Raw genomic sequence first — 72,089 nt, 5'->3', positions numbered from 1 at the left:
TATATATATATATATATATATAATCTCATTATCTCTAGCTGCTTTATCCTGTTCTACAGGGTCGCAGGCAAGCTGGAGCCTATCCCAGCTGACTATGGGCGAAAGGCGAGGTACACCCTGGACAAGTCACCAGGTCATCACAGGGCTGACACATAGACACAGACAACCATTCACACTCACATTCACACCTACGATCAATTTAGAGTCACCAGTTAACCTAACCTGCATGTCTTTGGACTGTGGGGGAAACCGGAGCACCCGGAGGAAACCCACGCAGACACAGGGAGAACATACAAACTCCACACAGAAAGGCCCTCACCGGTCATGGGGCTCGAACCCGGACCTTCTTGCTGTGAGGCGACAGCGCGAACCACTACACCACCGTGCCGCCCTTTCTCTCTCTCTCTCTCTCTCTCTCTCTCTCTCTATATATATATATATATATATATATATATATATATATATACAACCCCAATTCCAAAAAAGTTGGGGCACTGTGTAAAACATGAATAAAAACTGAATGTGAAGATTTGCAAATCATGGAAACCCTATATTTCATTGAAAATAGTACAAAGACAACATATCAAACGTTGAAACTGAGACACGTTATTGTTTTTTGAAAAAATATATATACTCATTTTGAATTTGATATCAGCAACACGTTTCAAAAATGTTGGGACAGGGGCGTGTTTACCACTGTATTGCATCACCTCTACTTTTATCAACACTGTAAACGTTTGCGAACTGAGGAGACCCATTGCTGTAGTTTTGAAAGAGAAATATCATCCCATTCTTGCCTGATATAAAATTTCAGTTGCTCAATCATTCAGGGTCTCCTTTGTCGTATTTTCCACTTCATAATGCACCAAATGTTTTAAATAGGAGACAGGTCTGGACTGCAGGCAGGCCAGTTTAGCACTCAGACTCTTATACTATGGAGCCATGCAGTTTTAATATGTGCAGAAAGCGGTTTGGCATTGTCTTGCTGAAAGAAAGAAGGCCTTCCCTGAAAAAGATTTTGTCTGGATGGCAGCATATTGCTCTAAAATATGTAGATATCATTCAGCATTAATGACGCCTTCCCAGATGTACAAGCTACCCATATCACATGCACTAATGCACCCTCGTACCATCACAGATGCTGGCTTTTGAACTGTGCACTGATAATAAGCCGGATGGTCCCTCTCCTCTTTCACCTGGAGGACGTGGTGTCCATGATTTCTAAAAAGAATTTCTATGTTTGAGTCATCAGACCTTGGGACAATTTTCCACTTTGCCTCAGACCATCTTAAAAGAGCTCGGGCCCAGAGAAGGTGGCGGTGTTTCTGAATATTGTTTATATCTGGTTTTAACTTGCATTTGTGGATGCAGTAATGAACTGTTTTCATAGACGATGGTTTTCTGAAGTGTTCCTGAGCCCATACAGTGATTTCCACTACAGACACGTGTCTGCTTTTAATGCAGTGTCGCCTGAGGGCCTGAAGATCACAGGCATCCAATGTCAGTTTTCAGCCTTGTTTCTTGCATACAGAGATTTCTCCAGATTCTCTGAATCTTTTAATGATATTATGGACCATAGATGATGTGATCCCCAAATTCTTAGCAATTTTACATTGAGGAACATTATTCTTAAATTGTTGCACTGTTTGCCCTCGCAGTCTTTCATAAAGCGTTGAACCCATCCCCATCTTTACTTCTGAGAGACTCCACCTCTCTGGGATGCATTTTTTTTTAATATCCAGTCATGTTACTGACCTGTTGCCAATTAACCAAATTAGTTTTTTTTTAAGCATTACACAACTTTTTCAGTCTTTTGTTGCCTGTGTCCCAAATTTTCTGAAACGTGTTGCTGACATCAAATTCAAAATGAGCATATATTTTTCAAAAAACAATAAAATTTCTCAGTTTCAACATTTGATATGTTGTCTTTGTCCTATTTTCAATTAAATATAGGGCTTCCATGATTTGCAAATCTTTGCATTCTGTTTTTATTTATGTTTTACACAGTGTCCCAACCTTTTTGGAATCGGGGTTGTATATATATATATATATATATATATATATATATATATATACACAACCCCGATTCCAAAAAAGTTGGGACAAAGTACAAATTGTAAATAATAACGGAATGAAATGATGTGGAAGTTTCAAAATTCCATAGTTTATTCAGAATAGAACATAGATGACATATCAAATGTTTAAACTGAGAAAATGTATCATTTAAAGAGAAAAATTAGGTGATTTTAAATTTCATGACAACAACACATCTCAAAAAAGTTGGGACAAGGCCATGTTTACCACTGTGAGACATCCCCTTTTCTCTTTACAACAATCTGTAAATGTCTGGGGACTGAGGAGACAAGTTGCTCAAGTTTAGGGATAGGAATGTTAGCCCATTCTTGTCTAATGTAGGATTCTAGTTGCTCGACTGTCTTAGGTCTTTTTTGTCGTATTTTCCATTTTATGATGCGCCAAATGTTTTCTATGGGTGAAAGATCTGGACTGCAGGCTGGCCAGTTCAGTACCCGGACCCTTCTTCTACACAGCCATGATGCTGTAATTGATGCAGTATGTGGTTTGGCATTGTCATGTTGGAAAATGCAAGGTCTTCCCTGAAAGAGGCGTCGTCTGGATGGGAGCATATGTTGCTCTAGAACCTGGATATACAGTACCTTTCGGCATTGATGGTGTCTTTCCAGATGTGTAAGCTGCCCATGCCACATGCACTGATGCAACCCCATACCATCAGAGATGCAGGCTTCTGAACTGAGCACTGATAACAACTTGGGTCGTCCTTCTCCTCTTTAGTCCGAATGACACGGCGTCCCTGATTTCCATAAAGAACTTCAAATTTTGATTCGTCTGACCACAGAACAGTTTTCCACTTTGCCACAGTCCATTTTAAATGAGCCTTGGCCCAGAGAAGACGTCTGCGCTTCTGGATCATGTTTAGATACAGCTTCTTCTTTGAACTATAGAGTTTTAGCTGGCAACGGCGGATGGCACGGTGAATTGTGTTCACAGATAATGTTCTCTGGAAATATTCCTGAGCCCATTTTGTGATTTCCAATACAGAAGCATGCCTGTATGTGATGCAGTGCCGTCTAAGGGCCCGAAGATCATGGGCACTCAGTATGGTTTTCGGGCCTTGACCCTTACGCACAGAGATTCTTCCAGATTCTCTGAATCTTTTGATGATATTATGCACTGTAGATGATGATATGTTCAAACTCTTTGCAATTTTACACTGTCAAACTCCTTTCTGATATCGCTCCACTATTTGTCGGCGCAGAATTAGGGGGATTGGTGATCCTCTTCCCATCTTTACTTCTGAGAGCCGCTGCCACTCCAAGATGCTCTTTTTATACCCAGTCATGTTAATGACCTATTGCCAATTGGCCTAATGAGTTGCAATTTGGTCCTCCAGCTGTTCCTTTTTTGTACCTTTAACTTTTCCAGCCTCTTATTGCCCCTGTCCCAACTTTTTTGAGATGTGTTGCTGTCATGAAATTTCAAATGAGCCAATATTTGGCATGAAATTTCAAAATGTCTCACTTTCGACATTTGATATGTTGTCTATGTTCTATTGTGAATACAATATCAGTTTTTGAGATTTGTAAATTATTGCATTCCGTTTTTATTTACAATTTGTACTTTGTCCCAACTTTTTTGGAATCGGGGTTGTATTTCTGAGCTACGTGCATTTGCCGGTAGGCTGTAAGCTTGTTTTTTCAGGTATCCTTTTTGTTTACGTTATATGTGCTAGATTTCTGGGTAATCTGAGTTTATTACCACTGTGTGCCTATACCACTGTTCGCAGCCGTGGGCTTAGTGCGAGCCCACTAAGCGCATTCGTGCACTGGTGTGAGCCGCCATAATACCGATGTTCTGTGTTTTTTACTGCTGTTGTCACAGCCAGAAATTGTGTGAGCCCGTCAGATTGCTGTTAAAGGCCACCTAGTGCTATATTTGTTTGTATTGTCGTATGTTGCCACGGTAAGTGGATTTTGTTATTTGAGTTTCATACTGTGTTTTGGTGTGCACCTGTTATTGTGTTGTGCTTTTGTTGTTGTTGTTGTTCACTGGGATAGCCTGCTAGGTGCGTTTGCACGCTGTGCAGGCCTCAGCAGTGTTCCCGTGTCACACCCTATACCACTGTCTGCAGCGGGTGGGGCTAGTATGCGCCTACCAACTGCATTTGTGCTGGCCCTCATAATACTGTGTACTGTGTTTTTTCTGTTTCCATCAGGTGCATCCAAGTGCAGGCCACGACAGTGCTCCTCGGCGACACCCTCCTCTGCCACGCCCTATACCCCTGTTCGCAGCTGGTGGGGCTAGTGTGCGCCCGCTAAGTGCATTCGCACGCTGGGGCGAGCCACCATTGTGATCCTGTGGCATACCCTATACCGCTGTTTGCAGTCGGTGGGGCTAGTGTGTGCCCGTTAAATGTGTTCGTGTGCTGGTGCAGGCCACCATAATACCTTGGTGGACTACTAGAGGAGGACTCCAGACTTCAGATCGCCTAGGCCTCTGTGTGGCTATGATGGCTTCCCACTACTGCAGGATTTGCAGGGCCTCAATGAGTTCCAGAGATGGGCACAGGGAGTGTCCAATGTGCCTTGGAGCTGCCCACATGCTGGAGGACGTGGACAGCCCCTGCATTGCGGCCTGCAACCTCCCCAGGGGGGAAAGATAGCACCGGGCCAGCCAGGTGGGTGGCCATGTGCGCGAGAGCCAGAGAGAGAGGCGATGCTCCCCCGACCAGTCATCCCTCTCCAATAAGCATAAGCACAAACGCAAGCATTCACGTGACCGGCAGCGGGAGTCCCCCCACAGGCCTGCCCAAAGAGAGGCACCCAGACCTGCTAAACGCCCTGCCTCAGCTACGTTGATGGAAAGTGGTAACGCGGAGTCGCTCCAGATCCTCTCAGTTCTCCAGGCTGTCACAGAGGATGGACAGGCTGGAAGGTCAACAGGGCTTGTCATCTACTTCCCTGCCCCTGGGCCAGGGGGGTACCCTCTCATCCAGACCTGAGAGTGATGGTGAGGAGGATGGGTGGGGCAATGTGGGTGTGCTATCTCTCGACGCTCCCCACACAGCAATGGACAACACAACAGGTGGGGACGGCCTTGGGGAAGACCTGCATTCTGGCTCTGCAGAACCAGCTGACGGCTCCATGGGGACAGAAGAGGCCCCTGTCAGCTCCCTGGTGTCACAGGTGCTGAGCGCTGCCAAGGTCCTGGGCCTTCAGGCACCTGCACCGGCCCCGGCTCCTTTGGGAGGAGTTTGGGAGGGCATCTCTCACGCTACCCCACCACCTCCTATACCTGTGGCAGATGATTATGCAGCAATGCTCAAGTCAATATGGGATAAGTCATCGCAACGCCCCCGGTTTCATGCAGGCTGCCGCCAGCTGGCAACAGCTGGTTACCCGGTTGAGATTGGACTAGGGGACATGCCACCAGTTGAGCCATCAATGGCTGCATTGACATCCCTGGACCTTGCCCATGTATCCCCCAATCCACGTTGCCCTCGTAAGGAGTGCGCCAAGATGGATCGCCTGGCCACTCGCTCTTTTAATGCATCGGCACGAGTGGCCCAAATGGGTAATGCTCTAGCCATCACCCTGGCGGCTCTACGGAAGACACTGAGCCCAGACGATCAGGACACCAGGGCCCTGGTGGACGCAGCTCTTTCTTCTCACTCCCAGCTGACGCAAGAGGTTTGGCTGGCGCAAACCTCCCTGCTGGAAGCCATCAAGCAGGAGCTGCTGAGCCTCCCCATGGCACCTGGGCACGTCTTTCACCCAGGATCCCAGGAGGTGCTTGATCGTGCTGAACGCACTGCGGCATCTAGGGAAGCTGTCCAGCGTGTGTGCCTTAAGTCAGCTTCAACTGCCAGCCGGGAGCCTATAGGTAGGTATAGGCTGCGGCAGCCCACCCGGCCTCCGCCAGCAGGCATTGACTGGCGATTTCGTGCACCCGACCGAAGTACGGCCCCAAATCCCCGACCCAGGGGAAGAAGAGGACTGCAGCGGGGCACAGGCAGGGGTGCAGGCCATGGCAGCAGTCCTGCATAGGAGTCTTGGATCGCCCATTGATTGTCCTTCCCAGCTGTCATGGACCTCCTGGGAGGGGATTGCGCCAGACCCTTGGGTCGTGGCTATGATCGACTGCAGCTACCAATTGCAATTTCGACAGCGACCCCCTACATTTTCAGGGGTCAGGGTAACATCTGTAAAAGACCCAGCTTTGATGTCCGTACTCATCAAGGAGGTTCAAGAGCTACTTCTACAAAGGGCCATCTTAGAAGTACCGCCCAGCGCACAGCTCACTGGGTTCTACTCCAAGTATTTTATTGTTCCCAAAAAAGATGGCGGTCATCGGCCTGTTCTTGACCTCAGGCCCTTGAACCGATATCTCAAGGTGCTGCCTTTCAAGATGGTCCACACAAGAGTAGTGATGCAGTCCATCCGGCAGGGGGAGTGGTTCACATTTCTGGACCTAAAGGACGCGTATTTCCACGTCCCAATCTGCCCAGAACACAGGCCCTTCCTGCGCTTTGCCTTCCAGGGCAGGGTGTTCCAGTTCCAGGTCCTTTCTTTTGGCCTTTCCCTGGCCCCAAGGGTTTTTACTCATGTGGTGTCAGCCGTGCTGTCCCCCCTCCAGGCTCAAGGTCTAAAAATCCTACCCTACCTGGACGATTGGCTCATCTGCGCCCCCTCTCGAGAGCAGGTAGTGTGCGACACAGACACAGTTCTGGCCCACATCCAATCCTTGGGCTTCACTGTCAACCACAAGAAGAGCAACCTGCAACCCTGCCAACAGGTGGAATTCCTTGGCATCTTCCTCAACTCAGTCGGCATGACTGCATCTCTCACTCCACGGAGAGTGGACAGCTTTATCGAAATGCTGAAGTATTTCTGCTTGGGCAGTCTTGTTACGGCTCACAGAGTCCAGAAGCTGCTGGGTTTGATGGCCGCAGCAGCAGCAGTAATTCCTCTTGGCCTGCTGAGGACACGTCCCCTGCAGTGCTGGTTCAACGCTTTCCATCTCCACCCGAAAGACGAGAGGCAGGTGAGGCTGCGTGTGTCTTGGGCTTGCATCCAAGCTCTACGTCTTTGGAGGGACTGGGAGTTCCTGCTCCGAGGTGTCCCACTGGGGGGCCTTCCCCACAGGAGACAGGTCATCTTGACGGACGCATCCCTGACAGGCTGGGGAGCTGTCTGGGAAGGACGGTCGGTGAGGGGCATGTGGCAACCCCCATGGATGTTGGAGCACATAAACATCCTCGAACTGAAAGCAATCCATCTCGCTTTTCAAAGATTCCTGCCGGTGTTGCAATACCATGTTCTTGTGAGAACAGACAGCACCTCGGCGGTGTATCATGTGAATCACCAAGGGGGCACAAGGTCCCGGCAGTGCCTCCAGGTGGCGGAGGAGTTGCTGACATGGGCATGGCCACGACTCTCTTCATTGAGGGCAGTGCACATCCCAAGTGTAGAGAACAGAGTGGCTGACATTCTCTCCAGGACGGGGCAAATCCCGGGAGAATGGAGACTGAACACAGACGTCATCAGCCAGATCTGGATGCGGTACGGTGTTGCACAAGTGGATCTCTTTGCGTCAGCAGAGACAACACACTGCCCGGAATGGTACTCCCTCACAGGGCAGGGGGGCAGTCTGGGCCTGGATGCTCTGTCACAAGAATGGCCAACAAGCTTGCTGTATGCTTTTCCTCCACTCCCTCTCATAGCTCAGGTCCTCCGGAGGATTGGAGAGGGCCAACACTCAGTCCTGCTGGTTGCTCCATAGTGGCCGTCGAGGCCTTGGTTCCCGGACCTGCTCCGGCTGCTGCAGGGTCAGCCATGACAGTTACCATGCAGAGCCAATCTTCTGTCACAGGCGGATGGGCAGATCTGGTATCCGAACCCAGGTGCCCTACGTCTATGGGTTTGGCCCCTGCAGAGTCCATCACTGAGCAGCTAGACGAGTCTGTTCAAGAGACACTCAATAATGCCAGGGCTCCATCTACTAGAGCTTGCTATGCACTCAGATGGAGGATCTTTTCAGATTGGTGTGCCGGCATGGGTCTTGAGCCAGCAGCTTGCCCTGTGCCACATGTTTTACGCTTCTTGCAGTCCCATTTGGATCAAGGCAGGGCAGTCAATACAATAAAGGTCTATGCTTTGGCCATTTCAGCCTTTCACCAAGGCGCAGATAACAGACCCCTGGGTAGGCATCCTTTGATTGGCCAGTTCTTGAAGGGAGCCCGCCGGTTGCATCCAGGTCGCACCTTACGGGCGCCAAGCTGGGATCTGCCCACAGTCTTAACATCGCTCACTGAAGCCTATTTCATGAGCCTATTTCAGACGCAGATTTATGATCTTTGTCCCTTAAGACTGCTTTTCTCTTGGCACTCTGTTCAGCAAAGCGGGTCGGAGAGTTGTGTGCTCTCTCCATTAGCAATGACTGTCTAAGGTGGCAGGCAGGAGGCACTGGCATGTCGCTTTGGCCAAATCCAGCTTTTCTGCCAAAGGTTCTTAATCAGCAGTCCATCAACCAGGTTCTGGAGGTGTCCCAATTCCAGCCTTCCTCTGCCTCGCAGGCAGAGCAGGACAAGTTACTCACTTTGTGCCCAGTCAGCGCCTTGAGGGCGTATCTGGCCCGTATACAGTCCTTGAGGAGAATGCACTCTCAACTTTTTGTCTGTTATGGGGCGGTGAAGCGCGGGCTGCCGCTTTCCAAACAGAGGCTGTCTCACTGGCTGGTGGAGGTTATTTCCCATGCTTACAGGGCTCAGGGGATACCGGTCCCTTCGGCTACGAGGGCTCACTCTACCAGAAGTGTAGCTATGTCTTGGGCTGCCCTTAGGGGTGTGGCAGCAGGCGATATCTGTGCAGCGGCTTCATGGGCTACGCCATGCACTTTTACTAGATTTTACAGGGTGGACATAACTCGCCCAGCTCCGGTCAATGATGCCGCCCTCATGTCCGTGACCGAGCGAGGTTCTAATGATTAATTCTGGGTTCCTCGCGACTCTTTTGGTATGTGTCATCCCTTTTTTTAGACCGTAGTGACGGTCAGAGCGAGATCGAAACAGATTGTAAGTTACGAAGGTAACTATGGATCTGTGAGACTGAGGGATGACCGTCACTATCCTTGTCGCTCAGACCATCCGGAGACACTCAAGGTAGGAGACTGAACCGGGAGCAATCTCTGCTATTTATAACGCGAGTCATTCTGCTTCCAGAGGTCATGAACATGACTTTGTTGACATTATGGTCTCGGTGATAGACAGAACGAAGGTGATCGTTCCTTTTTTTAGACCATAGTGACGGTCATCCCTCGGTCTCACAGATCCATAGTTACCTTCGTAACTTACGATATATATATATATATATATATATATATATATATATATATATATATATATATACAAACCCCAATTCCATAAATTTGGGACACTGTAAAACACAAATAAAAAACAGAATATGATGATTTGCAAAGCTTGGAACTCCTCATTGAAAATAGTACAAAGACAGCATATCCAATGTTGAAATTGAGAAATCACCTTCCAGCCAGTGTAGCATTCCAGCAAGTAGCGCATGCTAATGATCGAGAAATTAAGATTTCTGCCTCAGACTCTTCTTCCACACACTCGCCACAGTATTTTTCACTCATACTTAAGTATTCATTTCCCTACTGTAATTTATTTATTGACTTTTAAAATCAACATCAACAACTACACACAATGGAGCTACCTGGCAGCCAAAATTCTCTCAAAATCTTCCATTTTTAATGAAGCAAACCTGGCAGCCATTCATGTTTACAAACTGTCACAGTCGCTTGTTACCACAGAAATTTTTCATCTCAGACATGTCTCTTTTCCAGTTTCTCGATGTCCGTTGGTATGTTTTTCTCTTGTAAATATGCATGAAGAATATCTACTGAAGTTTGGATAGACTTCCAGGTATTTGATGTCTTTCTGTTTCCCAGTGAACACAAATGCTTCTGCGCATGCGCAGAAAAAAAAACTCTCATTGGCTATTCACAAGCCGACATGTGACATCGTGTTGTCTTGACAACGTGCAATATTGTAACAATATTGCACACTCATTCTCCATTGGGTAGAGTGGCACAATGCACGTAGGATAAGCGATATGATAACAATATTGCATAATCTCATCTCATTATCTCTAGCCGCTTTATCCTGTTCTACAGGGTCGCAGGCAAGCTGGAGCCTATCCCAGCTGATTACGGGCGAAAGGCGGGGTACACCCTGGACAAGTCGCCAGGTCATCACAGGGTTGACACATAGACACAGACAACCATTCACACCTACGGTCAATTTAGAGTCACCAGTTAACCTAACCTGCATGTCTTTGGACTGTGGGGGAAACCGGAGCACCCAGAGGAAACCCACGCGGAGAACATGCAAACTTCACACAGAAAGGCCCTCATCGGCCACGGGGCTCGAACCCGGACCTTCTTGCTGTGAGGCAACAGCGCTAACCACTACACCACCGTGCCGCCCATATTGCATAATATCAAGCTAATACATAGCTTGATATTATGGGAATAGAATACATATTTTTATTCCATGGAAAAAGTGTCCTGTATGTATAATAATTTTCGATATTTCACTACAATGACATCACTTCCAATATTTTCCCGCTGACTTGATGCACATTGTCAAAATGGTGAACCAGTTCATGCTGCATATTTCATCTCTTGCCAGAGACATTTGATAGGATTCAGATCAGGGCTCATAGAAGGCCACTTCAGAAGAGTCTTGTTCTTCGGCATTTTTGGGTGCTCTTAGCTGTGTGTTTTGGGTCTTTATCCTGTTGAAGGACCCATAACTTGCAACTGAGACAAAGCAAAACACACTGTTGGTGCCAACATGAGTGGCAGCCTTTCCAGTAGCTTTGTCTGTCGAGCATGTTTGTTTTATTTCTTTTTGCACATTCTTTGATTTTTTTTAAAACTCTCTGATTCCACACTTTGTGTAGTGTTTTACTCTATCCTATGGATATGACTTTTTTTCCTTAATAGAACAGTGTCAGCAAACTTGTTTATTCAAGAGATGGGTTGCTTGCACTACAAAGAAATGCTGGTGATGTTTACCCTATACCGGAGGAACTGAGGCAGAACTACCGAGGCTGCAGAGCCAGCACTAGGGTGAGAGCTAGACACCTGGAGAAGCAGTGGAGGTACAAGCCCTGTATTCCATCAGTCGCGATGAGGAATGTGAGCTTGCTGGCTAACAAGACTGATGAGCTGGCTGCCCTGGTAAGGAACCTGAAGAGCTACAGGGAGTGTAGCTTGTGCTTTCCCAAAATGTGGTTAACTAGCAACATTCCGAATGCTAATGTGGATGTACTGGGATTTACTACTGTAAAGGCAGTCAGAGACACCAAATTATGTGGCAAGCACAAGGGTGGGGGTCTCACTCTTCATCAACAACAGGTGGTGCAACCCAGGGCATGTCACAGTTAAGGAGACTATAGTGCCTTGCAAAAGTATTCATCCCCCTTAAGGCCAATTTATGCTGACAACCCAGTCCTCGCAGATAGCGTCGCAGACAGTGTCTGCGTAGCCCCCCCACCATCGCAGACGCTCTGCGCGCACCTCCCAAAAATTGTGACCACCGCAGAAGCCTCGCAGACAGCATCGCAGACAAGAGGGCTCTGATTGGTCCAATCTACATCCGCTGTACACGCACTTCCGCTTCCCTACTTTCCCGGTTTGGTTTGTTTTCACGATCGGCATTTTTAAAAACACGAGCGAAGATGGAGCAGCATGAAGAGCGGTTGATTGAGGAAGTAGGTACATCTATACGACTCCAGTTCTAGTCATTATAAAAAAAAAAGTTCTAGTCATTATAAGTAACCGGAGGATAAACACTCCACTAACCACACCCACCAACTACTCCTAGCGACTTCGCGCCCCCTTGCGTTGTGCCGGTGAATAACATCGCGCACGCCTATTATCCCCGCTCAACAATAAATTACAACTGTCTGCGAAAAGCTATCTGCGAAAGCCTTGTCGCACGAGCATGCAGAGGCCTTTAGTGTTTGTCCTGTTTTGTCACATTACAAGCTGGAATTAAAGTGGATTTTTTTTTTGGGGGGGGGGGGGAGGGTTTAGCACCATTTGATTTACACAACATGCCTACCACTTTAAAGGTGCACATTGTTTTTTTATTGTGCCAATCTCAGGAAGTGTAGCCCCTGCTGAGCATTCTTAATGACTGCTGTGATGTTTACTGACCAGGAAATGTCGGCGGAGATGAGGACACTGAGAAACCAGAAGGTGTGGATCCTCTCCACATACACGTTGTTGATGTAGAGGGGGGCTAGGTCGGTGCTGTGCTTCCTGAAGTCAACAATGAGCTCTTTGGTTTTCTTGGTGTTCAGAGCGAGGTTATTTTCTGAACACCAGGCTGCCAACTTCAGGACCTCCTCTCTGTAGGCTGCCTCGTCTCCCTTTGAGATGAGTCCAACCACTGTGGTGTCATCAGCAAACTTGACAACAAGGTTGTTGTTGTGGGTCGAACTACAGTCATGGGTGTAGAGGCAGTACAGGAGGGGGCTCAGCACACAGCCCTGTGGAGAGCCGGTGCTCAATGTGCGGGTGGAGGAGAAGTGGGGGCCAAGTCTCACAGTCTGGGGCCAGTTAGTAAGAAAGTCCTTTAACCAGGCACATGTGAGGGGGGGAGGCCGAGAGTGTCCAGTTTTCTAATAAGGATGTCCGGGATTATTGTATTAAAAGCTGAACTGTAATCCACAAAGAGTATGCGTACGTAGCTCTGCTGCTGCTCCAGGTGATTTAGCACAGAGTGGAGAGCTATGGTGATGGCGTCCTCTGTGGATCTGTTTGTGCGATATGCGAACTGGTAGGGGTCGAAGTCTGGGGGGAGGTGGTCCTTGATGTGCTGAAGAACTAGTCTCTCGAAGCACTTCACGATTACTGGGGTGAGGGCCACAGGACGGTAATCATTCAGGCTGGTGACAGGAGACTTCTTCGGCACTGGGATTATTGTTGCAGATTTTAGGCAGGGCGGGATGACTGCCTGAGCCAGGGAGAGGTTAAAGATCCTGGTGAAGGTAGGGGCGAGCTGGTGGGCGCACGCTCTGAGCACCTTACCAGGTACACCATCTGGGCCGGCAGCTTTCTTGGGGTTCACTGCCAGGAGCACCTGTCTGACATCGTGCTCCTGTACAATGAAAGGAGTGGTGTAGGAACTGTGTGGTGGTGGGGGCAGGGCAGGAGCAGAGGAGTGCTGCTGAGATGTTTCAAAGCGAGTAAAGAAGCGATTTAGCTCCTCTGCTAGCGGTGCACTCCAGTCTCCTGTTGGTGCATCACAGTCTCTGAAGTTTGTGATGTCCTGAATGCCCTGCCACACCTCCTGTGTGTTGTTGCTGGACAGGTGGGACTCTATGCGCAGCCTGTGGTCCGCCTTGGCTTTATTTATTCCTCTTTTCAGATCAGCTCGAGCGGCTCTGTACAGAGCTCTATCACCTGACCTGAAGGCAGCATCACGAGCCCTGAGGAGTGAGCGGACCTGGCTGGTCATCCAGGGTTTCTGGTTTGGGAAGGCCCGGATGTTTTTATCCACCGTCACATTCCCGATGCAGAACTTGATATAGTCCAGCACCATTCCTGTGAATGTCTCCAGCTCCTGGTGTTCAAAAAAGTCCCAGTCTGTCTGTTTAAAGCAGTCCTGTAGTTTGGAGAGTGCATTGTCAGGCCAGGTTGTGATAGTCCTTGTGGTGGGCCTGGCTCTGTGTCTGAGGGGGGTGTAGGCTGGGGAGAGCAGGAGGGAAAGATGGTCTGACTGGCCAAGGTGGGGGAGGGGTATGGCTCTGTACGCATGCTTGATGTTGGAGTAAACATGATCCAGAGTGTTATTCCCTCTAGTAGAACACTTAACATGTTGGTACAGTAAAACTTCGGCAGTACAGTCTTCAAGTTGGCCTTATTAAAGTCTCCTGCTATTATGTGAACACCATCAGGGTGGGCCCGCTGCTGTTTGTTAACGGTGTTCAGCAGGGGAGAGAGCTCTGTGTTTACACTGGCGTCAGGTGGAATATACACAGCTGTGACAATCACCATAGTTAGCTCTCTCGGTAGAAAAAAAGGCCGGCATCTTACAGACATGTACTCGAGGTCTGGGGAACAGTGTTTATCTATAATTGCTCCATTGTTACACCAATTATCATGCACGTAAATACAGAGCCCCCCCTCCTCTGCTCTTACTGGAGTTTTCAGTCCTGTCCCAGTGGAGCAGAGTGCGGCCTGCTAGCTGCAAGCTAGCATCGGGTATTTCCAGATGAAGCCAGGTTTCTGTGATAATTAAAACACAGCAGTCCTGAACATAGCGATTTCCAGCGAGTTGTAATTCCAGATCATCCATTTTATGCACAAGGGATCTGGCATTGGAGAGATACAAGCTTGGCAGAGGTGGCTTGTGTGGTTGTTTTCTTAGCCTTAGCATAGCACCGGACCTGCGGCCCCGCTTCTGCTTCCTCTCCCTCCTCTGTCTGCGCCGCCTCCTAGACCCGACAACAATCCACGGAGAGCCCGGTGGTCTCGCTATGTCATCTGGGATGTTATGCGTGAAGAGAAAGACGCTCGAAACAGATATCTGGTGTTGGTCACCGATGGCTAAAAGTGTCTGGCGGGTGTACTGGATGTTCGCATAACCGATGCTGCACAAACAAGCAAGAAAGAAATACAAAAACAAACAAAAAAAAGAGCACTGAAAAGGAGAGCCGTAAGCCGCTGCAACCACGCGTGCCACCATCTTGAATAAAAAAAGATGAAAAAACAGAAATCTGGAGTGTGCATAGGTATTCACTCCCCTCAAAGTCAATACTTTGTAGAGCCACCTTTTGCTGCAATTCCAGCTACAAGTCTCTTGGAGTATGTCTCTATTAGCTTAGCACATCTAGCCACTGGGATTTTTGCCCATTCCTCAAGGCAAAACTGCTCCAACTCCTTTAAGTTAAATGGGTTGTGTTGGTGTACAACAATCTTCAAGTTATGCTACAGATTCTCAATTGGATGGAGGTCTGGGCTTTGATTAGGCCATTCCAAGACATTTAAATGTTTCCCTTTAAACCACTCCAGTGTAACTTTAGCAGTACAGTATGTTTAGGGCCATTGTCCTGCTGGAATGTGAACCTTTGTCCCAGTCTTAAACCTCTGTCTGATTCAAACAGATTTTCCTCCAGAATTGCCCTGTATTTAGTGCCATCCATCTTTCTTTCAGTCCTGACCAGCTTTCCTGTCCCGGCAGATGACAAATATCCCCACAGCATGCTGCTGCCACCACCATGCTTCGCTGTCGGAATGGTGTTTGCTGGGTGTTGGGTTTGCACCACACATGGCATTTCCCACGATGGCCAAAAAGTTCAATTTTAGTCTCATCTGACCAAAGAATCTTCTTCCATGGGGGCGTCGTAGCTCAGGTGGATAAGGTGCCATACCATAAATCCGGGGACCCAGGTTCGAGTCCGACCCGAGGTCATTTCCTGATCCCTCCCCGTCTCTCTCTCCCGCTCATTTCCTGTCTCTACACTGTCCTATCCAATAAAGGTGAAAAAAGCCCAAAAAAAATCTTTAAAAAAAAAGAATCTTTCTTCTGGCCACTTTTCCATAAAGCCCTGCTCTGTGGAATGTATGGCTTAAAGTGGTCCTATGCACAGATACTCCCATCTCCGCTATGGATCTTTGCAGCTCCTTCAGCATTATCTTTGGTGTCTTTGTTGCATCTTTGATTAATGCCCTCCTTGTCTGGTCTGTGAGTTTTGGTGGGTGGTATTCTCTTGTAAGGTTTGTAATGGTGACATGTTCTTTCCATTTTGCTATAATGGTTTTAATGGTGCTCCCTGGGATATTCAAAGTTTGGGATATTTTTTATAGCCCATACCTGATCTATACGTCTTCACAACTTTGTCTCTGACCTGTTTGGAGTGCTCCTTGGTTCTCATGTTGCTTGCTGAGTAGTGTTGCAGAGTCAGGGTCCTTTCAGAACAGGTTGATTTATACAGACATCATGTGACAAATCATGTGACACTTTGATTGCACACAGGTGGAGCTTAATCAGCTAATTATATGACTGATGAAGTGAACTGGTTGGACCAGCTCTTATTTCGGGGTTTCAGTTTTTCATCTTAATTATTGCTTATGTCACAATAAAACAATGATTTGCACCTTTAAACTTGTAGGCATGTTGTATAAATCAAATGGTATTAACCCTCCAAAAATCCATTTTAATTCCAGCTTGTAATGTGACAAAACAGGACAAACAGCAAGAGGGATGAATATTTTTGCAAGATACTGTATGCATGCATCTGTGTGTGTGCAATATATATATATATATATATATATATATATATATATATATATATATATATATATATATATATATATAAACAGCACTTTAAGGGCTTTAGAGGCTCCGTAGTTTAATACGTGCTCTATAGAGGCTTTGCACTGTCACTTGACCCCTTAGCAACAGTAACTACACTGTCATGACAGGGGGCACGCTTGTTGTGCTTCATTCAGACGAGTTAGTTGTTATTGATCACTATGCAGGGGCGGGTCCAGGAAAATGGAAAGGGGGGTCGTCAACCCAGTAAGGCCAGGGCTCTGGGGGCCTCTGGTGGCCCCCAGAAGCTCTGCAGTTTTTAAATGCCTGGAGATGCATTTTGAGCTGTCAGAGACATGTTGTGAATGAAATCTCTTAAAGAAAATTACCATGTCAAAAACATGCTTTAAAAGTAGGAATGTTCAAAACCATTTTATTAGTCACTGAAAATGGTATTGTCAGAGTTGCAGGTATATGCATAGAATGTAATTACAACTGATATACAGTGGTGCTTGAAAGTTTGTGAACCCTTTAGAATTTTCTATATTTCTGCATAAATATGACCTAAAACATCATCAGATTTTCACACAAGTCCTAAAAGTAGATAAAGAGAACCCAGTTAAACAAATGAGACAAAAATATTATACTTGGTCATTTTTTTATTGAGGAAAATCATCCAATATTACATATCTGTGAGTGGCAAAAGTATGTGAACCTCTAGGATTAGCAGTTAATTTGAAGGTGAAATTAGAGTCAGGTGTTTTCAATCAATGGTATGACAATCAGGTGTGAGTGGGCACCCTGTTTTATTTAAAGAACAGGGATCTATCAAAGTCTGATCTTCACAACACATGTTTGTGGAAGTGTATCATGGCACAAACAAAGGAGATTTCTGAGGATCTCAGAAAAAGCATTGTTGGTGCTCATCTGGCTGGAAAAAGGTTACAAAACCATCTCTAAAGAATTTGGACTCCACCAATCCACAGTCAGACAGATTGTGTACAAATGGAGGAAATTCAAGACCATTCTTACCCTCCCCAGGAGTGGTCGACCAACAAAGATCACTCCAAGAGCAAGGTGTGTAATAGTCAGCGAGGTCACAAAGGACCCCAGGGTAACTTCTAAGCAACTGAAGGCCTCTCTCACATTGGCTAATGTTAATGTTCATGAGTCCACCATCAGGAGAACACTGAACAACAATGGTGTGCATAGTAGGGTTGCAAGGAGAAAGCCACTGCTCTCCAAAAAGAATATTGCTGCTCGTCTGCAGTTTGCTAAAGATCACGTGGACAAGCCAGAAGGCTGTTGGAAAAATGTTTTGTGGATGGATGAGACCAAAATAGAACTTTTTGGTTTAAATGAGAAGCGTTATGTTTGGAGAAAGGAAAACACTGCATTCCAGCATAAGAACCTTATCCCATTTGTGAAACATGGTGGTGGTAGTATGATGGTTTGGGCGTGTTTTACTGCATCTGGGCCAGGACGACTTGCCATCATTGATGGAACAATGAATTCTGAATTACACAAGTGAATTCTAAATTAAAATGTCAGGACATCTGTCCATGAACTGAATCTCAAGAGAAGGTGGGTCATGCAGCAATACAATGACCCTAAGCACACAAGTCGTTCTACCAAAGAATGGTTAAAGAAGAATAAAGTTAATGTTTTGGAATGGCCAAGTCAAAGTCCTGGCCTTAATCCAATCGAAATGTTGTGGAAGGACCTGAAGTGAGCAGTTCATGTGAGGAAACCCACCAACATCCCAGAGTTGAAGCTGTTCTGTACAGAGGAATGGGCTAAAATTCCTCCAAGCCAGTGTGCAGGACTGATCAACAGTTACTGGAAACGTTTAGTTGCAGTTATTGCTGCACAAGGGGGTCCCACCAGATACTGAAAGCAAAGGTTCACATACTTTTGCCACTCACAGATATGTAATATTGGATCATTTTCCTCAATAAATAAATGACCAAGTATAATATTTTTGTTTCATTTGTTTAACTGGGTTCTCTGTATCTACTTTTAGGGCTTGTGTGAAAATCTGATGATGTTTTAGGTCATACTTATGCAGAAATATAGAAAATTCTAAAGGGTTCACAAACTTTCAAGCACCACTGTATAGTAATATTTATGAAAGTTGCATTGTCATACAATGCATTACCACATGACACACTACAGTGTAGTACACTGACCACAAAACACCTTCTATCAATAAATGATTACTATTTTATCAACTGCAATCTGAGCTCCTGCTCAGGACATTCAATGTACATATAAGACAGTGAATATACCCAGGGGAACTGAGGTAATGTAAGTGGCCACTTAAGCTTAATACCAAGATAACTATAAACAAAAACTGCAAGAGTTGCATGTCTATAATACAAAGTCAGTAACTACAGTCTGAGCTCCTGAGTCTAAGGCTACATCCACACGACAACGGCAACGAGATTTTTTTTTTTTTAAATATCGCGTCCACATGGGCAACGGATCAGTAAAATATCAGGTACATATGGCAACGCAACGCTTGCTGAAAATGATGCAATACACATGCCACACCTCTACGTGCGCTGTAAGCCGGTCCCATCGGAGACACCAGAACAATAGAAGTAGACGCATGCGCATAAACCCCTTCTCCTGTAGCATCAGCCACATAAAGTTTTGATTATTAATCAGTAGCGTAAAACGAAAGACGCGGAAAGAGGAATGAATGGGGGTAGATGGAAGCTGGTACGGCAACATTCTGATATCCTCCAGAATTCTTTAATGGTCCGGAATAAATTGAATGCTACACGTTGATGGATTACTTTGTTCTTCTACGCCCTTTTTGAGGAATGTATTATCGGACTTAAACCAACATCTGAAGTGAGATCGCTCCTTTTTTTTTCCTATGTTTGCTGGCGGGATTGTTTTTGTTTTTGGAAAGCACACGGGCTTCCGCAGTGTTTGGACTAAAGACTCTGCCCTAAGGGCTATTCTCTCTCTCTCTCTCTCTCTCTCTCTCTCTCCCTTACTTTGCACCATTACACAATAAATATTCACAGTGAAAATATTTTGTAAGCGCGTTTCATGAACCAAGTTATAGGATTTGTTGACAACTCGCATCGAGTTCGTTACACTTCTATTCGGCGTGAAGCACTGACAGTCATGTGGTTGTGACGTCATTGTAAACAAATCTGTTCTACTCATCCAGACGACTTCTCAATGGGGCCGTTGCCAGATTTTTCCACTCTGGAACCCGTTCTCAAAAGATTTCGTTTTGGGGCACCCAAATTGCCGGTGCCGTGTGGACGCCAGACCGAAACAATAATCAATTTTATCAGATTCACCTGAATCCGTTGCCGTGTGGACAGGGCCTAAGAGACTGAGATAACTATACAGTGATTGTGTGAGTTGCATGTGAACAAGTCCTATAATAAGTCTTAGTTCTCAAGACTCAGGGGATTAATAAAAAGCATCCTTCTTGGGTGCTTTGTAGCATATATGTTAATAATTTTGTCATAATCCAGTTTAATGTCTCTGTGGACGAACAGGAGGATCAGAGCATTTAGGCGCTCTTCCAGCATAGTGCTCCTGTACACATTCTTAATGTACCTGAGAGAAGAATTCGCTTTTTCAACCCCTATGCTAGTTACAGGACAAAGCAGCAACAGATACAAAATCATGTGTATATTTGGGAACATCCTTGCTTTGCACAATCCAGCTGCTGTTGTAAAAATCAAAGTGAGGCTTACCCCCAAAAAGGCACACATCCCATGCACATACACAGGGTATAGTAGGTACAAGGATACCCTATTAATGAATATGAGCAGTAGCCAGACAGCCAACAGGTGCACGTATACAGTAAGCCTGCTGCAGCATCTTATCATTTTGGCTTGTGAACGTGTGTTAATGATACCATAAACATAAAAGGATGGCACACACCCTTTACATGTAGTCTACAGTGCAATTTGGGAAAACAGTATGTTTGTATGTAGATGTACGAAGTTCCCATGCCCTGTTAAAATCCAACAGGACTCGCCCAGTTTGCTTTTCACTGCATTCGTGTCACAAGCGAAAAAAAACTAAGCTCAAACCTACTATTAAATATAAATTCATACCATAAACTCTTCAGCTCAATCCCACATAATGATTTATATTGTTTTATTTTTTAAAACCTTTTTAATTAAAAAAATGGCAGGCATATCTTGGTTTCTGCAATATGATTAAGTCACAATTCCAAGTAGCCATGTACAAAAACTATTTTCTTTTTTTGAAGGGGGGGAACCCCTTAAATCCACACCAGGTATGCGAAGGTTTTGCTGCATTTTTAGATGTGCAAATCCTTCTGAATGAAAAAAGATGTCATATTTTTTAATTTACCAAAAGTGATTCATCAGTGGGGGAAAAAAATCTAGAGAAATTTCTCAACGTAGAAGGCAAAAATGGGGAAAAAAAACATTCTACACAGAATCCCACCAAATGTTTTTCCCCATTTTCCCTTCTACATTTAGAAATCTCTAGTTTTTTTTCCTCAGTTATGAATTACTTTTGGTAAATTAAAAAATCTAATATCTTTCAGAATGATTTGCACATTCAAAAATGCAGCAAAACCTTCCCATACTGATCAATAACAACTAACTCGTCTGAATGAAGCACTGCAAGCGTGCTTCCTGTCATGGCGGCATAATTACCATTGCTATGAGGTCACGTGATTGTGCAAAGCCTCTATCCTTGACTTGCAAGTGACGTCAAAGCAAAATAGAAACCCAGATGTCAGCCTTGTTGGTGGATATACAAATGCTGGGTCAAGCGACATTCCATACAAAACATAGTCATGCGTGCGCAACTCTCTTTGTTTTTCCACTGCTTTAAGTGCTCTTTTAGCTATGCCATATCTTTGTGCTGTATATGCTTGTGGTAACAGTAGTACTTGTGACTGTGGCATGTTCTGACTTTTTAGAATTCTGTCTGTGATTCGGAAAGAGGGCGAGGAAACTATGAGGCTTAGTACGGAGAGGAGACGAGCACGGTTGAACAACATTGGCATGGCTGATCTAACAGAGGCTAAAACCAAAACAGTTTTTGCAGTAATCATTTTATCTCAGGTGAGATTCAAAAGCTTTCTCGATAATATCATGGAGAATTTTATTTCGTGTTGCTAGAATTTTGCTATAAAATGAGCGTTCTCTTGTCGTGGTTCACTCAGTCGTTGTTATAATTTTAACATGTGTATTACCATTTCGTTTCTAGGAGTGCCAGCAAAATTATACGATAGAAACGATCCAGACTGGGCACCCACTCAGAAAATGGGCTATATTTCGGTCAAAGTCGGACTTGATTCTTCATCAGCCAAACCAGATAGAACGTGATTTCTTTGTACTCAATGGTCGGTAGAAGTGTCTCATCTTTAGAAAAGTCTGACTTTTTTAAATAATATGGGTATCTTTGCATCGAATCTTTGTTTGACCTTTCAAATCGTGGTAATACTGAGAAAATTCAGCATTGTTTACAGACATGCTTTCAGCAGCTGTCAGCCTGAGCCAGAGGAGCCTGTTCAGTGACAGAATGCTCCTTCCCAAGTGCAGGACGAACAGACTCAAAAACTCCTTTGTCCCTCACGCCATCAGACTGTACAACTCCTCTCTGGGGGGAGGAGGGGTAACAGGAGGACAGAGGACGGGAAGGAGCAGTAGCCTATAGCCTAACAATAAGCAATACTGAACAATGTGCAATATAATGTGCAATACCTCTCCTGCTGGTCCTTTTTTTCCCTTCCCCCTTCCCCATATCTTATTCTTTTTTATATGTAAATATTTAATTTAATTTAATTTAATTTAATTTAATTTAATTTATCTAGAAGTTGTTTTTTTCCCTCTATTTTCTATTCTCTATTTATCCTGTAATGATGCTGCTGGAATCTTAATTTCCCTGAGGGAACCCTCCCAAAGGGATCAATAAAGTTTAATCTAATCTAATCTAATCTAATCTAATCTAATCTAATCTAATCTAATCTAATCTAATCTAATCTAATCTAATCCTAGTTGCTTTGTATATCCACCATCATGGCGGACGCTCATGAAGTAGCACATTTTGATCATGTACAGTAGTTGCAAGTCATCTATTAGACCTTTATTATATTACATTCTGGGCGGCATGGTGGTGTAGTGGTTAACGCTGTCGCCTCACAGCAAGAAGAATAGAATAGAATAGAATGCCTTTATTGTCACTGCACAAATATACAACGAAATTTAGTTCATCACAGAAGAGCAAAGCTGCTGCATACGTATACGCCACCACTCTTGGGCACTTCAGCCCAAGGCCGTCCTATGTTAACCTAACTGCATGTCTTTGAACTGTGGGGGAAACCGGAGCACCCAGAGGAAACCCATGCAGACACGGGGAGAGCATGCAAACTCCACACAGAAAGGCCCTCGCCGGTTGCTGGGCTCAAACCCAGAACCTTCTTGCTGTGAGGCAACAGTGCTAACCACTACACCACCGTGCCGCCCATAAGGTCCTGGGTTCGAGCCCAGCGGCTGGAGATGGCCTTTCTGTGTGGAGTTTACATGTTCTCCCCATGTCTGCGTGGGATTCCTCCAGGTGCTCCGGTTTCCCCGACAGTCCAAAGACATGCAGGTTAGGTTAATTTAGGTGACTCTAAATTGACCGTAGGTGTGAATGTGAGTGTGAATGGTTGATAATGGATGGATGGATGGATATATTACAACCCTGATTCCAAAAAAGTTGGGACAAAGTACAAATTGTAAATAAAAATGGAATGCAATGATGTGGAAGTTTCAAAATTCCATATTTTATTCAGAATAGAACATAGATGACATATCAAATGTTTAAACTGAGAAAATGTATCATTTAAAGAGAAAAATTAGATGATTTTAAATTTCATGACAACAACACATCTCAAAAAAGTTGGGACAAGGCCATGTTTACCACTGTGAGACATCCCCTTTTCTCTTTACAACAGTCTGTAAACGTCTGGGGACTGAGGAGACAAGTTGCTCAAGTTTAGGGATAGGAATGTTAACCCATTCTTGTCTAATGTAGGATTCTAGTTGCTCAACTGTCTTAGGTCTTTTTTGTCGTATCTTCCATTTTATGATGCGCCAAATGTTTTCTGTGGGTGAAAGATCTGGACTGCAGGCTGGCCAGTTCAGTACCCGGACCCTTCTTCTACGCAGCCATGATGCTGTAATTGATGCAGTATGTGGTTTGACATTGTCATGTTGGAAAATGCAAGGTCTTCCCTGAAAGAGGCGTCGTCTGGATGGGAGCATATGTTGCTCTAGAACCTGGATATACAGTGGTGCTTGAAAGTTTGTGAACCCTTTAGAATTTTCTATATTTCTGCATAAATATGACCTAAAACAACATCAGATTTTCACACAAGTCCTAAAAGTAGATGAAGAGAACCCAGTTAAACAAATGAGACAAAAATATTATACTTGGTCATTTATTTATTGAGGAAAATGATCCAATATTACATATCTGTGAGTGGCAAAAGTATGTGAACCTTTGCTTTCAGTATCTGGTGTGACCCCCTTGTGCAGCAATAACTGCAACTAAACATTTCCGGTAACTGTTGATCAGTCCTGCACACCGGCTTGGAGGAATTTTAGCCCATTCCTCCATTCAGAACAGCTTCAACTCTGGGATGTTGGTGGGTTTCCTCACATGAACTGCTTGCCTCAGGTCCTTCCACAACATTTCGATTGGATTAAGGTCAGGACTTTGACTTGGCCATTCCAAAATATTAACTTTATTCTTCTTTAACCGTTCTTTGGTAGAACGACTTGTGTGCTTAGGGTCGTTGTCTTGCTGCATGACCCACCTTCTCTTGAGATTCAGTTCATGGACAGATGTCCTGACATTTTCCTTTAGAATTCGCTGGTATAATTCAGAATTCATTGTCCTCTTCCCATCTTTACTTCTGAGAGCCGCTGCCACTCCAAGATGCTCTTTTTATACCCAGTCATGTTAATGACCTATTGCCAATTGACCTAATGAGTTGCAATTTGGGCGGCACGGTGGTGTAGTGGTTAGCGCTGTCGCCTCACAGCAAGAAGGTCCGGGTTCGAGCCCTGTGGCCGGCGAGGGCCTTTCTGTGTGGAGTTTGCATGTTCTCCCCGTGTCCGTGTGGGTTTCCTCCGGGTGCTCCGGTTTCCCCCACAGTCCAAAGACATGCAGGTTAGGTTAACTGGTGACTCTAAATTGACCGTAGGTGTGAATGTGAGTGTGAATGGTTGTCTATGTGTCAGCCCTGTGATGACCTGGCGACTTGTCCAGGGTGTACCCTGCCTTTCGCCCGTAGTCAGCTGGGATAGGCTCCAGCTTGCCTGCGACCCTGTAGAAGGATAAAGCGGCTAGAGAAAATGAGATGAGATCAGTTTTTGAGATTTGTAAATTATTACATTCCGTTTTTATTTACAATTTGTACTTTGTTTGTCCCAACTTTTTTGGAATCGGGGTTGTACATTCTACCCTCAAGCCCCACTCCAGTCCAGCTGGTGGCGGTAACGCGCCTGATAGCTGCTTCTTGAAACCGCCACAAAACACAAGAAGCAAAGGTTTCTCTCTCGAACATCTCTTTACTTGAACGAATTAATCCTCTTCGCATTAATTTCTTTTAAGAAAGTGTACACTTGCAGTTAGATATTAAAGAGCTGAAATTAAAAGCGTGTTGCTGTGACGATTTAAAACTCCTTTCTGCTTTAAACCCGGAGGTAAGTTCACATGAAGCTGTGTGTCAGGCACTCAGTCTCCGCGCGCGCACAGCGGCGAACATGATGCACCGCTCGGAGCCGCTGAGGCTTCTCACTCTTTTAGACAAGGCCCACCTATTCATACTTCTAACGAGTCGGGGCCCATTAAAAATAAAGATCCCCAATTATTTTGGCTCATCTATTCTATTAGAATCTAATAACCTTTTATAACGTGCATTAATGGGATGCAGCATCTCTCCCTGTTACAGATGGGAGCCCAGGAATGAAAAAACTTCAAGAAAAACAAACTGTTTTTAATTGTAGGTATTGTATTTAAAACTGTATGGATGTGCCAGAAGTCAACATAAAACCCTGCATGCAGGGCATTCTCAGTCAAAAGGGATTAATGATCCAGAAGTGGAGTTTCTCTTCAATTCAAAATGAAATTTTAATTTCCCCAGAAGGCTCAAGCTTTCCTATCTGAAGGCGGCAGACCTTCAGTATCCGTGTCTATTGTAAAAAAAAAAAAAAAAATTGTAAGTAGTCAAAAAGAAAGTAAGGAGAGAGGCCTATTCTCTCCTCTCTCCTTACTTTCCCCTCTTCTTACTACTCCCCTCCTCTCCTCTCCTCTCTTCTCTCCTTACTACTCCCCTCCCCTCCTCTCTCTTTACTACTCCCCTCCCCTCCCCTCCCCTCCTCTCTCTTTACTACTCCCCTCCCCTCCTCTCTCTTTACTTTTCCCTCCCCTCCTCTCTCCTTACTTTCCCCTCCTCTCCTCTCTTCTCTCCTTACTTTCCCCTCCTCTCCTCACTCTCTCCTCCTCTCCTCACTCTCTCCTCTCTCCTTACTTTTCCCTCCTCTCCTTAGTTTCCCCTCTCCTCTCTCCTTACTTTTCCCTCCTCTCCTTAGTTTCCCCTCCCCTCCCCTCCCCTCCTCTCCCCTCCCCTCCTTAGTTTCCCCTCCCCTCTTCTCCCCTCTCCTTACTTCCCCTCCTCTCCTTAGTTTCCTCTCCCCTCCTCTCCTCTCCCCTTACTCTCCCCTCCTCTCCTCTCCCCTTACTCTCCCCTCCTCTCTCCTTACTCTCCCCTCCTCTCTCCTTACTCTCCCCTCCTCTCCTCTCTCCTTACTTTCCCCTCCCCTCCTCTTCTCTCTCCTTGCTTTCCCCTCCTCTCCTCTCTCCTTGCTTTCCCCTCCTCTCCTTTCTCGGCGGCATGGTGGTGTAGTGGTTAGCACAGTCGCCTCACAGCAAGAAGGTTCTGGGTTCAAACGCAGCGGCCGGCGAGGGCCTTTCTGTGCGGAGTTTGCATGTTCTCCCCGTGTCTGCGTGGGTTTCCTCTGGGTGCTCCGGTTTCCCCCACAATCCAAAGACATGCAGTTAGGTTGACATTGGGCGGCCTTGGGCTGAGGTGCCCTTGAGCAAGGTACCTGACCCCTGACTGCTCCCCGGGCACTCTGGTGTGGCTGCCCACTGCTCTGAGTGTGTGTGCGTGTGTTCACTGCTTCAGATGGGTTAAATGCAGAGGATGAATTTCACTGTGCTTGAAGTGTGCATGTGACAAATAAAGGGTTCATAGTTTACTTTTCCCTCCTCTCTTCTCCTTTCCCCTCCTCTCTCCTTACTTTCCCCTCCTCTCTCCTTACTTTCCCCTTCTCTCCTCTCTCCTTACTTTCCCTCCTCTCTCCTTTCCTTACTTTCCCCTCCTCTCCTTACTTTCCCTTCTCTCCTCTCCCCTCCTTTCCTCTCCTCTCCCCTTACTTCCCCTCCTTTCCTCTCCTCTCCCCTTACTTCCCCTCCTTTCCTCTCTTCTTCTCTCCTCTCTCCTTACTTTCCCCTCTGTTCCTCTCCTCTACTTTTGTATTATAGGCAATCTGAGCTCTACATCTACTTAAATAGGATTATTAAATATAGAATACAATTAGTTAGAATGTTCTCATAATGCTCCAAATGTTTTGTGACTGCTTGACGGAGGAATAGTTTCTCTCGCACCTGATACTAATTTGAGCAAAATCAGCAAATACATATGGATACGGACACTGTTTTCACAGAGGCTTTGCGGAATATCATTATCATGGTCATGTTTGTTTCTATCCATGTTTATAATGCTGTTTAAATACTCCCGCTTTCATTATACACTCTTCCTGCACTTAGATCTGTCTACTGCTGTCTATCTTGTAGTGTTCTGATCCCCAGAGCTTTAACCCAGCCACATATAAAAAGTTACACGCCTCCATGCTCTTCCAGGTTTTCATTTGTTTGTCCATGTAGAATGATGGCTGCAGCACCAGGTAGTTTGAGATGTTGGGGAACTCAACGGATGGATAATTTTCTAGCTCCTAGGAAAGTCCTTCTTTATCGTGTAAGGATCTATCCCATTGAGTGGTTTCTATATCCACTTCTTTTGAGTGTACCTCTTGGTTTTAATAAATTGCTTGTTTGCTGTACACAAACATGGCAAGAAGTTCTTGTGTTAATCGATCAGACTCCACTTCTGGATCATTAATCCCTTTTGACTGAGAATGACCTGCATGCATGGTTTTATGTTGGCTTAAGTTCTGGCACATCCATACAGTTTTAAATACAATCCCTACAATTAAAAACAGTTTGGTTTTTCTTGAATTTATTTAATTCCTGGGCTCCCATCTGTAACAGGGAGTGACGTTACATTCCATTAATACACTTGACAATAGATTATTAGATTCTAATAGAATAGTTGAGCCAAAATAATTGGGGATCTTTTTTAATGGGCCCCAACTCGTTACAAGTATGAATAGGTGGGCTTTGAAGCAGAAAAGGTTGAGAAGCTTTAACCCCTCATTGTATATTATGCATTGACTATCAAAAGTATTGTTTTCTAAATTTAACAGTAAAAAACAGAATAACCTTCATACCATAATTTCTAAATGTTCATGTAGGAAATGCATCTCGTATAGAAATAGAACATTCTTCATGTGGAAGAATTTCCAGATTCTTCATCAAGGAAGTTAAATAGAATGAATTCAGCAGGAGACAAACAGCAATCTTCCAGGAAGCCTTCAGCTCCTGATTCTGCTTGCTCACAGGTAAAGCTTAATGATGATTTGCGTGAGAACTCAATAACATGATGTTAATATTTGACCAGTTTTCGGTCTTTTACTGCCTTGCTTCACTGCTAACCTACAGGCTTTCTTACTAATCATTTAATGGTATTTAATAAGGAGTGAAAAACCTAAAACTGTTTTCAAAACAGCTAATTAGAGTCTGTACCTTTTTATAAACAGTAGGGGTATTCTTAGCTGAATAAGTGTCATTGTTGGTCCTTTTAGCTGTGTGAGGAGATAAAAACGGAGGCTTCAGATGGAGGGAGAGGAGGCAGTGTGAAGAAGGAGGAGACGCTGGAGCTAAGCATCAGTAACCATGGAGATGGCCCCACCAACACCCCTGAAGTCATCTCCATTAAATGGGAAGAAGTTGATGATCAAGACTTTCTCTGTAAGACACTAGGGCATTTTAGAATCCGATCTGGAGTCCAGTAACATTCTCATTGGCTGTTATCACTACCTATTAGGCTGCTGGGCCATAGAAGGTTCACGCTGCATGCTGCACGCTGCACGCGTGTAAAGAAAAGTGGACAAACGTAGCATGACTTGCTCTGGGCCATAGAACGGCGTTCACGTTGCACGCTGCACACTTCACGCGTGAAGCGTGAAATGAACATGCACACTTTTTTCTAGGCGTGAAGACGGAAATTCCAGTCAATGCATGCGGTCACCGCCGCGCCAGCCAATCAGAACGGGTCTAGGGAGATAACGCTATGCTTTCAGGGGAAAACTTCAGAAAAAATATAATTGAATGGTATAATTGAAAAATAGTTCTTCATCGGGATTGTCAAGCAGATTATAGAATGTTCGGTGAAATTCACCACGGGTTTCTCTCTGAAGGAAGTGTTCTCGGCTCCAAATTCTGTTCCTTTTTCTCTTCCTTTGTCTCAGTAAAAGCAGAATGAGGCAATCGTCGTCATCCGAAGAGTCCATATTGTTGGTTACTCGGTCAAAGTAGAACAGACGCAACACGTGAACATCCAAGCATGAAGTTTAATGGCCCAGGGTCTGGTTCTTCACGTGAACGTGTAGCGTGCAGCATGCAGCGTGAACCTTCTATGGCCCAGCAGCCTTATATAATGCACAGGGATGTGATTTTTCCGCGAATTCGCGGAATTCCGCTTTTTTTCACCTCAAAACTTGAAGAAAAAAATGTTTCCGATTTTTCCCTCAAATCTACATTCGTATCCTATTCGTTCCGACTTTGTTTGAAAGATGGCAGCCTCGGATTTGCATCTTTACGCCTCGATCACGGAGGCTGCCATCTTTCAACTCTTTGTTTGAAGCGAGCGCATTCATTGGTTGTTACAGAGCGATGGGCCAATCACGTACCTCGTTTCATCTCATTGACGCAATTACGTCATTTACGCAATTACGTCATTGAGATGAAATGAGGTACGTGATTGGCCCATCGCTCTGTAACAACCAATGAACGTGCTTGTTAGATAGCTGTACGTAAGCTCGCTTCAAACAGAGTTGAAAGATGGCAGCCTCCGTGATCGAGCGTAAAGTGCGCGCGCGTGAGTGAGAGAGCGAGAGAGAGAGCGCGAGTGAGAGAGTGAGAGTGCGTGCGCGCGCGTGAGTGAGAGTGAGAGAGAGCGCGAGTGAGAGTGCGCGCGCGCGAGTGAGAGAGTGTGTGCGAGTGAGAGAGCGCGAGTGAGAGTGCGCGCGCGCGTGAGTGAGAGAGTGAGAGAGAGAGCGCGAGTGAGTGTGCGCGCGCGCGTGAGTGAGAGAGAGCGCGCGAGTGAGAGTGCGTGCGCGCGCGCGAGTGAGTGTGTGCGAGTGAGAGAGAGCGCGAGTGAGAGTGCGTGCGCACGCGCGTGAGTGAGAGAGTGTGTGCGAGTGAGAGAGAGAGCGCGAGTGAGAGTGCGCGCGCGCGTGAGTGAGAGAGTGAGAGAGAGAGCGCGAGTGAGAGTGCGCGCGCGCGTGAGTGAGAGAGTGAGAGAGAGAGCGCGAGTGAGAGTGCGCGCGCGCGTGAGTGAGAGAGTGAGAGAGAGAGCGCGAGTGAGTGCGCGCGCGCGCGCGTGAGTGAGAGAGTGCGAGTGAGAGTGCGCGCGCGCGAGTGAGAGAGAGAGCGCGAGTGAGAGTGCGTGCGCGCGTGAGTGAGAGAGAGAGCGCGAGTGAGAGTGCGTGCGCGCGTGAGTGAGAGAGTGTGTGCGAGTGAGAGAGAGAGCGAGTGAGAGTGTGTGCGCGTGAGTGAGAGAGTGTGTGCGAGTGAGAGAGTGAGAGAGAGAGCGCGAGTGAGAGAGTGTGTGCGAGTGAGAGAGCGCGAGTGAGAGTGCGCGCGAGTGAGAGAGAGAGCGAGTGAGAGTGCGTGCGCGCGCGCGTGAGTGTGAGAGTGAGAGAGAGAGCGCGAGTGAGAGAGTGTGTGCGAGTGAGAGAGAGAGAGCGCGAGTGAGAGTGCGTGCACGCGCGTGAGTGAGAGAGTGTGCGAGTGAGAGAGAGAGAGAGAGTGTGCGCGCGCGTGAGTGAGAGAGAGAGCGCGAGTGAGTGAGTGCGAGTGAGAGTGCGCGCGTGCGTGAGTGAGAGAGTGAGAGAGAGAGCACGAGTGAGAGTGCGTGCGCGCGCGCGAGTGAGTGTGTGCGAGTGAGAGAGCGCGAGTGAGAGTGAGTGCGTGCGTGCACGCGTGAGTGAGTGTGTGCGCGCGCGAGTGAGTGAGAGAGTGTGTGCGAGTGAGAGAGAGAGCGCGAGTGAGAGTGCGCGCGCGCGAGTGAGAGAGAGAGCGCGAGTGAGTGCGTGCGTGCGTGCGCCCGTGAGTGAGAGATTGCGAGTGAGAGAGCGCGAGTGAGTGTGCGCGCGCGTGAGTGAGAGAGAGAGCGCGAGTGAGTGCGCGCGCGCGTGAGTGAGAGAGTGCGAGTGAGAGAGCGCGAGTGAGTGCGCGCGCGAGTGAGAGAGTGAGAGAGAGAGCGCGAGTGAGTGTGCGAGTGAGAGAGAGAGCGCGAGTGAGAGTGCGCACGCGCGAGTGAGAGAGTGAGAGAGCGCGAGTGAGAGTGCGTGCGCGCGCGTGTGAGTGAGAGAGTGTGTGCGAGTGAGAGAGTGAGAGAGAGAGCGCGAGTGAGAGTGCGCGCGTGAGTGAGTGTGTGCGCGCGCGAGTGAGAGAGAGAGAGTGAGTGCGTGTCAGAGTTGCATGTTGACCATTAAATTGGCTTGAATTTGTTAATCATGACAAGTTTTTTCTTGTGTGTTTGCTTGCCATTTTAGTACAATTTTTAAGTCAGAAAACCCCAAAACCCAGGAGCTTCGGGGGGCTTCCCCCCTTGTCCCTCCACCAGGGTGCTGCCCTGGACCAGCTGGGGGCCTGCGGCCCCCAGACCCCCGCCTAAAATTTTCAGATAATTTCACCAGCCCCAAATCACATCCCTGAATGCACTAAAAGTCCAAAAAAGGAGTCATTTGGGATTGAGCCTCTGTCTGTGATTTTGTTACTGGTCAAGTGTGAACTGGCAGCTTTATGTTTTGTCTCTTGGTTGAAGAAAAGTGGAGCAGCCACTAAAAGCTTAAGAGAGTTGGTAAATATTGTAAAAGTTTAAGTTTCGACTCTTCCCCCAGTGGTCCTGATCACACAACAAAAGATTGCCTGTTTGCTTTACAGCAGGTTAGCCCTGCTAGCCCTGCTTTACAGTGGTAAAATACTGGTTTTTTTATATGTTTTTTTATTTCTGCCTACTCAGATTTTATTCTTAGCAATGTTGACTCCTTTTTTCGGTGCCATTTGTCATTTGTGAGAAATCTGGGACATTTTGGTGGGAAAAGTAATTTGGCATGTATGGTTAAACACAGAAAAGTGCAGTTTATTTAAATATTTTGTACATAAGTTCTTCCCATTGTTATAATTTCTCTCTTTCCCAGATTGTGAAGTTTGTCGATCCTCCTTCTTTAACAAGTGTGAGGTCCATGGTCCGGCTCTCTTCATCCCTGATGCCCCTGTTTCCATGGGGGTAGTTGACCGAGCAAGACGAACTCTTCCTCCTGGACTAGAGATTCAGAAGTCCAGTATTCCTGATGCAGGCCTGGGAGTGTTTAATAAGGGGGACACTGTTCCAGTTGGTGCACATTTTGGACCCTACCAGGGAGAGCTAGTAAACAGAGAGGAAGCCATGAACAGTGGCTACTCTTGGCCGGTAAGTTATTATTCATTTACAATAGACATTAAATGGAAACTCCTCTGTTTTTGGATAGAATGCAGTACACTACCAGAGATGTCCACAAGTGCCGGCGACCAGCGTTTTTTTTCTGCCTACACAGAGGTCTGCGCCAGCTACTCAATCCCAGAAAAACAAAAACAAAACTTGCCTTTCAGTGTTCAAGCGATTTATATTGTCTCCGCTGCCCATAATTTGCTGCAAATCTAATTATTTCACCACGAAATTGTCTTCAATTCAGGTTTCACATGACCGGAAATGATGCCGTATTCATATGAGTGGCAGCCTTCAAACATGGCCGCCACGGACTACAGCTCCCAGGCGCCACAGCGCCCTCCCTCTCATGAGTATTGGGCCGGTTTGCTGCCATGATGCACTCAGGCAGACCGGAAATACCCTTGGGAAATCCCCAATCATAACAAACGCTCTCAATCATTTTGCTACTGCACTGGTACCATGACGCTTTAGTGCGCAGGCGAGCACCCTTGCACTGACGTCACATTTACCTTAGCAACCGTTGCTGCCCTATGCTTGGGGGACAAGCAAACTTTGTTTCATGTACAGAAGCCAAGCGAAGATGTCCGGCGTTTGTTGCCCAAAGAAAACTACAGTTGAAAAAGCTCTACTACCAGATTACTTGGATAATCTTTGTTAGAAAGAAGTAAAGGATATAAATACATGGAAATTGGAGTTTATTAGCAGTTATGAGCCGTACAAAATTCCTTGAAACAACTGGAGTGACGGTGCAGATTTATAGCCTAGCGTTAGCTACATGCTGGAATAGAATGTTCTTTTCCCCGATGAGTCCCGACACAGAAGAATAGTTTAAAAAAAAAAACCTACAAAAGCAAGAAAGTCTTCTTTGTGTAAAGACTTTTTCCTGACATTAGCTTTTGGGAACAGAATGTTGCGAAAGCCAAAGCATTTACTCTCAAAGGACTCCTACCTGAACTGTGGGCTAGATGGTATTCCTGGCCCTGCATGTCTCAACAACCCCAAGGACATCTACAGTGTTCGTACAGGTCCTTAAAGTCCATAAAAGTCCTAAAAAATTAATTTGTAAAATTAAGTACTTAATTATCCATAAAATTGATGAAAATCTGTTAGTCAATAAAAGTCCTTAAAAATCAGGGGTTTTTTTTTGTCTCCCTTCTAATAACACATTTTTAATTTCCGAAAACGCTGTTCCCGCTGCCCCGATTCGCGCAAACGACCCTGTTTCACAGGCGAACTGCACTAGCGGTCAGGGGCTGAACAAAGTGTATAGTGGCGACCCCTGGTGTCTGCTTTTGAGAATAGCCCGGAACCACGTGGCGCTGTTTGGGATCAGTCCCGAACAGGGCCACGTAACTACTTCGTATCAGCTCGGTCGCCCGCCATTGATGCGTATTAATGGAAACATGGATTAACAAAACATACGACTTTCAATCTGTCTACATCGCTATTCAACGAGGTCATCGACCCGAATCTTTCATATGCAAAGATGCCAGGGCATTATTTTCAACTGTGTGGTTTCCCTGCTGTTGGTGCCTTTTTCTGCGGGATATCTCACTGAAACAAAGAATTTAATTCTGAATATTAAATGGAAAATTAGTCAAATTTAGTAAAACAGTATGCATATTATGCAAGGTCTCATGAAAGATGCCACTGCGCAAAGATAATGACGTACTGCAGCTGGATGTTTTTTATTTGTAATTGTATTGTGTTATGTGGCTAAGGCATCATGGGTGGCCCAGAAAGGTCAGCTGCCACATGACTATGGATTGTGTCTTTAACCTTGAGATATGCTTTGAAGTTCTTATGTTTTAAGCTATAATATGTATAGAAAATGCAGAGTCATTAGAAAATTTATTCCATAACGTAAGAATAGCAAGGGGGGTTTCTGGGCCACCCTGTGTCAATTTAATACTTTTAGTTTCAATTGTTCCTGAACAAAATGAAAATCTTGTGAAATAAATTTTACTCTAAATGGAATATTCTTTATATTTTTTATTTTTAGCCACTAACCATTTCCTCACCCACCGTTGAGGTTTTCTTAAAATCTTTTTAAATATCAGACATATCAGGAATTGCTGCACTTGTTGCAAGATTTGGTCAAGAAAAGTCCTTTAAGAGTCATAAAGAAAACAAGCAGACGAAGTGTGGGAAAACAAGCAAGTGATTGTTACAATAGGCAATTTCACACCAGTGATATTCAGTTTTGGTCATTGGGTCCTTAAAAAAATGAAAATTGGTCCTTAAAAGTCATTAAAAAAGAAGCCTGAAAAACTGGGAACCCTGATCTAGCTACAGCTTATTGCACTTTGTCATTTATATAGTGAAGCTTATTATTGTTAAAACAATATCTGAAAAAACAAAATATCTTGCTCTAGACTTTCAATATTGTAAGATTTTATTTTACCTTTGTCTAATAGTGGATGATACAATAACTACATAATACAATAATTACATGTAGTAGTAGCAGTATTATTGCTCAAACATGTTTATTCTAGGGTGCTTTTGGTGTTTGAAGTATTAAGTAGGCCTAAGTATAAAGGACATTTGTGCAGTAAATGCAGTCTGCAGGGGGTATTTTATTATTTTTACTTTTTTTTTCACTAACTGCAACAGAACTCATTTTAAACTTTTGATTAGTGGTGTTTTGGCAGTGGTTCAGGTAATAAAACAGCATTATTATATAATGCATTGTCAGATGATGACTTTCTTTATTGCTCATGTGAACCCCATGCAGCAAACCACAGCATCACAGCCCTCCACTTGTTGTAGCAACCTTTTCAGCCATGTTAACAGTAAAAAGTGATGGTGTCACAGGGCTCGAAATCCATATATTTTTTCACCAGCCAGCTGGACTAGTTACCTTCCAAAGTAACTAGCCAAACAGAAAATCAACTTGCCAAAATTTGTTCATGTATGAATTTTACTTCTGTAAAAATTACACAAAGGAGAGTAGTTACCATTGTTCATTACTAATGTGCATTTATTTCAAGACCCGAGTATTTTGATAGTTTTTTTTGCACACTTTACAAATTGGCATTTGCTGTTCCACGTCCTCCTCGTGATATCCAAAAAAAATGCCAGATGACTGACCCCTTACTAGTTCTTTTAGGAACCAATTCGTCCACTTCCATTTTTAATTTGTCGCTGAAATTGACAGAGCTTACACGGTAGCCTATGCAACACCAGTGATTGCACGAACTGAGTCAGCGCTGTAAACCGAAACTAGGAAATCTTCCCGCAAGTTCCTTTCATCACCGAGATGTTGCCTGGGATTGGTTGGCGAGTGTGTGACGTTATTGTTTTTTTTACCCTTAGGCAGCCTCTCATGTTACTGCCTGAGGGACAGGGAGAAAACCACCGGAAAAGGTTTTAAACAAACGCAACAAACACAAAACAAATGCAAGTCGGCAAATGACCATAAAATACTCGATAGTTATGGTATAATAATTAAATGTATCTCACACAGAATTTTCGGAGATATATCGAGTATATTCGATATATCGCACAGCGCTAGTCTGAATTAGGGATGTTAACCGATGACCGTTTGACCGGTGGTTGACCGAATCAACGTCAACCGGTTAATTTTTTTTGGTTGTCGGTTAAAAAAAAAAAATCAATCGTTTTGAAGCTGCCGATTTTGGAGCGGAGGACTTGGAATTCCATGTTGTAAACGCTTGGGGCATGCCATGCGGTGTAAGGACAACAGCTGACAAATCAGAAACACCCATTCACTCATGTCCCGCCCCAGTTAAAGACAGCTGACAAATCAGAAACACCCATTCAGTCATGTCCCGCCCTCCCGCTGCCACTCTGCAAAAGTGTAGACACAGGCTTTTTAGCTTACAAATTACTATTCTGGTTTTTTTTTAAAAATTATTATTAGAAGGCACATCGAGTTTAGTCCTGCCTTGGCCAGTGCATTCTGAAAGTATGTTTCGGTCTGTAGCCAACAATTCATGTTATTGCAGATCATATCTCTCCACACAAACTAAAGGTGCAGATGCCGACTTTTTTTTTTTTTGAATCGCGCAGATCCGTTTTTTTTTTTTTTGGGTGGGTGGGTGGGCGTTGGAGTGTCTGAATGTAATTTCAAGGTGGATTCTGTATTAAAATTACTAAATAGGCGGGTGCCGTTGCAGTCCATGAGGCGTGGGGGGTGTGGGAGGAAGGCAGTGGATCGGGGGGCTGCGCGCGTTTGCGCGGAAGCTGCGCACATTAAATTTTGCGCGGCTTCGGCGCGGGCATGCGCGGCTTTCTGATTTGCTGTTTTCTTCTCGTGCTTGTACTTCCTGTGTTTCGTGGACTGTGGCGGCATTTGCTTATATGCAGAATTTGCTTTGATGAAGTTGTGGTCGGACGCTCCAACGCCCCCCCTTGGGAAAGGAAGGTCGGATCTGCGCGATTCAGCCGTGGAGAGGGCGGCATCCGCCAAAAGGCGCGCCGTTTACATCCCTGTATTAATTCCAATTCTAGAATTTTAAACTCGTAGGTTAACCGACTTTAACTGGCTAATGAGGCTCGGTGGTCGGTCAAGATTTTTTTTAGTTTTCGTCATCCCTAGTCTGAATCTTCACTTCATATATATATTTTTATATTCAACTAGCCAGCCGGGCTGGCTAGTGACAGGAATTACCCGCCAAATGACAAGTCGTTTCGGCCGACCGGACCACCGCGAATTTTGAGCCCTGTGTCAGTACCATCATAAAATGCTCCTAAAAGTCACCAGATGCCACCAAATGGGCTCCCTTTTTTCAAAATTTAGCAAAGATTGTGCATGATCTTTGTGGCAGCGAGGGTGTGGTCAGGTGTCGGCTGTGAACGATGAGGAGTCAGGATGAAGCAGCAGGTAGTGTGACGAGTTACACCTGTGTCTAATTACTGGCTGTCTATTAATGTGCGTCTCTGTGCGTATTTCAGAGAGCTGTGTTATAAGGAAAAATAAAATGCATCTGTATTGTGAAGCCTGCCTCCCAGTTCCTCATTTATCCCAGCATAAAAGTTTTCATACTGGTGCCGAAACACAGGATTGAGAAACAAAACTCCGTTATGGAGTCCTCACCATTCAAAGAGCTCCTCCATGCCCTCACCACCGCCCAACAGAACCAACACCAGATGCGCCACAAGCAGGAGTGGCACTTCGAGGCATTGCTGCAGGTCCAGCAGAAGGACTGCCAGGCGATCCTGCGTCTCATTCCGCTGACAGCTGCCCCAGCCACAGAGACCACGGACTACCCCCACAGCACCTTAAATAAGCTGGGGCTGCATGATGCCAGGGAGGTCTTCCTGGTGCTCTTTGAGCAGCTGTGGGGGTGACTGGATGAGGAGCGAATGGCTTGTCTGTTGTCGCTCCTAACAGAGGAAGTCCAGTGCACAGCACAGCAGCTGCCTGCAGACAGCAGGCTCGTATATGGCGACCTGAAACGCACAGTCTTGCAGTGCGTTGGCCGTGACCCTGAGCAGCATCACCAGCGTTTCCATGGGCTGACACTGGAGGTAGTCATTCGGCCGTTCATGTATAGCCAACAGCTCTGAGACACCTGCCGGCAGTGATTGAGGGCAGAAGATCACAACATTGAGGGTGTTCTCGGTGCGGTGGCACTGGAGCAGTTCATCACTCTGCTGTTGAGAAGAACACATTACTCGCCAAGTGGTAAGGGCCCTTTGAGGTCACACGGCGAATTGGGGAAGTCGACTGTGAAGTCAGATGCACAGATAGGGGCGATGTACATCAAATTTACCACCTCAATCTCATAAATCCATGGAGAGAGGAGGTTCCTGTGGCTCTGGCAACGGTAGTTCCCGAGAAGGCGGACCTGGGGCCTGAGGTAAGTCCAAAAGATGAAGCCTAATTCTCCCCTGTAGAGATCACCTCTTGCTGTCCCAGAGAACACAGGTTATCAGGTTGCAATAGGAATTCTGTGATGTGTTTTCACCCCTTCCCATGTGCACTAATCTCCTAGAGCACCACATAGACACCCCCAGGGGTGGTGGTGGTGCACAGACACCCATATCGGCTCCTTCGACACAAAAAAGTGGTTTGGGATGAACTCAAGGCAGTGCTCGACATGGGGTAATTGAGAAGTTGCACAGTGATTGGAGCAGCCTGGTGGTTTTAGTTTCCAAGACCAATGGGACAATCTGGTTCTCTGTAGATTATAGAAAAGTCAATGCGTTGTCTAAATTTGACACACATCCGGTGCCTCGCGTTGATGAACTTGATCAGTTTGGCGCGGCCTGCTTTTATTTGACACTGGATCTGACAAAGGGATATTGGCAGATCCCCTTGACTTCATTATCTCATGGGGAAAAACAACTACCTTTTCAACTCTGTTTGGTTTACACCAATTTGTCATTCTCCTGTTTGGGTTGTTTCAGGCCCCAGCGATGTTCCAGCGTCTCATGAACAGAATCCTCTATCCCCACAGTGCGTATAATGATGCCTATTTAGATGACATTTATTATTTGTATTAATTATTTGGCAATGGCATTTATAACATTATGTGAGGGATGTCGCTGAGGTGCGTGGGACTCGTGTCAAACCTGAAGGAATGTGCGGGTGGGAGTACGGTATCTGGGCTTCCACTTGGGTGATGGGCAGGCATGTCCCCAAATTGATAAGACTACAGGTAGTCGTCGACTTATGACTGCGTTTGGTTACGACTGACCGGTTGTAAACCGATCTGGTCGTAAGTCGGCCTATGTTAAATGAACGTAAGTATATTGTGATGTGTAATGATATTGTAATCATCTTAAAGTCTTATTTTATCAACATTTTCTTATTTCATTACCTTGGCTCATTATTTGGTTTAAGTCAAACACTGCATACTACACTGCGTACAGTACAATTTGTTTAATATGTGCAAAACAAAAAATACGAAATACAGGTGTGAAAAATAGAAAACATTTTAGTTTGAAACATACCAAAATACAAATGTAAAACATAGCAAAATACAAAATTTAGTGACCGCTGGCATCACTGGTGCTTGGCTGTGGGTTGTCTATGTCATCATCAGCTGTTGCAGCGCTCAGGCTGGCGGGAGCATTTGCTCGTTTCATAAACCAGGAGCTGGGGCGGAAACTATATGACGGAGTGCGCGAGGGAGCGCGAGAGAGACTGCGCATGTGCCTGGAGCTGGGGCGGAAACTGTTGTACACGGCGAGAGGCGCTGCCAGGAGCTGGGGCGGAAACTGTCATACGCTCAGCTAGCTCAGCTGGGAAACACTTGCCAGTCATAACCGGTCGTAAAGTCGGTCGGTCGTAAGTAGCATAGGTCGTAAGTCGACGACTACCTGTACAGGAATTGTGGCCTGACCAAGACCTAAGACCAAAAAGGGGGTGAGGCAGTTCCTGGGGCTGGCTGGCTATTATAGGCAGTTTGTGCCGAATTTTTTGGACGTCACCAGCCCCCTGACTGACCTTACTAAAAATGGGGCACAAGATCTAGACCAATGGATAGAGACATGCAAATTGGCTTTTGCTCAAGTTAAAGCAGTTTTGTGCAGGGGCTCGCTGTTGCATTCACCTGACTTTTCTCTCCCTTTTGTTTTATAGACCGATGCGTTGGACAGAGGGCTGAGGGCAGTTTTGTCCCAGGTGGTGGAGGGGGAGGTGCACCTGGTACTGTACACCAGCCGCAAGCTTTCAATACGAGAGTCAAAGTACAGCACTATCGAAAAAGAGTGTTTGGCCATTGAGTGGGCAGTCCTCACTCTCTAGTACTACCTGCTAGGACGCCCTTTCACCCTCTGTTCCGACCATGCTCCGCTCCAGTAGTTTCCCTGCATGAAGGATGCCAGTGTGCGGATCACTCATTGGTATCTGGCCCTTCAAGTTCGAGGTGGTCCACAGGCTGGGGGCACTGGTGGCAAATAACTTCTGCTGGAGGGGCCAGTTGCAGGCTGGATGGCTCTTTGGCCTGAGTCGGGCGGTTCCCCGGCCTGAGTCTGGCGTTGGGGGCATGTGGCAACCAGGGTGTGGTTGAACCAGCAGGTAACATGTGATGAGTTACACCTGTGTCTAATTACTGGCTGTCTATTAATGTGTGCCTCTGTGTGTCTTTCAGATAGCCAGTAACCAAGGAGAGAGCTGTGTTACCCAGCACCGTGTGTATGTGTGCGTGCAAGTAAAAGAAGCCAAAGTCACTGAAAAGTGATTTTTCCTTTCTAATATAAAATACACCTGTATTGTGAAGCCTACCTCCCAGTTCCTTATTTCTCCCAGCATTGAAGTTGTTACAATCTTGTCTCCCCTTCCTGATGCTGAATGGTTCAGCAGAATGTTTTAGAGGCCATGCAAAAATCTTTTCACCTTGCCTCTCCAAACTCTTGCCATGCCTCATCTTTTGCAACTGCATTTACTGCGAATACTTTTTGGGTCCAATGTGTATCTAAATGTAATGCTCTTCATAGTGGTATCTAGAATTAGAGAACTGAGCAAAATAGTGTTTATTGGAAAGCTGTGATATAACTCACTGTTCACAGGAGACAAACAGCATACAGTTATCTTGTAATTAAGCATATCAGGAGAAATTAAAGACCCCTGCCATACTGGAATAATATTTATCATAAGCGCCACATACTCAGAACATGCGTCAATGACTTTTCGAGGCCATAGACACTGCGTTGTCACACGGTATCTATGGCCTCAAAAAGTCATTGATACATGTGCTGACTATGTAGTGCATGTGATAAATATTATTCCAGTCTGGCAGGGGTCTTTAATTTCTCCTGTTATATCTTATCACATTAGAAACTTTGTTAGAAGAGGAACTTTGTTATATCATATGCTTATAGACTGATTTAATTTGCAGATATACATGAGCAGGCAGTGTGAAGAATACATTGATGCCAAGAGAGAGATGCATGCTAACTGGATGAGGTGAGGAACATTTATTTAGATCTTGATTTAGTTTTGACAATGCCTTTTTGTTTTTTTTTTGGAAGAATGCTTTCATTGCTTTCTTTCAGTCTGTATATCTGACATCTGGATATTTTTTCTATTTTCCCCCTTTCTGCCACTTAACTTCAAACTCTTAGGTATGTGAATTGTGCTCGTAGTGATGGAGAGCAAAATCTTATGGCATTTCAGTATCGAGGGGGAATTCTGTACCGTTGCTGTCAACCCATTAATCCAGGACAGGAACTCTTGGTGTGGTATGAAGAGAAATATGCCAAAGATCTAGGTCCTACATTTGAGTACCTCTGGAATAAAAAGTGCTCTGCAAATGGTAAAGTCCATACATAGTGATACTGCAATATTCATTTGGTCTTAACTAATTTTATGATTAAAAACTTCACTAAACCTAATACCTCAAATGTGTTAAGTTACTGTCTTCTTCAGCTGAGTTGAGATCAAGGAAGCTGTGTACTTCAAGGTTTTTCTCCACAGGAGCACAGAACCATTGAATTAGAACTCCTTTCGTTTTTCAATACTACTGACTGCAGGAAGTGATGCAAAACACACTGGATTCTTCTATGCTTATTGAAAAGGTCAAAACTTTGCATTGATGTAGTGAAATGACATGTAATGCAATACACTACCCTCTAAACACCCTGGACAGCTTCTTTGTGGTTTTACTTTTTTACAGTAAGGGGTAACGCACAATTGTGCCTGTTGTGGCACCCCAGCACTTGGGCTCAGACACACACTCAGGAGACAGAAGTGCAATGTAAAAAAACAAGTGGTTTTATTTACATAAAATAGCAGGGAGCGGGGGAAAAGTGTGTGCAGGTGTGAGGTGTCAGTGATTTCTTCCAATCCTGGCGTGATAAAGTCCACTTGAAACTTTGGGAGCGCCACTGGTTTAGGGAGGCATCAAGGAGGCAAGCTGCTTCGGTCCAAATATGGGTTGGCCCTTTCGGAGCTAGAATCTGTCAGCAAATACAGAAAGCATAGCAGACTCGTTACTTCATCATCCTACTCACTCAGCTGGTGAAACGGCATCCTTTTTCTCCTCTTCATACCTTGTGGTGGGAGAGTGAGCATCGTGATTAGTGAGCTCCAGCCGTGCAATTGTCCCCAGCCCTCTGCCACGTGTGTGTTGTTGATGGTGCCAGGGCAGCGGTGGTGCCAGGGCAGTGCTATCTCTTCAGCACTACTGCTGTCAGGGAAATGGGGCGCTGTTCCTTCAGTACCACTGCGGCAGCGTGGCAAGGAGCGCTTGCTGTGTTATATGCAAGGATTGTCGGCCCACCATTGTAGCAGTACCCTCCACTTCACCCCCACCCCTGCTCCAAGCCCGCTGTGGTGCTCTTCTCCATTGAATTCTTGAGAGAGGATTGTGCCAGGTCAGTCTTGGAGGTGTCAAGGAAAGGCTGTGAGAAGTCTGGGTTCCGTAGCACCAATTCACTTGTGAAGTTCACTTTTAGTATTCAAAAGGCTCGTGCTGCTGTTGCCGTCTACCGGACTTTGTTTGGTTCTCCTTTCCTGGTCAGGACTGAGAAGGGGGAGGCTGTAGAGGAGAAGTTAGGCACAAACCGCCTGTAATACCCCGCCCACCCCAAAAAAGCACATACCTGGTGCTTCATGGCCGGCCAGGGATAGTTCTTCATTGCCTCAATTTTCTTGTCCTAAGGTTTCAGGAGGCCCCAACCAATGCAGTTGCCCAGGCACTGCACTTTGGTGAGCCCCAGGTGACACTTCTGGGGGTTGGCAATCAGCCCAGTTTACTGAACAGCACCTGCCTGGTGTGGTGTATGTGCTCTTGTCAGGTGTAGAAGTGGATGATATGATTGAGAGGTAGGCAGCTGCATAGGGCAGCAGCAAAATGTCCATCCGGCGCTGGAAGGTTGCTGGCACTCCTTGCAGGCCAAAGGGGAGAACCAAGTACTGCCAGTGGCCTGTGGTGGTGCTGAATGCTCTCTTAGGCCTGGAGTTGGGGGTGAGGGCCACTTGTCAGTAACGTTTCATGAGGTTCAGCGTTGAGATGAAATGGCCTCTCCCAAGGGGCTCAATGAGGTCCTCCACTCAAGGCATGGGATAGCTGTTGAATTCTGCGACCTGGTTTAGTTTTCTGAAATCATTACCCAGTCTGAGTGATCCATCAGGCTTAGGGACAGTAACTCTGGGGCTGGACCAGGGAGTGGTGGACTTTTTGATGCCGGACTGGAGCATATGGGCTACTTCAGCCTCTATAGCTTGGCAGTGGGCTTCTGGGACCCGGTAGGGCTACTGTTGGACTGCCGCTCCCAGTGGCGTTTTGATTTCGTGCTGCGGTACGTGTGCCCAGAGCCCATGCTCTGCTGAGAACATGTCCCCAAATTGGTCCTCCTGTTTGGAGTTCTTGTGTTTTGGGCTGGCATAAGTTCTTCCCTATGGTGTACATGCTCTTTGATGGTGCTCTGAGGGATAGAGGGCAGAGAGCACTGGAACAGGTTCGATCTAAATTTTTTATTATTTTTTTTAAAGCACATTGGCATGGTAAAGTTTGTCAGACGTTTGCTTATCTGGCTGCAGCAGGTGGTAGTTCACTGGGCTGACTATCTCCATGATGGTATGTGGGGCCTTGTCAACAGGTCAGAAACTTGCAGGCGCTGCTGGGGATGAGGAGAAGTACTCTGTCACCCGGTTGAAATTCGCAGGGCTGTGTTGGGCGATTGTAAACCCACTGTTGCTCCCACTGTGCTGCCTGCATGTATTCCTTGACTGAGGGTGCCACCCACTCTATTCAGTCTTGTTGAATACATCCAAGATCTAAAACAGAGCGGAATGGCGCGGGCTGGTTCTCCCAAGACTCTTTGGCCATGTTCAGCAGGCCCCTGGGTCTCCGTCTGAACAGGAGCTTGAACGGTGTAGACCCTGTGGAGGCATGAGGAGTCTCCCGAACAGCGAAGAGCATATGGGGAGGAGTAGGTCCGAGTTGCAGCCCTCTATGTTGACCAATCGTTTTAGCAGCCTTTTTAGAGTCTGATTAAACCTTTTGATGAGTTCATTGGTCTGCAGGTGGTGAACAGAAGTTTTTAGATGTTTTACCTGGCAGCAGTTGGCAGAGGTCGATCATGAGCTTTGACATGAAAGGGCTTTCCTGGTCAGTAAGCAGGTCCATGGGAATGCTGACCCGATTGAAGAGCACCATGAGCTCACATGCGATGTTTGTTTGTTTGTTTGTTTGGTTTTTGAGGTGGCTTTCTGTAAGGGGACAGCCTCAGGATATTCTGGTGGTGTAATCCATTGTGACCCAGATGTACTTATGCCCGCAGACAGACTTTTGGAATGGCCCTACCAGGTGCATACCCACCCACTCGATTGGGACCCTGATGATGGGCAGAGGGATAAGAGGTGCAGGAGGTGGCTTATATGGGTTGTTCTCTGGCACTGCAGGCACCTCTGGCAGACGTTTCGCACCTTGGCCAAAGGTGTTCTGGGGTCCTGGGTGGGTGTGGGCCAGGTACATGACAGTGTCAACTTTTGAGCAGGGCACGACAAGGTCACGGGGCTCACCACAGCAGTCACACCAGTAATACAGCAGCTCATTCCTGACCAAGAAGCAGGCCACAGGGAGTGCTTGGTTGGGATTTGCATTCTCCACGTCAATTTTCAGTACCTGGTCCTAGCAGTTCTTCAGCTGGTCATCATCTTTCTGTTCTCTGCCAAAGCTCCATTCTCTGGCAACCTGATCGCACACAACAGAAACCTATGCTAGCACCCAGCTAGAATGAGTGTGGGGCTCACTGTCCAGTTTGGGCTTTGGTATCTGCTTTTGTCTTCCTCGGCGAGGAGGGCACCGTACACAGGGGCTGAAGTTTGGCATTGATGTTGACATCTCCTCTCCAGTGCTTGTTGGTATAACTAAGGCTAGTTTCTACCTGTGAGTAAGGACACAAGCAGATCCGGGATGAGTCCGATGGTTAGCGGCCACTCACCTCTTTGGTTGCCCACCTAAACTTTGGCTGCGGGGACCTCCCGCATGTCCCCGTGACTGCTAGGCTTCCTCTTTGCTTGTCAGGATGTGGCAGCACTGAAGGGCAGGCTAGAGTGATGGTGTTTCCGGAATCCAACAGGGCTGGGACTGGTTTCCCATTGAGCTCTAGGGTGACCATTGATTGATTGATTGCTTTATTCCGAACAGTAAAGATGATATAAAAAAAAAAAAAAAAAAAAAAATTAAATAAATAAATAAAAAATGCAATCATCAAAACATCGTCATAAACAAACAGAATAGCGTAGCCACAAGGCAATAACATAATAATGTTTGGAAAGGATTAGGAAGAAGTAAATAACTTATCAAATCCTAACTCTCTATACCACCATTAATCAAACGTCACTTTCCACCATAATAAACTATATATACAAAAGAAAGCAAAATCAACAAAAAAAAAAATAACATACCAAGACATACCAACATGGTATAATATCGACCAAATCAAATCATATATACAAATACTTATGCATACAATACATATATACAGTACATACATGTACACATACCTATAACTATACACATCCATACGTACACAGACACCCATATCATAATTATGCATATTATGCTTATATATTTTATACAATTATGCATATATACACACAAATACTCACTTTTTATATAATATATCCGTATGTACCCATACCCACATATATACACTTATATTATCAATAGCATGTTATTATAATTCCTCCTCCCTATACCTCATAAAGATCTGTTCTTTATACGTTTTTGTGAACTGGTTTATAGTTGTACATTTCATGAGCTCCACATTCAAACTGTTCCATAGCTTTACTCCACAAATAGAAATACTGAACATTTTTAACATTGTCCTAGCACCGCGAATTTTAAATTTCAATTTCCCCCTAAAATTATAGCCCCCTCTATATCCGAGAACATTATTTGGATATTCCTTGGTACTTTATAATTCCTTGCTTTCTACATTACTAAGGCAGTTTTATATTCTATAATATCCCTGAATTTTAAACATTTTGAATTTAAGAATAGTGAATTAGTATGATCTCGGTAACCAGCACTATGAATTATTCTTATAGCTCTTTTTTGAAGTATAGTTATTGCATGAAGTGAACATTTATATGTATTTCCCCACACCACTGAGCAATAATTTAAGTACGGTAAAACCAGGGAACAGTAAAGAATGCAGAGTGAATTATAGTCCAGGACGTGCTTAGCTTTACTCAACACAGATATACTTCTTGATAGTTTCATTAGTATGTATTTTATATGTGATTTCCAATTAATTCTGTTATCTATTATTACCCCAAGAAATTTATTATTAGAAACTCTTTCAATATCAACACCATCTACCTGTACATTTATTGCCCTATTTATTTTATAATTATTAAATAACATGATTTTTGTTTTAGACAGATTTAATGATAATTTATTTCGATCAAACCAACTTTTTAACCTGCACAATTCTGAAGAGATTATGTTTTCTAACTCATATAAATTTGTTCCAGAACAAAACATTTGTGTCATCTGCAAATATTACCATCTTAAATATCTTTGATACATTGCACATATCATTTATATAAAGAATAAACAGTTTAGGACCCAGTACTGACCCCTGAGGGACCCCACAATCAATATTCAAACGAGCTGAGACAGAGTCACCCAACTTCACAAATTGTGTCCTGTTGCTCAAATAACTTTTTATCCAATTTAACACAACTCGCCTTATCCCATATTGTTCCATCTTATTAATTAATATATCATGATTAATAGTATCAAAAGCTTTTTGAAGATCAATAAATATCCCAGCGACATATTTCTTATCATCTATAGAGTTACTGATTTCTTCAATTGATTCCATTAGTGCCATCTCTGTTGATCTATTTGCTCTAAATCCATATTGACTATCACTGAGTAGTTTGTATTTTTCAATGAATTTATCTAATCTGTTATTGAATAGTTTTTCAAGAATTTTGGAGAATTGAGGAACTAAGGAAACAGGTCTGTAATTTGTGAAGTTGTGTTTGTCCCCAGATTTATACAATGGAATTACTTTTGCTATTTTCATATTGCTTGGAAATGTACCGGTTTGAAATGACAAGTTACAGATGTATGTTAATGGTTTAGAAATCCCCCCAATAATAGTTTTCACTAGTTTAATATCAATATCATTACAATCTGTGGATATTTTATTACTACATTTATTAACTATATCAATAATTTCCTTCTCATCGACTGGTGTAAGAAACATAGAACAAGAATTCCTCTTTATAATATTATCTATACAATCATCATTTGTTACCAGATCAGAGATATTTAGAACTAATCTTGGTCCAACATTAACAAAAAAATTATTAAAACTATTAGCAACTACATCCATGTTATAAGTTTCAATACCATTGTCGTTAAAGTATTTAGGGTAATGTATTTGTCCAGAGCCATCTTTAATAATACTATTTAATATATTCCATATTCCTTTAATATTATTTTTGTTATTATATATTAATTTACCATAATAATCCTTCCTACATCTCCATATGGCGGCACGGTGGTGTAGTGGTTAGCGCTGTCGCCTCACAGCAAGAAGGTCCGGGTTCGAGCCCTGTGGCCGGCGAGGGCCTTTCTGTGCGGAGTTTGCATGTTCTCCCCGTGTCCGTGTGGGTTTCCTCCGGGTGCTCCGGTTTCCCCCACAGTCCAGAGACATGCAGGTTAGGTTAACTGGTGAATCTAAATTGACCGTAGGTGTGAATGTGAGTGTGAATGGTTGTCTGTGTCTATGTGTCAGCCCTGTGATGACCTGGCGACTTGTCCAGGGTGTACCCCGCCTTTCGCCCGTAGTCAGCTGGGATAGGCTCCAGCTTGCCTGCAACCCTGTAGAACAGGATAAAGCGGCTAGAGATAATGAGATGAGATGAGACATCTCCTTATGATACTCAACTTGTTTTTATATTTTTTATATTTATTTTCTGCCTCTTTGGTTCTTAATTTAATAAATTCTCTATATAGAGTGTTTTTCTTCTTACAGGCATTTTGTAATCCCTTAGTAATCCAAGGTTGGTCATTATAGTTTTGTTTAGTACTATATTGCTTCAGTGGGCAATTTTTATCATATAATAATTTGAATATACTTAAGTTATCATATGCTCTATCAATGCTATTCTCTATATAAACTGATTCCCAGTCTTGTCTTGTATTAATAAATCATTATGTAATGCCAACATGGCTTCCTCAGTCCTAACTCTTCTATACTTATGGTCTGTCACATTTCTCTTATGATTACAGGCATAAATTGTAAAAACTGGTAGATGATCACTAATATCATTGATTAATATTCCACTTATAATGTTATTATCTATATCATTGGTAAATATATTATCTATTAAGGTAGCACTATGGCCAGTAATTCTGGTGGGTCTGGTAATTTTTGGGTGGAGACTCATACTGTACATGGTATTAATAAATTCCTCAGTCATACTGTGCTTATTAGGGTTCAACAGATCAATATTAGTATCCCCACAAATGAAGATAACTTTATTATCTACTGTAAACGTCTTTTCTACTCAGTCCTTAAACGCCTCTATACTAGTTTTTGGTGCTCTATATATACAGCTAATTAATACATTTCTACTTTTTTCAATGTCAATTTCGATAGTTAAACATTCTAATAAGTTATCAATCACCGTTGTCATACCATCTATTAACTTATAATTCAAATTACAGTCCACATACACCACCACTCCTCCTCCACCTTTATTTTTCCTGTTTATATAATTAAATTCATATCCAGCCAGTTCAAAATCCACTCCTTTCTCCAGGTCAGTCCAGGTCTCCGATATGGCAATTATGTTAAATGGATGAGTAAACTGACTTGAGTATTTCTTGATGTGTTTGAAGTTAGCGTACATGCTTCTGCTGTTGAAGTGTATTATTAATAATTTTCCCACAGCCTCAGTGGACTGATTGTACTGTTCCTCTGTGTAATAGTGGCAATTGTCATTAATGGTTGGAAAAAAGTTATTGTCCGGGTCTGTGTCATTTTCTGTATCCAATAGTTTATGGTCAGTGAATTCATTTGGTTTCAGTTCCAGGTTTTCATAATCAACAAGCATTTGCGTGAGCCGAGTAGTGTTCCGGGTAATGGATGAAAGAGTTATTTCGGTGTGTGTCATGGCTGGGTTTGGTGTAGTGTCACGTTGGTATTGATTACCGTACAGTCCCGATAGCATCACTGGTATTTGTCCAAGTCCTCGATGTTCCGTATGACCAGAACTCTCGCCTCCTCCGGTGTCCCGTTCAGCTTGATGAATACTTTGCAGTTGGTTATCCATGTAGATTGAATTTTGTTTTCTTTCTTCAGATGTCGTGCTTTTCTGGCGATGTCAGCATTGCGTTTTGTCAGGTGCTCGTTGATGTAGACGTTTGCCCCTTTCAGTTTTCTTCTTTGTTTCAGCAGTGTATGTTTCCGGCTGATGAATCTCATGATGATGGCGGTTTTCTCCTTGTCTCTCCTGGGTAGAATGTGGCAGGCCTCAACGTTGTTGCAACCAATGTCGATTCCCTTTGAGTGTAGGAATGCAGACACTTGTTGCTCCACAGAGTTGCTGCCCAGTTCATCAGATTCCCCCTCCCTTGTCACTGCTTTTGCATATGACTGGGGTTTAATCTGAATCCCAGTGACGATGATGTCATTCATCCTGGTGTACTGTTCTAAATCAGCAACTCTGCTCTCCAGGTGGGCGAGACACCGGTCTTTCTTGGCGTTCTGCAGCCTGAGCGACTTCACTTCCGTCACCAGCTCCATGATGGTTTTCTGTTGCTGTTTAATAACAGAAACCTCTTCTGCCAGAAAGTCGAGTGACTTTTTAATGTCCTCGCCTTCCTCGGCTGTAAAGTTCTTTTTTGGTGGCATAATTCACCAATAAAGCCATCCAATTCGGTAAAATGTTTGGAGAGTCCTTTCCTCATCTCACCGCCTTTCCAAAATTTCCTGCCAGAGGAAGTGACGTCAAAATGTTCACATTGGGGCCACTGGCCCGGAGGATGCTATTCATGGTGGTCCCAGCTTTCCATGGTTTGTCAACTTTAACAGGGCCCTCCCTTATCTCAGTTGACATGGACTCCACAGTTACTGGTTTGAGCAGTGGCTACATTTGTGTCCTCCTCATAGCTCTGCGCTTTTGTTCCTATGGCTTTTCTTTCTTCTCCAGGGAGGGCTTGCCGAAACTTCTCAAGGGCGACACATTCCACCACTTCGGTTGGGGACAGCTGATCTGGCTGGAGCCACCTTCGAGTAATGTGCAGGAGGGCATCCATCTTTCCCCAAGGCTCTCTGCTGGTTTGATAAGCCCAGCGATGGAACTTGGTAGTGGCTCAGGTGGAGGAGAACCCGCAGTGGGCCAGGATTTCATCCTTCAGCATAGCGTAATCATCCGTTTCTTCTTCAAAGAGCACATAATAGGTCAGCTGTGCCTCCCCAGAAAGTAGAGGGGCTAGCTTGGTGAGCAGACATTGAGCGTCTTTACTCTGGGAATGACATGCCCGCTACTGGAGTGGTCTGCTTTAGGGACAGGAACTCCTGTGTGGCCACATGGAGACCCCAGGCCATCTCCTGAGAGAATTGTGATTGTTGAAGGCTGACTTCTAAGAGATGCTGCACCACTGTATTCAGGGTGGGGGGCTGGGGTGTGGGTCTGTGTCCTCTGCCTGCATTCTCCACCAGTGTGGTGCCTCCTACTGCTCAGACTCGGGCATGGAGGGTCAGGTGTCAGTGATTTCTTCCAGTCCGGATGGTGATTCTTGGTGCGGGGGCAGTGCTGTTTCTTCATCATGGTTGCTGTCAAGGAAGTGGGGTGCTGTTCCTTCAGCACCACTATGGCAGCATAGCGATGCTTGCTGTGTTGCCTGCAAGGGTGACTGGCCCACCATTGTCACACTATTTAGTGCTGTATTTGTATTCCTGTCCATACCACTGTACCATGGAACCACTGGGGGGAGGGAATGGAAAAAGAAGGCATTGTTCATTCTCAGAATATTACAGCAAATAGCAATTTACACAGTTTTAATCAAATCTTGAACCAAAAGCTATTGGACCTTTCTGGCAAACTCTGTATCTTCTATTTTCTGTGATGGAGTAAGCAAACTGTTTCAAATAAGGCAACTTTATTTTGTTCCTTAGTAGCCATATAATAAAGTAATATGCCATGAGATGGCATGCTGTATAGCGGTAGAGGTAATCCGCTATCGCCATCTGTGCCCCTGACCTGTGGACCACCTCAAATTTGAATGGCTGAAGTGTCTGATACCAATGAGTGATCTGTGCATTGCTATCCTTCAGGCGGTGGAGCCATTGGAGCGGGGCATGATCAGAACCAAGGGTAAAGGCACACCCCAGTGGAAGTACCAGAGTTTGAGGACTGCCTGCTTGATGGCTAGATGCTCATTATCTATTATGTTCATCTTAGTCTCCCTAAGGCAATGTTCACATTACAAGGCTGAAGTGACTCCAATCTGACTTTTTCGCCTTAATGTGATACAGATCTGATTTTTCAGTGATGTATGGATGCAGAAATCTGATATTTTCAAATTGGATTTGAGTCATTTTCATATGTGGTCCTAAATCAGATTTGTGGTCATGTGTCAGAGTGCAGGCACTTATGGATGTATGTGCAGGGGAGAGCAGGGAGCAAACTAGAAATGAAGCCACAGGGCTTGACATTAACTTTTAAACCCACTTGCCCTGGGGAGCAAGTGGGGGTAAATTTCCACTTGCCCCCTATTTTTCTATAACAAAGTTTGTATGAAGAAAACAATAGGGTACCAAGACTTTTGAACAATACTGTGTTTGAGAATTTTTTTTATCTTACACATCTAGGTTAAAAAAAAAACGCACTGCATCATGACAGACAGGATAAAGTTTGAGTTTAAAATTATTGTTTAGTGTGTAGGTTGTGGATGTTTTTATACAGACCTGGCGACCTGTAACTGAATCAGTGCAGCCGGCCTGTCATGACGCTGCGTGGTGGTGGGGGGTTTAAATAAACCTAGAGGTGGATGATTATAACAAAATAAAAAAGACATAAATATTTTGCTCAGGACTGTGTTCCTCTGATAACAGAAACAAAGCTCCAGCTCTCTCTGCTCTTAATCTGTTCTATTCTTTCAGGATTTATCATGCATGTTACTCCTTGTTGAGGTTTTTTTTTTTTTTTTTAATGCCCAAGTTGTTTGAAACCAATCTGGGTTTTCTGTGTCGAATAAGGAAGCTGCTTCACCTGTAAGAAAATCAAACACTTTCATGAAGGAGCTAGGGTAACTCGAATGCGAGCAGAAAAAAATAAAACGAGATTCTTAAGCAAACTCTTCCATACTCACTTCCGACTTTCTGTTTTTGTAAAATACATTTTAAATACAATCGTGAATTTTTCTGGAGTTTTCAGTCTGAGCTCCTCTCTTTGTATTCTTTAACCACTCATTTCTCCTTTGTTCTTGAAGCATTTGCTTCTATTTGTTGACATTTTTCTTGATAGCAGGGAAACGGTAATGCCTTTTATCTATTTCTCTGTTTGAACAAGCAAAAACAGTGCAAAAATTAACCATGTTGAAGACGGATTAAGCCTTGCTTGCATGAAAGACAGTGTCTGTCTGACCCTAGCTAGAATTATCACGTGATACGTGACGTCATGCACAAGGGGTCTATAAACAGTATGCGCACTATACTACAACAGCGGGGGTATATAAAATAACTTGCAAAGCAGTAAATGAAACCGAGACTAAGAGAACAGCCAAGACATAATGGCGGATACGTAGTGAGGGACGCTTTTAGGAACTGAAATAAAAGATCAAAAAGCCTAATTTCTGTGGTGCTAGTTCGTAATATATGCTCATTCCAACTTGCCCAGTCGGGCACGTCAGGGACATATCCCACTTGCCCGAATGCATGTTTCACTTGCCTCGGGCAGTCAGGCAGTCCTGAATGTCAAGCCCTAAGCCAAATCGCAAGACGAGAAGCATTGTCAAAAGGCAGGCAAGGGTCGTCGATCGGCAAACAGGGCAATAGGGGCAAGACCGGTAGCGTAAACGAAGAGAGATAGTGAAGGTCAAAGATACTAGAGTCAGGCAGAGATAGAAAGGCTTGGCATGGACTGGAAAACACAGAACGATACTTCGCACTGAAGGTATGTGAGAGCAGCTTAAGTAGCGTGGCTGATGAGTTTGTGAATGACTGACAACTGATTTCAATAAGTCGGTCACAGGGGCACTGTGCTCTCTGGGAGTTGTAGTTCTGAGTCACCATGTTTGTAGTTTGGCTCACGCGGTCATTCTCAATGGCTTTACTGACGACATGCAACATGAATGAGACTGGTCAGGATTTTATGTGGCTTTTTGCATACATGCATGCAGTGAGCACTGTCTTTATCTGGCAGCACTGTAAAACAATGGCAGAGAGCTACAATAGATGTGAAAACAGCAAAAGGTAGCTGTCTGCCTCCCCCCCCCCCCCCCCCCCCCAGCCTCTTGACCTGATCATGTACAGCTGATGAACTGTTTGCTGTCCTTCAGCACTAAATGCAATACATACATTAGTTAATAGCACCTCCATTTAGTTGGTTTTAATACCGTGAGTCATCTCACAAATGTTATTTTTATTATTTGTTGTTGATACAGATGACTCATGCAAAAATGTATCAACGTGCGCATGCATGCTGTTTCAGGGGACAGATGTGTTCACATTAGTTATAGGCCACTTGTAATTAAGAATGTGAACTGTCAAGATGGGCAAATCAAAATTGAACAGTGAGGTTTGTTATATGAATATAGCTTTATTAACAGCTTATGACTGAAGTACAGCACGGGGCATTCCTGCCACTCCACCAACTAGGACAAAAAGGACCCCGGCCCTTTGTCTGATGTGTCAGTCTGCAGAACAAAGAAAAGTCAGGAGAATGCAACAGTAGGTCCCCACACAAAACCACTTTAACTGGCAAAAACCTTTTTGGTGAGGTCAGTCAGTAGGCTAGTGATGTCCAAAAAATTAGCCACAAACCTACAATATAGACAGCTAGCTCTTATTGTCATCAATTTCGGGACACCCTGGTCCATGGTCCAGGTACTCTACTTCCACCCGTCCATTTGCACACTTCTTTGGACTTACTGTGGGTCCCTTCCTTCTCAAGGATCTCAGGACAGCTCTGAGATGTTGTAAATGCTGCTGTCAGTCAATCATTATTGTTGGTGTAACCCAAACGGAGTGGAAAAGGCCACTTTCTCTCAAGATACTGGAGTCAAGAATCTGCCAGTACCCTTTGGTTAAATCCAGTGTCAAATAAAATGAGCTGTATATAACTGAACAGTTCTTCAATGCATGGCCTTGGGCATGCACAAATTTGCACTGCGCACACACACTGTGGTGACTGTTCTAAAGTCCACACAAAAATGGACCAACCCATCATCCTTGGGCACCAAGACCACAGGGGGCTGCTCCCATCACTATGGAACTCTGCAAATGCTTCCATGTAGAGCATAATCTAGAGTTCATCCCAACCCCCCCCCCCTTTTTTTTTTGGTGGGGGTGCTAAATGGTAGGGGTGCCTGCATACCGCCACACCTGGAAGTGTATCAGTGGTGTTTTATGAGGTCTTTGAAACTGGATAGGGAAGAAAAGATCTGCATAGTCCCCTGATGCAGTGCTGAAATTTACATCACCAGCACTGGCTACCCAGCCAATATGGCACACATTCCACACCCTGCCTTGCTCCTGTATGACCTATCCACAAACATTTCTCTTCCTAATGCCTGAAATTCTGGCCAGTTTGGCCAGAAAATAGTGAATACATGAGGCATGGACTAAATACTGTCTGTGTTTTTTGGCCCTGAAATTTAATAATGACTGTCACCAGCAGATACTCATTAACATCTCCATGCACAGACGTCACCTTCACCAATCAAGTCAAGTTTATTTGTATAGCACTTTTAACAACAGACATTGTTGCAAAGCAGATTTACAGAAAATTTAAAGACTTTAAAAATTAGCTAATTTTATCCTGAATGAATTGATTTATCCTTGATGAGCAAGCCTGTGGCAGCAGTGGCGAGGAAAAACTCAGACGACACGAGGAAGAAACCTTGAGAGGAACCAGACTCAGAAGGGAATTCATTCTCATTTGGGTGATAACAGATGATAGCATGATTATAAATAACTTGTTTTTATAACTGTGTCCTATATAGTCAAAGTACAACTGTGTAACCAGGAAATTCAGTATAGTTTTAGCGTGAAGTCTATTTTATGGAAGTTATCAACTGTTCATTGATGGAGGCTTGAGTGCAAGACTGTTTATGACAACTGCAGTCCTAAAGTTATCGTGGAAATTGTAGTCCTCCACCATCATAACAAAATGCTGAGTGTCCAGAGCCATCTTCCAAGTGCGACTTTCGACTGTCCATATGGAGCCATCCTCCATAGGAGCGATGTCATGAGACTCCAGCCAGATGTAGGGCATCAGGATGGATTAGGCAGGTCTAAAGAGCAGGAGAGGTCCGCATCACTGGTGTCTCAGGATCGACATGTAACTTGACAGAGAGAGACAGACAGACGGACAGACAGAAAACATAGGTTGTTGGGTATGCCATTGTGACCTAATGGTTAAGAACAGTATACATTATGCGCTGAGTGTAAGCAGGGGCTTCGGCAAGACTAACTATGAAAGCATAACTAAAAGGGAGAGCCTGAAGGTAACACAGACCTGAGGAAGCCCTGGGACATAAAGTGGCCAGCCACACCACTGTCAACAAACCTGAGTGAATGTGTGAGAATAGGAGGAGGTGACAGCGTCCATACATCCCAATTTACCAAAACACACTATGCCTGAGGATCCTCCAGATTTACTCCTTTACCTAATAAAAAAACTGTTAACTAAAGGCTTGACTAAAAAGATGTGTTTTCAGACTAGACTTAAACATGACTGTGTCTGAGTCCCGAACACTACTTGGAAGGCTATTCCATAACTGTGGGGCTTTGTAAGAAAAGGCTCTGCCTCTTGATGTAGCCTTCACAATATGATGAGGTACCAACAGCTAGCTTGTACCTTTTGATTCAAGTAGGCGTGGCAGGTTGTAAAGGACCAGAAGTTCACTCAAGTACTGTGGCACAAGACCATTCAGTGCTTTAAAGGTTAATATTAGTATTTTATAATCCATACAAAGTTTGATTGGGAGCCAATGCAATGTGGATAAAGTAGAGCTTATATAGTCATATCTTCTAGTTTTAGTAAGGACTCTTGCTGCTGCATTTTGAACTAACTGGATCTTGTTTATGCACTTATTGGAACATCCAGACAGTAAGGCATTACCAATTATACATTTCCCAGTGCTACACATTGAATCAGGCTTTGATGGACGGTGTTCTGGTTACACCCTGAGTCCACTAAGGCCTGATGTGTATTCACTTGTATACTCACTGACAAGCAGTACATTCCTGCTTGACTGGTGGAAGCCTGCAGGGCATCCGGGATCTGGATCAGCGCTTCTATGAGGGAACACTGATCCTAAAAATGTCTGGCTTCCCAGACTAGTGGACACAGAAGGTTCTACCTGTTTGAAAAGGGAGGGAGTTAGGTAAGTTATCAAAGGAGAAGGGAGAGGAGGAGTTGGTCAGGAAATGCTTGGTGTTGGGTTTAGTGGAGTGTGGACAGGAACTGTATGATCCCGTTGAGTAAGGAGGCTTCCATAACAGCATCTGACTCTACCAGGATTCAGGTCATGGCACTCCTGTAGAGAACCCTGGTGTATAAGGATGTGGAGGAACACCCAGGAGGCAGGCAGAATTTTAGCAGAGCTCCAGGCTCGTGTTTATTTGCACCAAGCTTTTCAGTGCACCCCCAACAACTCTGTTTAAAAAAAAACACACAAACCAATAGAAAAAAAGAACCATCACTAGCTTGAGGCTTTCCATTCAAGTTCACACTCCACAGTGGGTGTGCATAGGTATCCATGTTTTTTATGCTCCAACACTGTATCACTCACACTTTCTCTCTGATTAGGGTGGTCCTGAAAACACAAAGAAACAGACATAAGTAGATTGGCAATAATAAGACACAGGTGAGAATCATCACGCATTACCTGCCAGTTTGTCCTGCTTCCTCTCCAGCTGCAGCTGACGCTCAACTACACCCCCACTGCCACAAGTACATACAGTAATCAGCAGCATAGTGAGTGGATTGGTGTGAGATGTGTAAAACATTATCACTATGACTAACAGCATAGATGTCCTGGAGTATTGGAAAAAGACAAAAGACTATTGTGCTTAAGGCGGTCTTATGGACAGATACAGTGGTATGCAAAAGTTTGGGCACCCCTGGTCAAAATTACTCTTACTGTGAACAGTTAAGCAAGTTGAAGATGAAATGATCTCCAAAAGGCATGAAGTTAAAGATGACTCATTCCCTTTATATTTTAAGCAAAAACATTTTTTTTAATTTTCATCTTTTACATTTTCAAAATTACAAAAAAGGAAAAGGGCCCAAAGCAAAAGTTTGGGCACCTTGCATGGTTAGTACCTAGTAACACCCCCTTTGGCAAGTATCACAGCTTGTAAACACTTTTTGTAGCCAGCTAATAATCTTTCAGTTCTTACCTGGGGGATTTTCACACATTCGTCCTTGCAAAAGGCTTCCAGTTCTACAAGTTTCTTGGGCTGACTTGCATGCATTGCTCTTTTGAGATCTATCCACAGATTTTCAATGATGTTTAGGTCAGGGGACTGTGAGGGCCATGGCAAAACCTTCAGCTTGTGCCTCTTGAGGTATTCCATTGTAGATTTTGAGGTGTGTTTTGGATCATCATCTTATTGTAGGACCCATCTTCTTTTTAACTTCAACTTTTTTACAGATGGTGTGATGTTTGCTTCCAGAATTTGCTGGTGTTTATTTGAATCCATGCTTCCCTCGACCAATGAAATGTGCCCTGTGCCACTGGCTGCAACACAACCCCAAAGCATGATCGATCCACACCCATGCTTCAGAGTTGGAGAGGTGTCCTTTTCCTAGAATTTGGCACCCTTTTTTCTCCAAACATACCTTTGCACATTGTGGCCCAAAAGTTCTATTTTGATTTTATCAGTCCACAGGACTTGTTTCCAAAATGCATCAGGCTTATTTAGATGTTCATTTGCAAACTTCAGACGCTGAATTTTGTGGCTAGGATGCAGGAAAGGTTTTCTTCTGATGACTGTCCCATGAAGGTCATATTTGTTCAGGTGTCGCTGCATAGTAGAACAGTGCACCACCACTCCAGGGTCTGCTAAATCTTTCTGAAGGTCTTTTGCAGTCAAACGGGTTTTTATTTGCCTTTCTCGCAATCCAACGAGCAGTTCTTTCAGAAAGTTTTCTTCATCTTCCAGACCTCACCTTGATCTCCACTGTTTCTGTTAACTGCCATTTCTTGATAACATTACAATCTGAGGAAACAGCTACCTGAAAACACTTTGCTACGTTCTTGTAGCCTTCTCCTGTTTTGTGAGGATCAATTATTTTATTATTCAGAATGCGAGGGAGTTGCTTAGAGGAGCCCATGGCTGTTGATTTTAGGGACAAGTTTGAGGAGTCAGAGAATTTATACAGCTTTAAAATCTGCATCATCTGACCTTTCCTAACGAAGAATTTGAACAAGCCACAGCTCAATAAGCTAATTAAGGTCTGGAACCTTGGTAAAAGTTACATGAGAACTCAAATGTATTGGGGTGCCCAAACTTTTGTATGGTGTTCCTTTTCTTTTTTCACTCTCCAATTGTACAAAACAAAAATACACAAATTTTGCAGAAAACACTGAAAAGAAATGTATCGTCTTTACCTTTATGCCTTTTGGTGATCAGTTCATCTTCTGCTCACTTAACTATTCACAGTAACAGATATTTTCAGTAAGGGTGCCCAGACTTTTGCATGCCACTGTATTCCCATCTCTGCTGTGAATCTTTGCAACTCCTTCAGTGTTTTCTTTGGTGTCTTTGTTGCATCTCTGATTAATGCCTTCCTTGCTTGGTTTGTGAGTTTTGGTGGGTAGCCTTCTCTTGTCAGGTTTGTAGTGGTGCCATATTCTTTCCATTTTGCTATAATGGATTTAATGGTGCTCAATGGGATATTCAAAGTTTGGGATTTATTTTATTATTATTTTTTTAAATACCCCAACCCTGATCTATACTTCACCACAACTTTATCTGTGACCTGTTTGGCATGCTCCTTGGTTTTCAAGTTGCTTGCTTAGTCATGTTGCTGAGTCAGGGTCCTTCCAGAACAGGTTGATTTATACAGGCATCATGTGACACTGATTGTATACAGGTGGATCTTAATCAGCTAATTATGTCTCATCTCATCTCATTATCTCTAGCCGCTTTATCCTTCTACAGGGTCGCAGGCAAGCTGGAGCCTATCCCAGCTGACTACGGGCGAAAGGCGGGGTACACCCTGGACAAGTCGCCAGGTCATCACAGGGCTGACACATAGACACAGACAACCATTCACACTCACATTCACACCTACGGTCAATTTAGAGTCACCAGTTAACCTAACCTGCATGTCTTTGGACTGTGGGGGAAACCGGAGCACCCGGAGGAAACCCACGCGGACACGGGGAGAACATGCAAACTCCACACAGAAAGGCCCTCACCGGCCCCGGGGCTCGAACCCAGGACCTTCTTGCTGTGAGGCGACAGCGCTAACCACTACACCACCGTGCTGCCCAGCTAATTATGTGACTTATGAAATTGATTGGGCCAGCTCTTATTTAGGGGTTTCCTACAAAAGGGGGTGAATACCCATGCACACTCGAGATTTCTGTTTTTTCATCTTAATTATTGTTGGTCACAAAAAAAAAAATTGCACCTTTTAAAGTGGATTTTGTGTAAATCAAATGGTGCTAACAAAAAAAAAATCCATTTTAATTCTAGCTTGTAGTGTGACAAAAGAGGACAAACACCAAGGGACATGAATACTTTACTTTTTTCAAGACACTGTACAAATCAGTGCAAAATGTAATTGGGAGCCAATGCATTGTGGATAAGATAGGGGTGATGTGGTCATATCTTCTGGTTCTAGTAAGGACTCGTGCTGCTCCATTCTGGACTAACTGGAGCTTGTTTATGCACCTACTGGAACATCCAGACAGTAAGGTATTACAATAATCCAACCAAGAGGTAACAAAAGCAAGAACAAGTTTTTATTCCCTGCTGGCCAAAAGGCCTGAAGGGGGATTATGCCATGGCAATATCTGTGCATCCGTCCCGGGAAGGGTACTCACCTTCTGAAATCAACTCTCACAATTTTTGGAGGAATTTTATGAAACTTGACAGGATACCAAACTTGTACTTTGACAATTTCATGAGGGTGTATTAAGCATTTATAGCATAGATATAGTTACCAGCAGAGGATATTGTGCTCTCAGAGCACTCTTGTTGTATTGTGTAGTGACATGTTTCTTATCTCTTATTTCTTTCATTTCTGAGATGAAAGAAGGCCATCTTAGTAATATTATCTGCAGGAGTTTCAAGTGAAAGACTGGAGTCAATAATCATACCAAGGTCTCTTAATGCTGCATATGAAACAGAAAGGCAATCCAGAGTTGCAATATAATTAGGAAGCTTATTTCTAGCTGCAGAGTACTTCTGCCTTGTCAGAATTAAGTAAAAAGAAGTTAATAAGCATCCAGTGTCTATCATTTACACCAGGGGTTCTCAAACTTTTCTGCTACGAGGCCCACCTATTCATACTTGGAACGAGTCAGGGCCCATTAAAAAAGATCCCCAATTATTTGGGCTCATCTATTCTATTAGAATCTAATAATCTATTGTCAAGTGTATTGATGGAATGCAACATCACTCCCTGTTACAGATGGGAGCCCAGGACTTAAATAAATGCAAGAAAAACCAAACTGTTTTCATCTCATCTCATTATCTCTAGCCGCTTTATCCTTCTACAGGGTCGCAGGCAAGCTGGAGCCTATCCCAGCTGACTATGGGCGAAAGGCGGGGTACACCCTGGACAAGTCGCCAGGTCATCACAGGGCTGACACATAGACACAGACAACCATTCACACTCCCATTCACACCTACGGTCAATTTAGAGTCACCAGTTAACCTAACCTGCATGTCTTTGGACTGTGGGGGAAACCGGAGCACCCGGAGGAAACCCACGCGGACACGGGGAGAACATGCAAACTCCGCACAGAAAGGCCCTCGCCGGCCCCGGGGCTCGAACCCAGGACCTTCTTGCTGTGAGGCGACGGCGCTAACCACTACACCACCGTGCCGCCACAAACTGTTTTGAATAGTAGGTATTGTGTTTAAAACTATGGATGTGCTAGAAGCCAACATAAAACCATGCATGCAGGGCATTCTCAGTCAAAAGGGATTAATGATCCAGAAGTGGAGTCTGATTGATTAACAAACAAGCAAGTTATTAAGACCAAGAAGTACACTCAAAAGAAGTGCATATAGAAACCACTCAATGGGATGGATCCTTACATGCTAACAAAGAAGAATTTTTTTTCCTAGGAGATGGAAAATTATGTAGGTGGATGTAGGTGCAGGAAGAGTGTTTATGAGGCATGATATTTACAAAAACAAAGCACAAACAAAAGCAGAATCATAAAGCAGAGTATTTAAAGAGTGTTATAAACATAGCTAGAAACAAACGTGACTGAGATAATGATACTCTGCAAAGCCTCTGTGAAAACAGCATCTGTATCTGTCTGTATTTGCTGATTTCGCTCAAATTAGTATCAGGTGTTTCCTGTAATGACTGGGTCCCAAGAACACGCATGCAAGGCCACTCGAGCTGCGCCAGACTTGACTGTCACACCTTCATGCACTTAAGTGTTCGTGTGCTGTGTGACCACAACTTTTAGCTCACCTGTATATCGCCATGCATCGGCACCAAAATACCTCATTTTCATCGATAACCCAGCGTGAAGCATCACAAGCTGTAGTGTGACCATAGCTTAATGAGGCAGATGTGAGATCGGCTGCAACCCAGCAATTGTACCAGACTTAAATGGTTTTAATTTGCATTTCTGGATTCAGTAATGAACGGTTTTCACAGATGATGGTTTTCTGAAGTGTTCCTGAGTCCATACAGTGATTTTCCACGACAGACACGTCTGCTTTTAATGCAGTGTTGCCTGAGGGCCTGAACATCACAGGCATCCAATGTCAGTTTTCAGCCTTGTCTCTTGCTTACAGAGATTTCTCAAGATTCTATGGATCTTTTATGTGCCATAAATGATGATTCCCAAATTCTTTGCAAATTTACATTGAGGAATGTTATTCTTAAATTGTTGCACTGTTTGCCCACACAATCTTTCACAGAACGGTGAACCCCTCCCCATCTTTACTTCTGAGAGACTCCGCCTCTCTGGGATGCTCTTTTTATACCCAGTCATGCTACTGACCTGCTGCCAATTAACCAAATTATGTTGTTGTTTAGCATTACACAACTTTTTTTTAGTCTTTTGTTGCCCCATCCCAACTTTTCTGAAACATTTTGCTGTCATCATATTCAAAATGAGCATATATTTAAAAAAAAACAATACATTTTCTTAGTTTCAACATTTGATATGCTGTCTTTGTACTATTTTCAATGAAATATAGTGTTTTCATGATTTTGCAAATCTTCACATTCTGTTCTTATTTATGTTTTACACAGTGTCCGAACTTTTGGGAATTGGGGTTGTACTAAGACTTTGTCTAAAAAAAAAAACAACCAAGTTTGAGATGCAATTCAAAATATGGCGTCAGGGGTCTGTATATAATAATTAGTGGAATCGAATAGGCAGGCTTATTTTTTATGGCTGCATATGAAATGTTAGTATAAAGAACTCCAAACACATTGAATTTATGTCCAGGTTTTTGTGTGATGCCTAGATTATCATTATAAATAACTGCAACAATGCCGTCTTGGCCAGTTAGACGAGGCTGGTTTATAAAAGTGTGTCCAAGAGGACTAGCTTAATTTAATACTAGATATTCCTTTGTCTTAGTCCAGATTTCTGTTAAACACAGTACATTAAACTCCTGATCAGTAATAATTCCATTAACAATTAGCACTTTAGATGTAAGAGATCTAATATTTAACAGTCCTAACTTTAGATCAAAGGTGCTAACTGTACATTCAGTATGATCTAATTTTATGTTAATTAGTTTACTAGAACAAACTCTGAGTATTTCTACTTTTCTGTATAGCTTCAGGAACAAACAGTCTTAATATCGTGGGACCTGAATGACGACCCTGTGAAGCTAGCAGTTGGTCGGTTTAGCCTGTTTGTCTTCTCCCTGGACTTGGCTCTGGGTTGTCACAAATTAACTAGGCCTGTTCTGAGATTATGGGCTATGCTGCAAGAAATGAGAACAGCACCTTCTTGAGTGGGATGGATACTCTTCCACCTTAACAGGCCAGCTTTGTCCTCAAAACTACTCTAATTATCTATCAAGCCCACATTGTTTTCTGAGCACCACCTGGACAACCAGCAGCTCAGCGACAATAACATGCTTTAAATTATATCACCACACAGCATTGGGATTGGGCCAGAGCATATTACAGCATCAGACATCACCTTTACTAATTTAAACACCTCTACAAAGTTACTCTTCATAACCTCAGACTGATGAAGGCATGTCATTAGCTCCTACATGAGTAACTAACTTTGAAAACCTATGCTTGCCTAAGATCCTAAAATTACCTGCTATGTCCATTGCATACTGGGAACACCCCACAAGACTTGGCTTTAGAGATGCTCTGACTCAGTCGTCTAGCCATCACAATTTGCCCATTATTGGAATCATGCGGATCCTTATGCTTGCCCATTTTATCTGCTTGCAACACATCAGCTTTGACTGACTTGAGAACACTTGCTTCCTAATACATCCTACCTCTTGATGGTTGCCACTGTAACGAGATAAATGTTATTCACGCCACCTGTCAGTGTTTTTAATGTTGACTGATCAGTGTATATAAAATATATTACAAACATCTTGCAAATGTATTGCATAAAATTCCTGCCACTCTGAATTCTTCACTCTACAGAAGATGGGGAGATTTCTTACAATATCTCTATTGTGGCAGTGGTCTTGTTCTATTCTCACAGCTGCACCATAAACCAGCTAGAGAGAAGAACTCAAGCAAGTTTTACATGCATAAAATGCAGAATTACTTTGCGTAATACTTGATTAGTACAACACTCATTATAAATAATTAAAAGTAATCAAACATGGAAGCACGTTTTTTTTTTTTTAAATGCAGCCTTAATGAGCTGCGTTGGTCTGTGGAGGTCTGGTCTCTTTGTATGTAAAGCCAAAACAATACACTGGTCATTTTGCAGTAACTTCAGTTATGTAGTGGAGAGTGTTTCAGGCATCATTTTCTTAGGCAAAGTGTATTTTCATTAGTTCTGTTTAACAGCATATACAGACTGCTGTCAAATCCATCCTGGTAACCCTGAGCCTTGTGCATTTGCACAGTACCAGATAGAGCATGATTCGTGCCACTCTTTTGCACCTCATTCTGTAAACGCTACACAACATTCATAGCTGTAACCAGTCTCCCCTCCTGGTGGCCGTATGGTGTACATTTGATGTCCCTTCTCAGATCCTTGTAACAGATCCCATTCAGGAAGAACACCTTGTTTCAGATGGCAAAATAAGTAGAGTGCACATCCATATCATCTTTGTGTAAACAGATAATGCTTGAACATTTCATAAACTTATTTCCATCTTCTTTGTCATTATTTTTAACCAGCTGGTCTCAAGGTCATTTTTAGTGGATGCACGTTGTCAGTTACCTTCAATTTCATACAGGTCCCCTAGCAGAGTAAGCACATGATGAAGTTCATCACAAAAAACTGGCATAACTGCAAGAAAGCAGAATAAGCTTGTGTCAAAATAATATTTAATTTAATTTATTATTTTATTACATTATTTAAATATTACAAGTATATCTAATTATTATTTTTATTATTATTATATTTTTAAACCATCTCTTTTTTGGAAAATGTGTTGCTTGAAAAGGGTGCTTGTTATCTTTCTTTAAAATAAATGTCACTTTGATATTTTCTAAAGTTGTGAAATTCATACATTAAGTGTGGCTTAATTATCCAAATACTTTTGGGGCATCTGTACAGTACATTTAATATTCTCTTGTGGTCTTTGGAATTTTAATGATGATGATGATGATGATATTTTTACTTAACTTCAAATCATTTTAGCACACCTTTACATTGGGATAGTTCCCAACAATAGTTTTATACTTTTATTGCTTTTCACATTGAGGCTCTGATATATATCTGTTTTTTTAATTCTTCAGAACTAACTGACACTTTGATGCAAAGCTTCTCCTGCTCCTTGTGCCAGCTTTCCTATACATCTCAAATTTACCTCTACAAACACCTCAAGAGATGCCACTATGAGGAGTATGTGAGACTGCAGAAATCAGGAGAGATTAAATATGAGGTTCTGATGCCCACAAAAGACTTCGGTAATCCGCAAATGTCATCTGATGCTGTCAGTTCTAACACTTCCCACAGAGAAATGCAGAAGGAAATTCACCACTGCTCAGACTGCGGAAAGAGATTTACACATCAGGGTAATCTTCAACGACACCAGATCATTCACACAAGAGAGAAGCCGTATCACTGCACACAATGTGGAAAGAGTTTCTATCGAAAGGATCATTTTCAACAACACCAACACATTCATGCAGGAGAGAAGCTCCATCACTGCTCACAGTGTGGAAAGAGTTTTCATCATCAGAGTAATCTCCAACAACACCAGCGCATTCACACAGGAGAGAAGCCGTATCACTGCTCACAGTGTGGAAAGAGTTTTAATGATCAGCGGTCTGTTCAACGACACCAGCGCATTCACACAGGAGAGAAGCCATATCAGTGTTCACAGTGTGGAAAGAGGTTTAGTCATCAGGGTAATCTTCAACGACACCAACGCATTCACACAGGTGAGAAGCCGTATCACTGTTCACAGTGTGGAAAGTGTTTCTCTCAGCAGAGTCATTTCCATCAACACCAGCGCATTCACACAGGAGAGAAGCCGTATCACTGCACACAGTGTGGAAAGAGTTTTACTCATCAAGATAATCTTCAATCACACCAGCGCAGTCACAAAGGAGAGAAGCTATATCAGTGCTTACAGTGTGGAAAGCGTTTTACTGACCCTAGAAATCTTAAACGACACCAGCGTATCCACACAGGTGAGAAACCACATCACTGCTCACAGTGTGGGAAGAGTTTTATTCAAAAGGTTGAACTTAAAGTACACCAGCGCATTCACACAGGAGAGAAGCCATATCACTGCTCACAGTGTGGAAAGAGTTTCTCTCACCAGTTTTATCTCAAACAACACCACCACATTCACACAGGAGAGAAGCCGTATCAGTGCTCACAGTGTGGAAAGAGTTTTATTCAAAAGAGTGCTCTTCAACAACACCAGCGCATTCACACAGGAGAGAAACTGTATTACTGTTCACAGTGTGAAAAGAGTTTTACTGATCCGAGAAATCTTAAACGACACCAACGTATCCACACAGGAGAGAAGCCGCATCACTGCTCACAGTGTGGGAAAAGTTTTATTCAAAAGATTGAACTTCAATTACACCAGCGCATTCACACAGGGGAGAAACCGTATCACTGCTCACAGTGTGGAAGGAGTTTTAAGCGAAAGGACCATCTCCTACACCACCAGAGCATTCACACAGGAGAGAAGCCGTATCTGTGCTCACAGTGTGGAAAGAGTTTTATTCAAAAGGGTGCACTTCAACAACATGAGCGCATTCACACAGGAGAGAAGCTGCATCACTGCTCACAGTGAAAAAAAAAAGTGTTTTACTAATCTGGGGTGGGTTTCCCAAAAGCATCATAGCACAAAGATTATCGTTAAATGGTAGAGCAAGTATCACAATGAACACACTCTCTCCTAGTTAAGATGCTCTTAGCGTTAAGAGGCTTTTGGGAAACCCACCCCTGAGTAGTTTCCAAAGACATCAGCGCGTTCACACAGGAAAGATATTTTAAGCCAGTTTAAAGTATCACTGCTCACAGGGACTAGGCTTGTGTGATGTAACAGTTTAATCTACACAGTCTACACAATATTACAGTGACACTATATCTAGTGGTGTTTGTTCTAATTATATTACCAGATCAACCAGCCTTTATGCTTAAGAGTTCTGCAATTTAGCAAAAAAAAAAAAAAATTCAAAAACTGCACTTAAGGATGAAATAGTTGACCTCAAAAAGTTTATATGGGCCTACAATGACATGTCAGATCTGACACTTCACAATGTTAATGAAGATAATCACCCCTGCCTCTCTCACTTACACCATCACTTCTCACAATGGGCCTCATTTATTAAGCTGGATATGAATGGATTCATTCAAAATTTGTTTACAGGAGCATTCACATGAAAAACTTGCATGTTGTGCAAAATGTTTGTATCCTACGCTTGCTCCTGAGTATGTGTAAATATGTGCATAAAAGATGAGCTAAAGTTCATTTGTTACACTTCAAATAATATAATTTGCAGTGAGTTACTGTGATTTTGTAAATAGTTTATACTGTCACAACTTTCCGCTTATAAAAGTTTCAGTTGTATATTTATATATACCAAATTAATGAACATTTTGTGAAGTTTAGTCATTTCATACTAATGGCCTTACCTTAAGAAATAAACAAAATCAAGTAACCAAGCCAATATACAGTGCTGTGCAAAAGTCTTAGGCATGTGTTAAGAAATGATGTAAAACAAAGACAGCTTCAAAATATTACAACCCCAAATCAGAAAAAGTTGGGACAGTATGGAAAATGCAAATTAAAAAAAGAAAAGTGGTGATTTCTAAATTTACTTTGACTTGTATTTCATTGTAGACAGTATGAACCCAAGATATTCCATGTTTTATCTGGTCAACTTTATTTCATATGTTAATATACATTCATTCCTGCATTTCAGGCTTGCAACGTGTTCCAGAAAAAATTGGGATGGGGGAAATTTAGAGCTAGTAATTGGGTAAAACAATTAAATAATGAAGTGATGTGAAACAGGGGATGTCACCAGGTCATTACAGTCATGATTTGGTACAAAAGCAGTATCCAGGAAAGGTCTATTCTTTGTGGAGCAAAGGTAGACTGAGGATCTCCAGTCTATCAACAAATGTATAAGAAAATTGTTGAAATGTTTAAAACCAATGTTCTTCAAAGAAATATATGAAGGGATTTGGATATTTTACCCTCTATGGTGCATAATATCATCAAATAATTCAAAGAATCTAGAGGAATTTTGGTGCATAAATAGCAAAGGCACAAGCCTAAGCTGAACACCTGTGATCTCCAATCCCTCAGATGGCACTGCATCAAGAACCATTGTTCATCTACAGCTGATATAACCACGTGCTCAGGAGAACTTTGGCAAACCTTTTGTCAAGCACTACAATATGGAGTTACATCCATAAATGTCAGTTAAAACTTTGCTGTGCAAAAAGGAAGCCTTGTGTTAACAGAAGTGCCACCATAAAGTTGCACACCAAGAAGACGCACGCCATAAAACCTATGTGCAGGATGAATGGGACAGAATAACACCTGAAATGCTTCATCACTTGGTGTCTTCATTCTCTAAACATGTTTTAAGTGTTTTGAGAAAGAACAGCAACATTATAAAGTGGTAAATGCTTTACTGTCCCAACTTTTTTTTCTGAAATGTGTTGGAGGAATCAAAATTGATGTTTTGTTTTTTCAAAATATCAAATTAATGAGGTGAAACAAAATAATGTGCTGATGTATTGTTTTAAATGCAGTACAGGTCAAATACGATTTGCAAATCATTGTTTTCAATTTTTATTTCAAATTCAGTATATTGTCCCAACTTTTTCTGATTTGGGATTGTAAATAAATCAAATGTTTCTACATCTTAAAAAAAACTATAAAGAACAGTGAACAGTAGAAAACTATAGAAAGTCAATATTTGGTGTAAAAATCCTTTGTTTAAAACATAATTATTAGTCTCTTGGCTGGTATGTTTTGACTGTGCATCTCGGGAAATTTGCAACATTTGAGTGTTACACTTGTTACTGTTTTTGCAGGTAAAACCTGACAGCCTTCATTATGTGTTTTGAAAAGTGGCTGAGTAGTCTGATGTGTAATATATTACTTTCTTTACTAACATACAGCTTTCTGTAACATTAAATGTTTTTCAAAAAATAATGTTTGGGATTTTATTTTATTTCTCATTCTCATTATCTCTAGCCGCTTTATCCTTCTACAGGGTCGCAGGCAAGCTGGAGCCTATCCCAGCTGACTACGGGCGAAAGGCTGGGTACACCCTGGACAAGTCTCCAGGTCATCACAGGGCTGACACATAGACACAGACAACCATTCACACTCACACCTACGGTCAATTTAGAGTCACCAGTTAACCTAACCTGCATGTCTTTGGACTGTGGGGAAAACCGGAGCACCCGGAGGAAACCCACGCGGACACGGGGAGAACATGCAAACTCCACACAGAAGGGCCCTCGCCGGCCCCGGGGCTCGAACCCAGGACCTTCTTGCTGTGAGGCGACAGCGCTAACCACTACACCACCGTGCCGCCCCTTATTTTATTTTATTTTATTTATTTATTCTACTGACAATAATGCACATGAGCAATAATGTGCACAGTAATCATTTAAGTCAGGGGTGTCCAATCTTCCAGAAAGGGCCAGCATGGGTGCAGATTTTCATTCCAACCAAGTGGAAGCCACACCACAAGACCTCTGAAGGTATGCTGTGGTATCTGGCACCAAGATGTCAGCAGTAGTTTCTTGAAGTTTTAAGGTGGGGCTTCCATGGATTGGAATTATGTGCCTGGGACATCCCACAGATGCTCAATTGGATTAAGAGCTGGAGAATTTCAAGGCCAAGTCAACACCTTCAACTCTTTGTCATGTTCCATTAACTATTGTGAACAAATTTTGCAGTTTGGCAGGGCACATTGTCCTGCTGAAAGAGGCAACTGCTATTAGGGAATACTATTGCTATGTATGTCTGTGAAGGTTCTCAGTCATCCAGGTCATCGTAAACCGTAGGTGCTAAAGAAGGCAACTGGACTTGCTTGAAATTCTTGAAGACATTTCACCTCTCATCCGAAAGGCTTCTTCAGTTCTGTCTGACTAGTGGGGAGTTCCAGGTATTTATCCTCTAGTGGACCAAAAGCAAACCTAAAGGGAGTCATTGAGGTCACATGGGCTATAGATAGTTTTCACTGACGTCACGGCATTCCGGGGAACGCCCTCCAGCCGCCATCTTGTGGGGCAAACAAAACGGACCATCGCCATTACCGGCTACGTTATCTCGGACGAATTTATGAAGTTGTATAGTCAGTTTTCTAAAAGATCAATGTCGGCAAAATCAAGCAAACAGAAGTATATAGATACATTAGACGACATCTCACGACAATGGTATGCAGCCAAACTGGCCTTGATTGGGGGAATTGACCCCTACGAAGTGGACAAAGATGCATTTTCAAGTGACTATGCAGGGCTGCCAAAGCCTGAAACTGCCAAAGCCTGCTCCAAAGCCTGAAACTGACTTCATCAAACTTTAAAGGCTGTCTGATATATACAACTTTATATATTCACAGCGCGCCTTTTGTCGGATGCCGCCTTTTTCACGGCTGAATCGCGCAGATCCGATTTTTTTTTGGGGGGGGGGGCATTGGAGTGTCTGATTATAATTTCAAAGTAAATTCTGTATTAAAATTACTAAATAAGCAAATCCGTTACAGTCCATGAAACAGGAGGTATAAGGATGAGAAAAAAACAGTTTAAATCGAAAAGCTGCACACATTTGCGCAGTCCTGCACACTGCTCGGGCTGCGCAAATGTGCGCAGCTTTCCAATTCTCATCTCATTATCTCTAGCCGCTTTATCCTTCTACAGGGTCGCAGGCAAGCTGGAGCCTATCCCAGCTGACTATGGGCGAAAGGCGGGGTACACCCTGGACAAGTCGCCAGGTCATCACAGGGCTGACACACAGACACAGACAACCATTCACACTCACATTCACACCTACGGTCAATTTAGAGTCACCAGTTAACCTAACCTGCATGTCTTTGGACTGTGGGGGAAACCGGAGCACCCGGAGGAAACCCACGCGGACACGGGGAGAACATGCAAACTCCGCACAGAAAGGCCCTCGCCGGCCCCGGGGCTCGAACCCAGGACCTTCTTGCTGTGAGGCGACAGCGCTAACCACTACACCACCGTGCCGCCGCTTTCCGATTTAAACTGTTTTTTTTCTCATCCTTATACTTCCTGTTTCATGGACTGTAACGGATTTGCTTATTTAGTAATTTTAATACAGAATTTACTTTGAAATTATAATCAGACACTCCAACACCCCCCCTAAAAAAAAAATCGGATCTGCGCGATTCAGGCGGCATCCGCCAAAAGGCGTGCTGTTTGCATCCCAAACACAAATCAAATCATACAGAATAGACCTAAAATGTTTTTCAAAAATGACCCTTGCGTGAGGCGGCACGGTGGTGTAGTGGTTAGCGCTGTCGCCTCACAGCAAAAAGGTCTGGGTTCGAGCCCCGTGGCCGGCGAGGGCCTTTCTGTGCGGAGTTTGCATGTTCTCCCCGTGTCCGCGTGGGTTTCCTCCGGGTGCTCCGGTTTCCCCCACAGTCCAAAGACATGCAGGTTAGGTTAACTGGTGACTCTAAATTGACCGTAGGTGTGAATGTGAGTGTGAATGGTTGTCTGTGTCTATGTGTCAGCCCTGTGATGACCTGGCGACTTGTCCAGGGTGTACCCCGCCTTTCGCCCGTAGTCAGCTGGGATAGGCTCCAGCTTGCCTGCGACCCTGTAGAACAGGATAAAGCGGCTA

The 72,089-nt window shown here is 44.0% G+C and overlaps 1 protein-coding gene across 5 annotated transcripts; it reads left to right on the top strand.

The window, feature by feature from the left end:
- Positions 1-21,427: 21,427 nt before the first annotated feature.
- On the top strand, positions 21,428-69,400 carry LOC132881584 (gastrula zinc finger protein XlCGF26.1-like). Of its 5 annotated transcripts, none has more exons than XM_060914213.1 (7): positions 21,428-21,465; positions 27,991-28,137; positions 28,381-28,546; positions 32,005-32,276; positions 41,105-41,172; positions 41,331-41,521; positions 65,527-69,400. In XM_060914213.1, exons 2-7 carry the CDS (start codon positions 28,069-28,071, stop codon positions 67,041-67,043), a joined length of 2,283 nt encoding a protein of 760 aa, XP_060770196.1. In that variant the 5' UTR covers positions 21,428-21,465; positions 27,991-28,068; the 3' UTR covers positions 67,044-69,400. The 5 variants fall into 5 exon arrangements, with proteins under 5 accessions (XP_060770196.1, XP_060770195.1, XP_060770199.1 ...); XM_060914212.1 differs by lacking the exon at positions 21,428-21,465 and adding an exon at positions 24,924-25,098; XM_060914216.1 differs by lacking the exons at positions 21,428-21,465; positions 27,991-28,137; positions 28,381-28,546; positions 32,005-32,276 and adding exons at positions 40,017-40,284; positions 40,362-40,443.
- The last annotated feature ends 2,689 nt before the right edge of the window (positions 69,401-72,089 follow it).

Source organism: Neoarius graeffei, chromosome 2, assembly GCF_027579695.1.
Source record: "Neoarius graeffei isolate fNeoGra1 chromosome 2, fNeoGra1.pri, whole genome shotgun sequence".
NCBI lineage: Eukaryota > Metazoa > Chordata > Actinopteri > Siluriformes > Ariidae > Neoarius > Neoarius graeffei.
The sequence above is the reverse complement of the archived record's forward strand: the minus strand, read 5'-3'. Positions and strand labels throughout refer to the sequence as shown.

Excerpts from the sequence above, each read along its gene's own strand:
- LOC132881584 (XM_060914213.1), top strand. The coding sequence starts at position 28,069 with ATGAATTCAGCAGGAGACAAACAGCAATCTTCCAGGAAGCCTTCAGCT. Across the intron at positions 28,138-28,380 it reads CTGATTCTGCTTGCTCACAG|CTGTGTGAGGAGATAAAAAC; the intron begins GTAAAGCTTAAT and ends TGGTCCTTTTAG. Across the intron at positions 41,522-65,526 it reads TAAAAAGTGCTCTGCAAATG|AACTAACTGACACTTTGATG; the intron begins GTAAAGTCCATA and ends TTAATTCTTCAG.